The sequence below is a fragment of the Ceratotherium simum genome, chromosome 27 (genome assembly GCF_057802395.1).
Source record: "Ceratotherium simum simum isolate JZ-2026a chromosome 27, ASM5780239v1, whole genome shotgun sequence".
NCBI lineage: Eukaryota > Metazoa > Chordata > Mammalia > Perissodactyla > Rhinocerotidae > Ceratotherium > Ceratotherium simum.
The window spans coordinates 18,351,328-18,423,416 of record NC_141926.1 but is presented as its reverse complement, the minus strand read 5'-3'; the positions used below and the strand labels follow the sequence as shown (position 1 = coordinate 18,423,416).

General features: G+C 39.7%; 1 protein-coding gene and 1 pseudogene across 1 annotated transcript; one reads left to right on the top strand and one right to left on the bottom strand.

The window, feature by feature from the left end:
• Positions 1–16,490: 16,490 nt before the first annotated feature.
• On the bottom strand, positions 16,491–66,170 carry ADAMTS5 (ADAM metallopeptidase with thrombospondin type 1 motif 5). Its single transcript, XM_004429527.2, has 9 exons — positions 65,994–66,170; positions 63,848–65,675; positions 52,562–52,694; positions 41,188–41,355; positions 32,418–32,701; positions 30,520–30,703; positions 29,969–30,144; positions 28,214–28,389; positions 16,491–23,265 (listed from the first exon to the last, which is right to left on the bottom strand). The coding sequence occupies exons 2-9, from the start codon at positions 64,949–64,951 to the stop codon at positions 22,698–22,700; spliced, it is 2,793 nt and encodes a 930-aa protein (XP_004429584.1). The 5' UTR covers positions 64,952–65,675; positions 65,994–66,170; the 3' UTR covers positions 16,491–22,697.
• On the top strand, positions 64,721–66,313 carry LOC147913435 (uncharacterized; annotated as a pseudogene).
• The last annotated feature ends 5,776 nt before the right edge of the window (positions 66,314–72,089 follow it).

Below are 72,089 nucleotides of genomic sequence, written 5' to 3'. Positions count from 1 at the left end.
CTTAGTCAGTCAGAAAAAATATGATGCAGCATTTGAAAGTGTTTATTAAAAAAATACACAGTAATATTTTATGTGTAAGAAATTATTATTATTTATCTAGTAGCTTGAGGTTTTAGAAGTATCTTGAGATACTTAGAACATGTTAAATGTTAACATTATTTAGGATCAGGATGATCATCTTCTCAAGTCTTCTCAGATCCTTGAGACAAAATTGGGTGAAATTAACAATAAACGGGTACAAGTTGAGCCAAGATGTGAAACTATTCTTACTGCACAAAGGGCATGATCTGTTTGCCACAAAACGAAAACCAATGGTCAAGAGGCAAGATGGTGGCAGAGAAAAGGGCATCTTATTACAGCTTGCTAGCAAGAGGGAAGATGGCTGACTAATGTCCAAAAGAACCATCTTAAGGGGGCACAAAATCTTACAACAGTTATAAAGGTTGGTGGGTTATAGGGGAGGGGGTTAGGAATGTTTACTCTCGGGTGTTACAGACTAGGAGTCGCCACACCAGATCTTTCAGTTTTCATTGACGATGGCTATCAGCATAGATTCTCTGTTCGGGGGTCATCACATTCCTAAGGAACTCAAAAGAACAAAGTCATCATCTTATTGCAGCTGGGAGGTACATGCACAAGCAGGGGTCGTAAAATCTACAGAGAAGTTAGATCTCCTGGAGGGTGCATATCCAGCTGGGCTAGTCAGTAAGAGGTCATTCAAAGTTACAATAGGGTTTCTTTTCTACAACATGGCTTCCCTCATGTCAACCTTGTCTTTAGCTGGTATCACTATGATTAGAGGATGGAGCTGTGACCATTTTCAAGGTGTTTCTACTTTGAAGATGTTATTTCTTTGGTTATTTTTTTTCTTCTCATTTTCCCATTGCGATTAAGTTCATCTTAGTTCAAAGCTAACATTTTGGTACTTTTTGAAAAGGTAATAGGAAAGATATAGAGAAATTAAATGAAAAAAATTTTAAATGAAAGGGCATAGTGTGGGACCAAAACCTAAAAGAGTGAATGTAGTTGAGGCCTGGGGACTTTCAGGAATAAGGAGGTCTAGACCCTATTTTGTTTTATGTTTCAGGTAAGGCTTTGTCATTGTGTGCTTCTCGACCCATCTGGGTATGTCCTGTCAGTGTTCGAATTCAGTTCATTGTGATCTCATGTTCATTTTGTGACATTTAACAGTTACATTAGCAGCAAATTTATCAATGTTTTGATGCCATAGTTGTAGAGTAGATCTACATGGAAATAAAATAAGGGTTTAACTACTTAAATTAATTCTCTCAGATATTCACATATTGAAATTAAATTTAGAGAAAACTATATTTTTAAAATTTTTGTTATAGGAGTCACAAAATGTTTACAGGAGTAAACATTCATTCTCTCTCCCAACTTTTCCTTCTCACATTCTTTCTGTTTTACTCAGCGTCTTTCTGTCTCTCTCTATTTTTACTCATGACTTGATTCTGTTGGTATATTCAGTTCATCATTCATTCATTAAATGTGACTGGAAGTGAAGTTCTATTAGAAGTTTAGCACAAACATGACTAGTTTATTTCAGTGTAAGCCCATCAAACAGAGGTGGAAAAAATTCCCCAAAATTCTATTTTCTGGAAAATTTGCTAATAAGCATCTGGTTACTCAAAAGCTTGCTCACAATGTGGGATTTGAGGGTGGGGACCTGGGTGAAGAGAAGACAAAATATAATAAACATAGAAACTCACTGGCGTCGAACCAATTGGAGTGCTTTAGGCAAACAAATTATGAGAAAACTATGAAAACAGGCTTTGTACTTTGGAGAGTGGAATGTTTTAGAGATGCCGATTATAAAGATTGGAACTAATAGCAGTGCCCCCAAAGCAAGATTTCTGTTTCAGGCCTGTGTATGCACATTTTAGTCTTCATTCATAAGGAAATCTTAGTTTGCAAACAGGATGTATACCAGACCCCTCAAGGATCTAAGAATTTCATCTACATAGAGAATTAATGTAAACACACGTCCTACTTTTAGAGTGAGAAAAGATTAAGCTAAAATGAAACAAATGGCCTTTAGCATCTCTGACTTTTTAAAATTAGAAGGAAAAAAATGTATAAATGAAGAATCAGATTTTTTATTAAAAACATATTTTAGAACATTGTCTTTTTTTCAGGCATATTTATTTTCTTCTTCCATTTGTTGACCCCACTGTGAATTTAAATTAGTCCTCAGTGGGCTCTTGGTTTTTTTGATTTTAAAAGGCAAAGGATGAATTTCAGTTGCTATATTTGGGTGAATGTCTTTGGAGTGAAGTCCTCCTGGCTTCCTGAAGGAAGTAGCAATTAAATTGGCCCTCAGGGAAAGGGCACAATTTCAATAACAAAAGGATGGAGTAGAGTCTTCTCAGACAGAGGGGGTGGGATCCTTGAATAGGATATGGGTGAGGTCCAAGTCATTTTAGATGAGTGAGAGTGACCTTATGGTGCAGGACAAAGACAAAGGGAGAGATGAAGTGTGAAAATTAGGCTTGCACATGTCCTGGAATGCCAGGACTAAGAGCTTTATTTGAATAATTGGCACTGGGTAGATACTGATAGTTTTAAGCAGAGCTCCATGAAGAGAAAGTGGGTAAGCAGAAAGGGGAAATGAAGAAAGACCATGGAGCTATTGCTCTGTGCTATATATTACAGAAGCATGTCAAATTCTCTATTATGTAGATAAGAAAACTAGGGCTCAGAGATGCTGAAAACTTGCTAAGATCTATAGATTGATCGTTCAGATCCAGATTTGTTGAATGAACAAAACCTAAACTTCAAAAGTAATAAGATGCAAGAGATGCTTTAGGACAAGAGATCCAGCATAAGGCATAGACACCGGGACAGGGACACCAGATGGGAACATCTAGCCTGCATGTAGGAGGACCTCATAAACTGTATCCAATGTTGCAGAGTCTAAGGCTGTTTTGTGTCCATCTCAGCCTGTCAATAGTGATGCTATTGGCTAGAAATGCCTGGGGGCACTCACCTGAGACCATACTATTTGTGGTGAGCCCCCATAGATATTTCCCTGACTGGAGTCAATGTTGTGGCTAGACTGGCCTTTGTGGTTCTTATTGTGATCGCAAGATGCATCTCAGCAACAACCATCAGAGAACTTTGAAAAAATGAGGTTTATTATTCACAAGTCCTGGAGGGTACAGGGCATGCCAGGGGCCGCACAGCTAGGTCCTGGGGAGAGAGAAAGAGAGTATGGACCTGGAAGTCTGTTTTATTGGGGTCAAGTGTTGGGGGCCTAAGGTTTTATGGGTTCACTCTTTATTGGTGAATTTAGAACATAAGAGCAGGAATTAAACCAAGGGAAGGGAAAAGCAAGCAATGGAACAGTCAGTTACCAGGTCAACCTGAGCTCTCTAAAAGAAAGAGAACATGGGTGGGGCAGCTTGGCTCTTTATCTAGTTGTATAGCTGGCAATGTGTATATTGGAGAAGATGTTTTTGAAGTGGATGCCATGGCAATCAAAAGCTTAGTGTCAGGCACTTACATTAGAATCAAAAAAGCTGGGACCGGCCTGGTGGCGCAAGCTGTTAAATGCACGCGCTCCGCTTCAGCGGCCCGGGGCTCACCAGTTTGGATCCCGGGCGCGTACCGACGCCCGGCTTGTCAAGCCATGCTGTGGCGGCGTCCCATAAAAGTGGAGGAGGATGGGCATGGATGTTAGCCCAGGGCCAGTCTTCCTCCCCCAAAAAAAGGAGGAGGATTGGCAGATGTTAGCTCAGGGCCGATTTTCCTCACAAAAAAAAAATAAATAAAAAAAGCTAATTGTCACGTCTTATACTACAAGGGCAAATATCAGAATTCTAGTTTTATTATTTTTTTCTGATTATGAAAGTTAATAGGATTTCTGGGTTAACATATGAGGCATACTTAATAATATAGCTATTTTAACTTCCCATTAAGATACCCATAATGATACGCAGACAGAGAGGCAGCAGCACCATAGATTAAATCCAACCAAAATTGCTAATCCAGTCAGTTATCTCTTAAATTTGGTTAAGATTTTGCTCTTTATGGATTAAAGCTCCATACGATCTTCTCGTCTTATTATGCTAGTCCCGCCTCTTAGGGAAGGTCAATTTCGCTTAAAAGTAAGAGACAAGAAGAGAACAAAAGCAGAATTTTCTCTAATTGCATCTCTGGTGTGGCACATTTGAAAAGTATATTCTTGGGCTTCATACTCTAGGCTCCAACCTCTGAACTCACAGAAGAAAGAAAACACCCAAACTAGTAGGTAAACGTGTTTACCTCTCCATCACAGGTACTGAATCTGAAATTGAAGGAGCTACTCTCCTCTGAACATAGGCATCTACTTCTGAGTTGTGAGTGCACTCAGGTCCAAACTAATTAATTCCAGAGCCCAGTTCTTTCCCTCATTTCTTCTATGTGCATCAGTTTCTCTCTTGACATTCATTCAGAGATTCCAAGTCTCAGCATACAAAAGGCTGGGAAGGAGAGGGGACTAGAGGCAGACAGAGATGGGAAGTTGCACACTGATGATTGGAAGAAGAACGGTGAACCACATCTGATTCCAGCATTGTCAGAGCAACTCGCTGTTAGTGTTGAAGAAGACGCAAACTCAGTTCACCAGTTGCCCACCAGATAAGGTGCCGCCATGTTCCTCAAGATGAGCAAGGGACTATACTCCTCCTCTTGGCTTTTAGGTTCAGAGAAAAAAACTCCCAAAATTCAAATGGATTGTGAGGGGGGATAGTAATCCTCTTTATTGCAAAAATAGTGTATAGATAGACTTCAAAGATGAGTAATTAAAAACCAACCAATGGGGCTGGCCCGGTGGCGCAAGCGGTTAATTGCGTGCGCTCCGCTGTGGCAGCCTGGGGTTTGCCGGTTCGGATCCTGGGCGTGCACTGACGCACTGCTTGTCAAGCCATTCTGTGGCGGCGTCCCATATAAAAAAGTGGAGGAAGATGGGCATGGATGTTAGCCCAGGGCCAGTCTTCCTCAGCAAAAAAAAGAGGAGGATTGGCAAATGTTAGTTCAGGGCCAATTTTTCTCAGAAAAAAAATAAATAAATAAAAACCAACCAAATCATGTGTCCTATGGTAAGAAAATATAGAAGCAGGACTGAGAACCTTGTCACAAAGATAGCAGAAATACTTTTGCTTCCCTGGCTGCATGATGAATCTCCTGAGTAGATTTTAAAAAAATACCAACACCTGGACCTCGACCCCAGCGCTTCTGATTTCACTGGCATGGAGCTAGGCCTGGGCATTAGTATTTTTTAAAAGTGCCCCCGGGTGACTCTAATGCAGCCAAGATTGAGAACCACTGACTTAGAGCAAGAATAGCTCTTGACAAATATTTTCCTCTCATGTAGCCTCAGTTTCTTATCTGGTAGAAGAGAAACCTTCAATAAGGCAATGAATCATCGTGTTTCTCCTACCTTCATAGAAATGCTGTTACTTTTCTTCAATGTTTATATTATAAAATCCTCCAAGGAAGTACACATCCATGTTAAAACATGAGAGTCAATAGCAAATGAGATAAGCCAAAAATTGCATATGATCTAAGATTACTTCTTTGCATCTTCATTATTTCAGAATGTATTGTCATTCCGAGATTGGTTGTGTTCAGACTGATAGAGAGCTGAACTAATAAAGACCAGGATCTTAAACTGGGGCCACTGCTAAGGGAAGCGTACTGGGCTCTGTTCATGAGACCCCAAAACATTCACCGGAAGACCTAAGCATTGCCAACAAAAAAAGAAGTGAAAGTGTGTTCCTGGACTACTTTCTCCTAAACTCCTTGGCCCTCAAGCACTTCATTTATACAATGGGTGTATGATATGATTTAAAGCTTCTGTAATTCTCTAATTTATACATTATATTATCATTATTCTTCAGTTATAGGATTTCATTACCATCGAGGACAACAAATAAAACAAAAAGCATGTTCTACTGACTTTTCAGCAATTACTTTAGATGTCAAGAATATTCCAGCACTGGATTTACCATGAGGTGAGTGAAGAACTTGCCTGTAGCACCAAATTTAAGGAAGGAGGGTGTCATAAGACTTAGTAATCAAGAAAAAAATATCTAGTATTACATTTTAAAAAATCAAAATTAATGCAAATAATCTATGATGAACAAAACATCCACAATCTAAATAAAGACAGATTGCATTTTAACATTCATATTTGTTTAGTACTATAAATTAATGTCTATAGTGTTTGCCCAAGTTAGTATTTAAATACATTCATACGAGAAACTTGCAGTGATTGCAAATATAAGGATGTTGAGAACATGGCATTTGCCTTCAAAGGGTTTACAATCTAATGTGGGGTGGTGATGTCAGTGAGGTAGGGAAAGAAACAAAAATGGAAGAGTTTAATAATATAGGTACCCACAATGTGGGTTTCTAGAAGACAAGGTAATTGATTTTGACTGGGAGTGTATGTGTGTGTGTGTATGTGTGTGTGTGTGTGCGTGTGTGTGTGTATAGTGGATGTGGGCAGTCTTCATAAAAAAATGTAACTTTTTAACTGTAGAGGGTTTTGTTAGGAAAGATGATGGAAAGGTGACACAGGGACTTGGACGTACAGTGGAAATTCAGGAAAGAAAGTGGCTTTTGTGGCAGAATCATAAGTGTGTATGATCAGATATGATAGTTGGACATGTGGCTGGAAAAGCTGGTTGGAATTTGAATGTTATGAGTACCCATCATTTGCCGGACTCCAGACTCAGGCCCTCTAGGGTGAAGAATGGACTTGTAAATACTCTTCAAACTGTGGAATCCCCACAGATGAGAACCCACTGTGTTTCCAAATGCAACAGTGTTTTAGAAGTTTGTAACTCTGACCTAGTAAACTTAGCCAAGAAGATTTAGTTAAACATCCAGGAAAACATGCTGCTTCCAGCATTTAGCTTTGAACTGACAAAAGGCATTATTCACTTCCCCATCCAGGTCCCATGCACGGTGAATCAGAACCAAGGTATCATGTTTTGAGAGATGGCTCTCAGTTTTGATGACTTGTGTGTAAACATACCAGCCACTGTGCATCGGGTTTTGAATTGAGCCAAGATTGACTCTTATGATTAAAAAATCATTTCTGTGAGAGAAAAATAAAGCACATCAAAGCACCATCATTTTTCAAATTGTACACTCACTTCTAGAGATGTAGCGTCTTTGGCCTTGACTTGAAAGCTGTGGTGTTGAGTCTTTTAGGAGGTGGAAGGTAATGGCTTTAGACAGCAGAAATAAACGAGAACCTCAGGAATCCTTCTGGTTTGACCTGATGGAATCCAGTGGCAAGTACACCGTATATGTCGAAAATGAATAATAACCTCATGAAAATGCAAGCAGATTTCAAAGCGTGTCCTCCCGTGATCTTACCTGCTCTTAACCACAATGCTTGTGATCTTCTCTGTCTCTCTGTCTCACATTCTTCTTAATAATCTCTAAGATATTGTGTTTTGTGGTTCCTTTTTGGTTTTGACCAGATTTCCAGCTATTGTATTATTGGTGGTTTCCTTTCTAAATTAGGAAATTATGGTTGGAAAAAAAGAAAGAAAATCTTTTTTTTCCTCTTTAGTCAATTATAATGGCATTTGGGCTATTCTAAATGGCCAAGTTTGAGAATACATATTTTGGCATAAATCTTAATATAGAAGCTTTTATATAACTCTTATTCTTAAAAACATTCTGAAACTAAAAAATTATCTATAACTAGTGACTGATGTTGAAAACTCAATTGAGATTGTCCGTTGGATTACTCTGTTTTTGTATTTCTTAGAGTTTTTGTACTTCTAAAATTCCCTAGAAACTAAAACATGCTCATTTACAGCACTTACTACTTAAAAATAAGTGCTATTTGCACCTAAAATAAAATATTGTTTAAAAATGCCCTTGAAGGAACAAAACTTTCATTCTTCTCAATTCTTTTCATTTGGCTATATGGAAAACATTCCACTTAGATCATTCAGAAAATGTGCAAACCTGGCTTTGGACGCAATACTCATTTTCTAAAATGGATGGGCCAGGGCTGGTTTCCATACATTTTTTGCAATCAGTTGCATATGGCTGGAAGTAAGACTAATGGTGATTTATAATAATTGGCTGTCGTCAGTCTATGCCACGCTCACCTGTATAATCCATCAATTGTTGCAACAATGCGCAGAGCTCATAACCTACTGGAGATTACTTGGTTCTTGTGTGAGGAAACACACACCCAGTGCCAATGCTCCAAGAACAAAGCACTGGCCCAGCTCCTGCTGCTCCAACTTCCACAGCAGCAAGGAGAAAAGAGTCACAGGAATGTTGACTCACATCAATTAGAAGGTAAGAAGTAGTCTCCTGAGAATGCGTATCATACAAGCAGAGCAGGAGAGGAGTGATCTATTGAGGCAGTGTTTCTCAACCCCCTCGGATGGGATACGTAATTCTTTGTTGTGGGGGGTTGTCCTGTGCCTCGCAGCATCTCTTGATTCTACCCACTAGATGCCAGTAGCATCCTGGCCCCTGAATTGTGACAATCAAAAATATCTCCAAACATTGCCAAATATCTCCTGGGGGGCAAAATTATCCCTGAGTGAGAACTACTGTGCTTGGGGAAAAGTCAAGCTAGGCTTTTGTAAGTGGTCAACATTGCATACTGAATGCATGAAGTACATAGCAGTCTATAGGATGAAAGGGAACAACAAGAAACATTTATTAAACACACTTAAAAGTAATGTATATATACACAGAGTGTGCGCTGACACTTTTGGGAAACTTCAGTGGGGAACAGAAGTGGTAAAAGTAAACCTTCACTGTTATGGTACTTCTGAAGCACCTGTGTTTGAAAGAAAAGTTAAAATGTGAGAATGGTAGAAACTTTTCCCTACATTGGTTCTTACTTTGACCAACTCATTTGTTTTAATTCTACCCTCCTGGTTATGTAAAATAACTGATTTTTCTTCCCTATGATAGCCCATCAATTGTTTGAAAACACTTACTATATCATTCTGAAGTCCCTCTCCAACCTTTCCTTTAATCACACAAAATAGGAAAGTTTTGAGTTCCTCTATCTTTTCCACCTCTTTTCCCTAGTGGAGCTTCATTTTGTTTCTATTGTTCTTAATTTAGGATTTCCAGGATGGAAATGAGAACTTGAATCAATTAGAAATGCTTTTGTCTGCAAAAAAGAGAAAATCCAATTTTTTAAAAAAATATTCTTGTGGGCCAGTCCAGTGGCCTGGTGGTTAAGTTCAGTGTGCTCTGCTTCGGTGGCCTGGGTTTGGTTCCTGGGAGCGGACCTACACCTCTCGTCTGTCAGTGGCCATGCTGTGGTGGCAGCTCACATACAAAAAGAGGAAGATAGGCAGTGGACATTAGCTCAGGCGAATCTTCCTCAGCAAAAAAGAAATAAACAAATAAATAATAAAAAACAAAAAAATGTTCTCACTAAACAAGAATTCCAAAGATGTTTGATTGTTGGCATTGGTTCAGTTGCTCAAGGACCTAGTCTCTAGCTGAGCGTCTGCCCTACCATTGTTAATACGGAGCAAGGAGAGAAGGTGGAAGGGATGTTAGCATTAGCAGCATCTGCGGCATCACTGTCAATGCAGAAAAGGAACAGAATCACTGTGTATAACTGTATCAATGCAATTCAAGAGCCTAGTTGCTCCTTTGGCAACTATATTACGTGATTGACACCACCATAGAAACTATTGCACTGCAATATAATTTCTTGTCACCTATATATGCATCTCCCTGGCCTTAGGTCCTTGAATAGTGGAACTGTCATTATTTACTATTGCACTCTAATATTATTACAGTCCATATTACTTAATTAATCATTAAATGTTTTTAAAAATCATCAATGTATACCAAATATGTCTTAATCTTCAGAGCAAAATGTTCACTTGCAAGAAGCCGTTTATTAGAAAATTTCCATTTACAACATATGTATTTTTCTTTCTGTTACATTGGAATTCCCTGTTTGGCTTCAGAGGTCCACAACTTCTCTAGAAATTGTACACGACATTTTGTGTGCATGTGCATTTATTAAGTGAACCACAGCTTTAATCAAATTCTTAAAGTGCTATTTGGCTTAAGAACTTTTAACTCCTTATACAATATAGAGTTTTCAAAATAAGGGTAAATGGAAGATCAAAGGAAAAGTATTCTGAAAAAAAGATTTATTTTCAAGAAAATAAGACAACCAGAAACACCTATTTTGGAGAGATTTCTGTTTCTTCCTATGACCCCGAAATTAAAAAAAAAGTCATCTGCATGACAGTCTTGGATTTCTTGTCAAATTCTGTCAGCGAGCTCACATACTGGAGACCAGTCAATGCCAAAATTCAAAAGAGGTTTAGGGGTCTATCTCTATTGGATTGTAGGAATAAAAATAATGGGCTGCAGAAACACTCTACCAATATTAAAATGGTTTTGTTCTTTCAATAGGAGAAAGATGCAGTATATAAGCTGTCCTTTCTATAGGCTCCTGACCCATTTTAAGCAGTAGATGCCTTTTAAAGTCTATGTTGATGGATTTATATTGATTCGTCCATAATCTCTGACTGGCCCCCTGTAGGACAAATGGCAGGGGAACTGGTAGGAATTAGGAGAGAGGCCTATCACTTTAAAGGAACTGGAACTTGATTATGGCTTCATTATATAGCATCAATTAAGGTGCTGTATATAATTCCTAAATAGTGCATTTCCAAAGTCTTCATCTTCCTAATTAGAGGGGTTTTAGTTGTTCATGAAATGACCTGCAGATGATCGAGCAATTTAAGATGCTATTGTATACATCTGGCTTAATATATTTTGGAAAATAAGGATATCCAACTCCATATGTACAACTGATACCAAAAACTTTCTTTGCAATCTTAAATTTGAGGCCTCCTTAAGTCAGACCCTCCTGGTCCACAGAATGACAATAGCAACTTTTTAGACATGTTGAAATGTTTTTCCAGGGAAACGCATGCAGACTGGGAAAACAAAACAAAACAAAACAAAAAACAATAAAAATCAACTCATCTTCCCCACCCAACGAGGAAGATTCCCCAGAGTCAGGGCTGGTGCACCAAGTTAATTACAAGACTGTGTGACTTACTGTCTGAAGCTTGCTTGTTTTATACTGAAATGAACATAAAGGGTAATGATTTCCTCTTAATTGTTAACTATTATGCCTTTGTAATTCTAGACATTATTGTTTCTGAAACGGAAACCTCCATTTATTTGTGTGTAGAAATGACATGGTTGCAAAAAAAATTAAATTTAAAAGGTTGATAACTAAACTATAAAGAACGGCATATTGTAAAATCTTTCAACTTCTGGAAGAATCAAGAAAGGATCCTTGAGTGTTGCTGATTCACACATAGTGAAATTTTTAATTAGTTGTGTTAAAAAGGGATGCTCTGGAACTTCCAAGTCTCAGCCATAAGAAACCTTGTAGTTTCCACTTGGTCCTCTGGAAACACCTGCTCTTGGAACCCTAAGCCACCTTGTGAAAAGACTGACTATGACTTGCTAAAGAGACCACAAGAAAAGGCCCATGGGCCGGCCCCGTGGCTTAGCAGTTAAGTGCATGCGCTCCGCTATTGGCGGCCTGGGTTCGGATCCCAGGTGCGCACCGACACACCTCTTCTCCGGCCATGCTGAGGCCGTGTCCCACATACAGCAACTAGAAGGATGTGCAACTATGACATACAACTATCTACTGGGGCTTTGGGGAAAAACAAAGGAGGAGGATTGGCAATAGATGTTAGCTCAGAGCTGGTCTTCGTCAGCAAAAAAGAGGAGGATTGGCTTGGATGTTAGCTCAGGGCTGATCATCTTCCTCAGAAAAAAAAAAAAAAAAAAGAAAAGGCCCAAGACTACATGAAAAATGAGGAGACCAGCTGAGACTCACCTTCTAACTGTCTCTGCCAAGACACAAGGGTTGTGCATGAACCTGTCTTGGACTCTCCACCCCAGTCCAGCCACCAAATGACCCAGGTGATGTGGAGCAGATGTATCACCCAACTGAGCCCTGACTCACGAAATCATGAGGTTCAATAAACTGCTGTCTTAAATCACTAAATTTTGGGATGGTTTGTTAATGGCAATATATAATCAGAATATCCCTGTTAGATTTTTAACTTATTTGATCAAAGCCTTTATTCATTTATTTATTGCCAACAAAGGATTTCTTAGCTGTGTTTTGGAAACCATTGTTCCAGGCAATAGATTTCGCCATCCATCCATCAACTCTTATCCGCTTTGCCCCTGTGTTCAGCCTGTTTTTGCTTGTTCTTATCACTGTGGCTACAGATTTTCACTTCCCACCAAGCTTTTAGCTAATCCTGTCTTGAGTCAAGGTGTATGTGTGGACCTCTTGTCTAGCAGCCCAAGTGACTCCATATCAAAGTAGCTTAGATGAGGGTCTTATCCCAAACCTTGTGCCAGTTCTAGTAAATCTGATTCTGTGTTTTTCTTGTGTTCTCTCCTTGTACTGTAACCCCAATCACTGGGTCTTAACTTTGTTCATTCTGCTTAAGGGTCTAACCTGATAGCCTTTCTGACACTCTGCTCTAGACTGGGATCCTTCCTTGTTTTCATTTTCTATAAGTACCATAGCAAATTGTTTCACATTTAGCAGCTTAAAACAATACGAACTTATTATCTGGCAGTTCTATAGATGTCTAGGCTCAGCATGGCTTAGCTGGGTCTCTGCTCTGGGTATTACCAGGTTGGAATAAGGTGGCAACAGGGCTGTGTCTTTTATGGAGGCTCTGAGAATGAATCTGATTTGAAGCTCCTTCATGTTGTTGCTAGAATCCAGCGTCTTTCAGTTGTAGAATTGAGACCCCTGTTTCCTTGCCAGCTGTCAGCTGGGAGTCATTCTCAGCTTCTAGACACTGCCTTCATTCCTTGGCTTGTGGCTCCCTTTCTCCATTTTCAAAGCTAGCAATGGTGCATGGAATCCTTCTCATGCTTGAAATTTCTCTGACTTCCCCTTCTGCCTTTCTCTTCTGCTTTTAAGAGTTCTTGTGATTACATTGGACCCTCCAGTTAATCCAGGTTAATCTTCCTATTATAAGGTTTATGAGTTAGTAACATTCATTCCATCTGCAAAATACTTTCATAGCAGTATCTGGATTAGTATTTGATTGAATAATCAAGGGTTAGGAATTATGGAGGGACATCTTGAGAATTTTGCCTTCCACAACATGTTATCTCAGGAATGAAAGATCTGTCTTAGAACCAAGGAGCTGAGTTCTTGTTACCACCCATCTACCTTGGCTCTTCTACTTCCCTGGCCTAACCTTGGCTTGCTTTGTTCTAAAATGTGTGTTACCTGTTAAAATATTTCCATTACCATGTTTTTCCCACTTGCTGAGACACCATTGACCATTTTCAGAATCCTCTTATTGAGGATTATCTGCCTGGATTGTCATCTATTCATTCATCCATTCATTTATTCATTCATTCATTCAGTAAGTACTTATTGAGTACTTGTTATATGCCAGGCACCTTCCTAGGAGCTGGTGATATGGTTGTAGGGAAAAAAAACAAAGACTATGCCCTCGAAGTATGTACATTTATATCCATATATATATATCCATATATATATATCCGACATATACAAATGAGTATATAATGAAAATCTCAAGTGTTGATAAGTGCCATGAGAAAAAATGAAGGAGGAATGCTTCTGTTTGATTTAGGGTGATCAGGGGTGGCCTCTCTGAGAGCTAACGTTTAAACAGAGACTTGAAGGGAGAGAAGAAGCAAGTGTATATCCGGAGAAGAATGTTCTAGGCAAAGGGTTCTGGACAGGGTTCGTGCTTGGTATAGTGAGGACAGCACGGAGGTAAAGCTGCAGGAATAGTGGGCCAAGGTAAGGGAAACAGGAGAGGGAGACAGAGAGGAGACAAGAACCAGATCTGGGGGACTTTGAAGGTCATGGAAAGGACACTGTTTTTTTGCTTTGAGTGAGCTGGGAAGGCGCTCAAGAATTTTTGGCAAAGGAGTTAAATGATCTGACTTATGGTTCTCCATGATCAGTCTGCCTGGGGAAGGAAGCAGGAGGCACTGTTAGGAGGCATTTGCTGTTGTTCAGGGTGGAAAGGTTGGTGGCTTGGACTAGGGTGCTAGCAGTGGAGAAGCTAAGAAGTGGTTATTCTTAGCATAGTCTTGAAGGAGGAGACATCAATTGCTTGTTCCTGTACACCAACATTCTGTCTGACATTCCCACTGTGGTCACAGCTCCAGGTACTTCCTCAGGCTTCCATCTATGTAGGCTCTTGTGTCTTTTGTATCTTCTTCCTGATCCTATCCAGCTCTAAAGTCTGAGCTCCCATCTTGAAACTGCCTAAAGCAATACGACTAAGATCCAAGGAGCAAGAGAAAACATCTTTGAACAGGCAAAGAGATAATAAAGGGGCTCAAGAGTACAGAAACAATCTGGATAAATTCTTCTCAGGGTCTAGTAGGTACCAGACTTATTTGGAAGATGAGCTTAATGGTTCCCAATACTGTTGTAGATGAAGAATTCTTTTAACCTAAAACTAGTTCAGTCACTGTTTTTGGAATGAGTTTACTTACAAGCAATTAACAAATATACTTCCCTGCTTTCCAAGATTTAGATGCTTTTAATAAGTAACAACAACAATAAAAGGTCTATAACTCCAATTCAAAACAAACCCCAAAGGAGGCTCAAATAGGGAGACAAAACACTGTGGGCAGCCAGAAGTGGAAAGAGAAATGTATATTACAACAAATTTTATGAATTCATGTTGGAGTAAGGTCCTGGTACAGCTTCTTATCTCCCTCCATCCCTGGGAACTGCCCTGGGGTTTATCATTCTGGAAGTTGATTCTCTTCACCTATCGGACGGACGTGGAGGGGAACTGAGAAAAACAGAGCTACACCCCTCTGCTTGTGTCTACACTGAGACATATAATCATTTATTCTGTGGGAAAACATGAGTTGAATTGAACAGATAAAACAATATATACCAAGAAAGATTCTCACAGCATCTAGGAATTAAAGATCGTTTGGATTTAGTGCCGTTTCTAACCATCTTCTTTGTTCATTCTACTCCTAATCTAAAAGCTACCCCCAGGAGCTGTTTTACGCCTTGACCTTGTGTGAACCAGCACATTATTAGCTGTGAAGCAGTTTGTAAGGTTAAATACCACATTTTTTTTTTACCCTTCCCAGCAATTTGCCAGTTTTCTAAATCAAATTCTCTCTCCTCAAACAACAGTCCTTTGTACACTCTAAGCTCTTGCCTCTGCTCTCACTGCTTGCCTGATTCTCCCTAGTTTTCTTGCCAACTTTATTGGAATTTTAAGACTGCTCTTTGCTTTTACTCAGGGGGCCCACACATTAGGGCATCTAAACGCCTCCCCCCATTTCTCCAATCTCACACAGTCCTCCATCCACCCTACAATCCCTCCCTCAGACTCACAGTCCATAAGGATTTAAGACTCTCCGTGCTTAAAGAAGCCAGTAATTGATAATAAATATCTAAAGTGCTTATAATAGTGTCTGGCATTTGGTGACAGCTAGATCACCATTAACAGTTATTATGATGTGATGGTCGTGTGTAATATTGGGATCTTAAGACCAATGTCACAAGGCTCATGGAGAGAAACGTGGGAGAAAGTTTGTGAGGTGTTTACCGCAGGGCCTGACCCAGAGATGTTCAAACTTCAGCCATATTATGATGTCTGTTTATACATCATGTTTTTAAAAGTATAGGCATTTTAAATTATTTCTTTAAAAAAGTATACATCCTGGGCCAGCCCTGGTGGCCTAGTGGTTAAGTTCTCGCACTCTGTTTTGGTGACCTGGTTTCAGTTCCTGGGTGCAGACCAACACCACTCGTCTGTCAGTGACTATGTTGTGGTGGCAGCTCTCATACAAAAAGAGGAAGATTGGCAACAGATGTTAGCTCAGGGTGAATCTTCCTCAGCAAAAACAATCTTTTTAAAAATATACATCCTACTAAAAAAAAATTTAAAGTTCAACAGTTCTGAAATATTATTTGATATGAGAAATTCAATGTTTGCAATGTACAGTAAACTGTAATGATTTTAGGTTAAGAAAGAATTGATGTCCTTAGGAACCTTAATACCATAAATTTGTTAGCAAATAATTAGGCTTTTGCAAGTGAATGTCAATTCTTTTCATATTTCCAGGTCTGCCCTATTACCTTGACTCTTTAATTTTGTGTCTAGAATAAGTTTATCTTTAAAAAAGTAAAGATGAAGAAAGTAGATTATGTTTCTTGCTGTTTCTAATTTAACACCAGAAGTTCAATTCTAGACAGACTTATGGGGTGATAGTCTGATAGCACTTTAAGATGGAGAAAGTATTAATTGTCTGCGCCAAAGTGGATGAAAGATGGTAGAAATTATAGAGAGCCTATGGCTTCCTTAAGACCTGGCTTGGTCCTGCATCTATTATGAGAAAATTAAAAATAAATGGACAATAGTTTCCAACTCATAAAAACATAGTTTACAATGAATATTTATTATGCCCACTGAAACCACAAAGCCGATATTTAGTTTTACAGTTTAAAGTCACACATAGGGAAATGCTTTACAAAATAATATATTGTGCCTCCATGAAAAATATTACAGTATAGGTCCCAAACGACTCAGTTCAATTGGTTTACCTGAATAACAGAGCTGTTGTGGAATACAGGCTACAAGACACAGTAATGCTTTCAATAGCTGATTCAGGTTTGAAATTTGCCAAAGCTGAAGAGACATTTTAAACAAGACCCGTCTTAGTTTTCCAAGATTTTTGGTTTTTCAATTGCATTATATTTACCGAAAAATACCATCCCTTCTGGAAAATTGAGGGTAATAAGCAGTTTACATTTTACTGCTTATCTACAGCATGTAAATCCTCAATATTTTACTCTACTTTGAAAGCATGTTTCAAGATTTAAAAATCTCAGTTATACCTACTTGGGTTTATTACCTGACTTTATTCACAGACTCTAATACAGAAATCAAATATTTGTGCCACTGCTTACATCAAACTGAACGTATTTCTGCAATCTGTTTAGTTATCTGCGGTCTATTTACAAAGCACGTGCATGATTTCTGCTGGCTAATACGTCATACTAAAATGTAAGCAGTATTTGTCAATTCCTATGTGTATGTCATGTCTGAGTGTGCAATGCAAAAATACCATCCAGAGACAATGTATATTAATCTGAAGTCTAGCCTCACAAAGTCACACACAGTCTGATCTTGTCTTCTAAATAAACTCTCAGTATGGGTTGAAGTGTTTCTATGTTGTGAATTGTTAAAGAAAAGATTGAGATGTACTAATAGCCAAGGGTTTACTACTGATATAAAACATTGCAAAGCTTAAAAAAGTTAGGCCAAATACACACGAAAGTTTGTTTGTGTATAGGAAATAAAAGTTTGTTTGAGAGGAATGTTTGAAAGGAACGCTGATGGCTTAGTGATGAAATATGACTCATCTAAAAGTCTGCGATTCCAGCCTGACCCTCTTCAAGTTTTAATGTGATCTTAAATATTTTCGATGTTCCTATACCTTACGCCACTGAACACTGATCAGAATGACCATGAGATGCAATTTCCCAAACTTTGAGTAACAAGTCGTGTCCAGTCTTGACAAAAAACTTAGAGCTCTTTCTTGCGAACTGAAAAATCATGTAGAATAAAATAGCAACTCAGAAAGACATTTGACAATTGATTACTGATGTTAGCACCTTGATAAAAATGACCATTGTTCATTGGATGTGCCAAAGAGAAATGAAAAAAAAAAATGCCCTGTTTTATTTATAAATCACAGTTTTCCTCACAGTGTTAGACTCTGGGTCACTATGATGTGGCAGTGCCTTGTAGGATGATGGGCTAGTCCTTGTTTTTTCATTTGACCTATGGCGGTGCATGTGGACCAGTTGGTGGAGCTCTGGGATAAGGACCACAGATAGCAAACTTACTGCTAAAGTGCTAGTATATTACGAGGGTGCAATTAACTGGGTTAACTAATATGGATGTTTCAGTCTTATTCTCTTTTAAACCAACATCTTCTAACAACATATTCCTTTACTTCTTCCACAAAATCTGCACTGAGAATTAGCATATCACGGCACCAGAAAGACATTTGCCAGATTGAATGCTTTTTTGATCTAAACACCATGTATATTTCCATTTTTTGTATCACTAATACATGGGCTGTTATTTCAGTACGTTCTCATTAATTGACAAGAACACAGTTATGCATTACAGACTGATGTGTTTCGTGGTGATAAAACTTGAGACGACATTTCTGTAGTTCATGCAAGTAGAAGTCACTTCTGTAGTTCATTTCTTAGGAAGATTGTTTTTTTCATTGGACTAGTCAGTTAAGCTGATCTACCTGTTTGACAATCTAAAATACAAGGTGTTGGCAAATGAGAAAAATAATAGAGAAAATATGCAAGATCCTTTTCTGTATGTCTAAATCATGGATCACCTTGACCTTGCACTTGGTTCTATTATAGCTTTGGATGATCGTTTCTGTACTCAGTCTTATTCATTTATTTTATAGCTTTGAAATGTTCAAAAATAAAAGGTATTTTTATAGCCTCAAGTTTGATTATAAATAGGTTAGTGATATTCACCAATCATGCCAATGGGATTTCACACTCAGCCATAAACAATCAGCAAAATTTGGTCATTATTCAATTCAATCTTATTTCACAAACAGTGAACTATAAGTCATAGCACAAGTCTTGGACTTCTTTGAATCTGGCTTCCGTCCTTGCCTTAACCATGACAATGCCCTTGTTAATAAGGAAGGAGGCAATGGGAGAAATGTCAGAGCCAGATTGAATTGGAGAATTGTGTATCCAAGGGTGCTCTGCCTTATTGCTGTGACCAGGCTGTCAAACCACAGAGGGAAGTTGATGTCATCAGAGGTGTCCCTGCCTGTCCCAAGTCCTTTGATCACTCCACGAGATTCATTAGTAGTAGCAAAAACTCACACTCTATCAATGGAGACCCCATATTTGTAGAAACAGTTGACTACTAACATTTGAATCATTTAAACCCAATTTGTTTACTCTCATCTATAGAATCCTACAGACACTAGAGACTATATGATACTAATTTTAAGGAGTGTTTCGAAAGCAGCAAAAGACGATATTTGGTTTTATTATGATTGATATCACTCAGAGGTTGTGTGTATACAACTTTCATATAATACATAAATAGCTTTTTGTCTAGGTTTATCAGTGAAGTGAATTGACCTGATTCTTAACTGTATCTTAGCTTCTGTGGGAAGCTTCCAGGCTATCTATGTGCCCAAGTTTAAAACTTGGACTTTAATTGCTTGAGTAAGTGTTTTTCTTATCTGTGACTTGGAAAAATCAGTATTAATGGAACCCAAAAGACCTGTTAATGTAACTACAAGTAATGAACACTACTAGTCATGAAAGATTAAATTTAAATCTGGCTTAGAAAGGAAAACGATACTATCAGAATAAGGATACATGAGGAATATACACAAATATACCTGTTTCACACAGAAAGCTTTCGGTAAAAAAATACAAAAGCAACCAGTGCTGTATATTATGTAAACTCACAAAGTGTACTTTATACACAAACATGAAGCATAAATTAAAAAGTAGGACAACAGCAAAACATTTTAAATATAGAATTTGCACATATTTTTGTTAAATAAGAATAAATAATTTTATCACACAAATTCACATACAAGTTGCAAAAACAATAAATTACTTTTTTTCAGTGCTGCAACTTTTTTTTTTTTTGCCTGTGATTAATCCCTTAATTCTTAGTTTAATGGGATAAAACTGTTTCCACAGGAAGGCAAAGGAAGTTGAATTTGTTGAACAAATTAAAACAATGCCCTTAAACCTCTAAACAACAAGGTGGGGCTTAATTTGACCTTTTCTGTTCTAGAAGAAATCAATGCTATTTTCTTCTGGGCTCCCTTTGTATTTAATGAAACAATCTGGAGTGTTTAGTTTTGTGAGTGAGATTAAATTCTTACTAACCTGAACATTTTCAGACAAACTCTTTTTTTGAGGAAGTAGCCCCTAGGTAGCCCCTAAGTAGCCCCTAGACTCTTTATTCAAGGTGCAACTATGGAAAGGTGAATGGCCTAGCCCATAGTCAAATTGGACTGAATTAGATTTTGTTAAAGACAATTTTCCCTTTGCTTATCATTCTCTATATCTACTGATCACTCCATGTCTCTGAATTTCAGCCTCCAGTCTACATCATTTTTCTCAGGAGTTTAGACATAAATTCCTTAGTCAATCTATTGATCCTCATACAAAAAAACTAAAGAAAACTCCTTGAAAGCATGGAATAGTGGTTTATTTGTTCTACGCTCTCTAGGGTTGTTTCAATGAGAAGTATAAAACTTCATTATATGTGGAAAAAAACGAATCATGATAAACCATATTAAAAAAAATCTATGAATACAGTATAGAGAAGCAGAGTAGGAAACAATCATGTTTACTCTTCAATTATTTTTTAATATTGCTGCGAATATAACCACAAAAGATAAAAATAAATTTTGGCATAGTTGCGTTACTTGATTAAAACTATTTTGAAAAGTGGAAAAAATAATGTTGGCCTTGCTATTAATTCTCTCTGCATAGTCAAATGATTGGTGTGATTTAAATTTTTTTTTCTGACTGATGTGAATAGCTTTGTTCCCTGCCCTGATATCTGGTGACCTCCATCAACTGTAGGTTACTAGTCTTACATAGGCCTCATTTCTCTAACTGATAATTTATTGAGAAAAATAATTACATCTAAAGCAAAGTCAGTCTATGAAAATCCAAAGGATGACTATCAGTTCTGTAAAACAATTATTTGTCTTACCAAATAATTTCTTAAGAAAATACTTAAAACAGTGAGACATCCATTCTCCTGTCCCACTGAAATGAAAGTGATGTAGCAAGATCAATTACATAATTTTTTTATATTAAAAATATCTTATAATAAAAATAAACTCTCATGAGTGTAAGGGAACTCAAACAATGGTCCCCTAACATCCTTATATGCAAATCTTTAGCAATAGGCACATTTGGTATGATTATTAAAAATTTTTATAAAAACAATGGGCTTTGTGATATTTCACAAAGAAAAAGACATCTCAATGAAATGAAACACCTTAGGTTTTCTGAGTTATGGGGTGAAGGAATGCAGTTTACTGTCTAAAAAGAGATTTTTGTGCATATGACTGTCAAAATTTTCCATGTCTAACTATTCTAACGTACAACCTACCTAGACAGGCTTTGGAAATAAACGCAATGAACTTCTCAAAAATCATCACATTTCATCACTCAAACACTTACTGGTACAACCAAATGCTTTCCAATTGGGAAAAATCTTAAGTACAGTGTCAGTATACTTGAATTTCAAAAAACAAAGCAATGCAGGAATTATTGCCTCTGTAGTGTGGAAACAGTCTTATTAATATTAACCACTTTTTTTGCACTAGCCACATAAATGATAACCACGTCTAGATGTGGCTAACTACCAAGTGATCTTTAATATTCCTATTAAACTAAGTCAGCAAGAAGTACAAAACATTGTAGGTCTTACAGAACCCTTGAACAAAATGAACAACAAGCAAAAACAAAGTACATTTTAAAGGCTTGCTGGTAAGAGGTATACCAGTGTTGAAGGTGATAGAAAACTCTTTGCTGTGTGTTTTTGTCTGTATGTGACACATTGTGAGATATCAGATGGGAGCCACAGAAAGGAAAAGCAGTTGTGAAAATATAACCTGAAAATATGGTGAAGTATTTTTTTTTTGCCTTTTAATTTCTAACAGGAGGAAACTGATTTTTAGGCTCTTGAAAACTGATAACATACACACACACACACAAACATACTTCTAAATCCTAATTATGCATTAATTTGGCTGGCTCCTTGAAAAAATACAGGCAGTCAAAGGTTTAAATAAATGGACCCGTGTATGTATTGCAATGATTAGATACACTGAGATCCTTTTGTTTTTCAGAATTCTCAGAAGATGCTTGCTGTCAAAATGGTTTTTGACTCAAATTTTATCTCCTGTAGTCTCAAAGTATACTAAATCTTATTAAAACAGCAGCAAGTTCTTAATTTCCAGTAAAACATCCACAGCTCTTTCTGGAAACTGGAAGGTTTTGAAATAGCTGCAGACCTACTTTGGTCAAGCACTTCTTTATAGAAATATATATATATATACATATATATATATATTTTAATAGAACCAAGTGATATAAAGTGACATATCAAGGGAGAATGTATTTACAAACAGTAAAAATAAGCTACTGCGTATTACGGGTGAAAATGATTATGATGCCTTTGAAGACATTCTATAAGAGGTAGGTGACATGGGGGAGACTGTTGTTCTGCCATCTTCAAATGTGCCCTGATTCTACATTCATCAGTGTTTTTTCATTCTTGTAGGCCCAGGTGATGTTCAATAACTCCCAAGTTTTCTATATTCAAAGGTCACCACTGTCACATGAAACAGTGCACATCTTCATTTGGTCACGGAGAGCAGATTCTGCCCATAATTGGACTCCTGTTGACAATGACACTGTTGAAGAGTGACTTTCTGTGCTTTAGGTGACCTCTAGTTCACCATGACCGATCACCACTGTTCATCATGACTGACCAGTGATGAATCATCCAGCTATCTCTGCATAAGATCATGACCACAGGCTAACATTTCTTGAGCAAACATTGCTTAAAGGCAGAAGGCCTCTGAGAAAGAAGACATCCCTTGGCTAACTTGCGGTTTCCATCCTGGCACTGCACCGTCCTGGTGTGCCAGCCCGTGTCACAGGTCCTAGAACAGGCGAGCCACGGGCCTGTCACCCACTGCAGCTGCGGCGTTTGCGATCCCACTTTATTGCTGCCATGGCTAGTGACGGAGTTTGCTTTTTGAGTGGACTTCTTGGGAACGAAAAAACTGTAGCGGACATCTAAGGCTTTCGTTGGGTCTGTTGCAAGAATCTGCACTATTAGAATCTCCTTTGTGGCCGAGTAGCCCATCCCGTGCAAGAAGTCATCCCTGTGGCTCCAACCACTGTAGTTCATGACTGTCCCGTTGATGTCAATGATGGTTTCCGAAGTGGAGATCATGTACTTCCCATTGATAAGGTACTCACCATTTTTCTTCTTCAAGGCTAAGTAGGCAGTGAACCGAGTCTGGTCTTTGGCTTTGAACTGTCGGACTTTTATGTGGGTTGCCCCTTCTGGAATCCTCACAACATCAGTATAACCCTTACTGGAAGCAAGAATATCCACAGGGGAGAGAGGGAGAGAGAGAGAGAAGGAAAAATAAGTCAACACTTAACAAACGGACAAAGAAATAGAAATCCTCTAAAAGTCCTATCTTCACACAAAGTTTTAATGTATTTAGGAGATTAGTTTACAATTGGCTTCACAAATTAATTTTCTTATAACAAAATAAAATTGTGGTTAGACTATCATATGGTATCATTTTTATGATGATGTTCAAAATTAGGATGATGTTAGCAACATGCCTGTGTTTTAAAAATTTATACTAACTTTATTTAAAGATTTACAAAAATGTTACACATCCTTATCAAATCCTATCATCTTTACAGAGCTACTTATTTTTTCCTGGCACAAAATGCGATAGACATAAACACCAACTAACAAAAATCTGCCCTCAATCTCATACAAATCTTTAATGTTTCTCAAACTAGTTTGCATATTAGAATCACGTGGAGATCTTTTAAAAATTTAAATCCCCAGACTCCAGACCAATTAAATCGCCATCTTTCAAGATGGGCATAGGCAGCAGTACGTCTGGGGCTCCTCATGTTGTTCCAAATGTGCAGACCAGTTGGGGAACCAGGGATTTAACTGTCGGTTGAACTAGAAATAGTAGAGGCTCTGCTTCCCTTTCTGCTAGAACTCTGGATTCCCTGGGCAGGACACAAATGGAACATAAAATTCTGTAACTGGGTGACCATAGCTTACTAGTATCATCAAAAGAAAAAAAATGAATCTTTAATGCCTTAGCAAGTTTCCCCGAATGCTTAGTATTTATGAAGCATGATGAAGAGTGGGGCTTTATGGTGGGTGACAAATAAGATAGGTCTCTAATGATCCATCAACTGCTCAGGAAAATGGGCAAAGCTGTAGATATCTCTAATATCCATAGCTTGTAGAAAATTCTAGGACAGAAATGCTAATTAAGCACCAAGGGACTATAACAGTGAGAAGGAGTCACCTTTTGCGAAAATCTTTGCCTCAATAAGTAATTTCATAATAGAGTCCCCATATGTTTTACTTTCCCAGTAATTTGAATTGACATAAATTGCCTGTGTAATTTGATGGATGTGTGTAAAACTGAATTATCTACTCTCAAATTCCTACTCAAGTTTAGAGGTTATGGGGCAATTGATTCATATACTGAAAACCCATGTGTGTTTCCCCCACTCAAGCATTTCCTCTGGATTGGAGAGGAAGCTCAACCCCAGGGAAGGCCCCTGTTTGTTGGGCATATGACCTTCAGTGACTACCAGAAAGGTGTCAGAGCCTCCTACTGTGCTGAGGAGAGAAGATACAATGCTGACGATGTTGCTGATCCCTTCAACTTGATTCATTATTTTTATTTTTTTAATACATTTTGGATTACATTCTGGTACAAGACTTTTTCTTGAAGGATCTAATATCAAGAGATGATATGCAAACCTGCAGTGGCTTCGAACAAAGCCAGGAGGGATGCTGTAGAAAATATCCCATCTTACATAAAAAGCATATAAAGTGGGGAGAGTATTTGAACAAGTTCACTCCAGAGCTAATTAGTGGCTGTGTTAGGCTTGAAAGCCAGGCCTCTTGACTTCCAATTTGTGCTTCTTTCACTATATTCCCATGCACGAAACCCTTACCTCTGCCTGTTATACTTTATAACAGTTAAATGAAAATAAGTTCTGGTTATATTGAGAGTTTAAATGATGCCAAACGTGTGTAAAGATAATAAAGAATGAATGATGAGCCAGTGCTGATGGCCTAGCGGTTAAAGTTTGGGGTGCTCCGCTTTGGCTGCCCAGGTTTGGTTCCCAGGTGCAGAACCACACCACTTGTCTGTCAGTAGTCATGCTGTGGCGGCAGCTCACATAGAAGAACTAGAAGAGCTTAGAACTATACACAACTATGTACTGGGGTTTTGGGGGCGGTGGAGGGGAAGGAGGAAGATTGGCAACAGATGTTAGTGTAGGGCAAATCTTCCCCTGTGAAAAAAAAAAGAATGAAGGGTAAGGAAATCGGGCAGGAGAGTGTTTTGTTTTGTTTTTAGTCTTACTTCTTACAGCCTGTCTCGTATTTACTAGAATCAGTGGGGATTTTCAGCATTGCAGCAGATCTTCAAACTGAGCTTCACAAAGGCACTGGGGAATATGAGGATTAGCCTTGATTTCTTAGTACCTTAGTAAGATATGATTCTCTTTGTACTCATTCACTTTCTTTGCACCCTGCTTGGTATCATTTAAGCTCCGGACATTAACCAGCTTCCCTGGCTACCATGAATGAATGCAGTTATTTCTATATAACTATTGTGACGTAGAGCTGGCAGGGCAAGGGAATCTTCTTTTGTTCAGGGCTGTCTCCACAGTACTAAGAGCAGTGCCTCCCTTGGAGGAATACATTCATTCACACATGCTAAGCATGCTGCCCTGGAAGTGACATTCCAGTGGGGGTCTGTGAGACCTCCCCACCACGCCCCCCAAACAAAATCTGTGATGATATCCATTGATAGGAGCTGTGAAGAAACACAGAGCAGGGTAAGAAGATAGAGAGTAATGATGGGGATACAGGAAAGATCCTCCTATTCATTTAGTAGCCATCACCTGGGGAGGTGGCGTGACAGAGATCTAAAGGAATTATAGAGGAAGCATTGCTTATTAATCGGAGAAAAGTATTCCAGGCAGAGGAAATAGTGTACATGCACCTGTTGGTCATGTTTGAGGAGAGATGGGAAGTCCAGTGTGGTTAGAGCAGAGCAAGAGAAAGGAACGGTGCAGAAGGGACAGAGCAGGGCAAATCTTTCAGCACCTCATAGGTAACAAAACAGTCTCGGACATTGACTCTAAGGGAGATGAAAGCCATCGGAGGCTGTTGAGCCAAGGAATGCCACGATTTCACTTAAGTAATAAAGCGATGGGTCTCCCTGTTTCATGAAGAAGAGACCATGAGGGGTAAGGGGCCAGGAGACCAGCGGGAAGACTACTGGATTGGTCTAGACAAGCGATGATGATCACTGGATTAGGGTGGTAGTGCTCGTGGTGGTGAGGGGCACCCAGATGCTGGACATATGTTGGAAGCATGATGACAGGATTTGCAGATGGAGGGATGTGGGGTGTGAGAGAAAATAAAGAGTGAAAGATGACTCCGAAGTTTTGAGTCTAAGCAGTAGGATTGAGTTACTGTTTACCGACATGAAGAAAATTGAGGGAGGAGTGAGTTAAGATTAGGGTCATATTTATGAAGAGGTTTGAACTTAATGAAATATTTTAACATGCATCATCTCATTTAATCTTCACAGCAACATTAATTTGCAAGATAATTACTATTATTTCCATTCTACTCTCAAGAATTCTGATAAGAAATTAAGTGACTCTTCAAAGATCACATGGCTAATAAATTACTGAGCCAGGGGTTGACTGCAAATATTCCAGCTCCAAGATCAATGTTCTTTTTTATAAATCACATTAGTCCAAGGTAATTTATTTGGGATACTTAAATAGGTCATTTGTTCCACAGAATATAATCTTGGTCAAATTCATTTGCAAGTGGTTATGTTGCACACCACTTGTTACTATCATGAATTTCATTTTTTTATGTGACATCAAATATGCAGATATTAGTTGTCAATACAAAAAACTTAAAATGCTAAATTTAGCATTATAAAATGTGGTTTATATGTTTATGTAGGAAGAATACATAGCATACAGTACATATTATTTTTTTAAAATAATTTTATTTTGCATTTGGTCCTTGAATTTCTTTCCCTTTCTTTCTTCCTTTTTTTTCTTTTTTACAAATGGCCTATGCATCCTCTGACCTCAGTTACAGCCTCTACTCTAGCATTCACCAGCCATGTAAAATTGGGTAAGTCCTAAACTTTCAGAGTCCCGGTTCCCTCATTTGTAAAACAAAAGGTTAGACTTGATCATTTTTAAGGTTTCTAGCACCTTTGGAATATATAAAAATGCAGGATATAATTGGACTTGCAGGATTTTCGACCTCATGGCCCAACACAATTAAATGAATAATTATTATATCCCTAGCAAGTAAGATTAGTAATGCGTATTTGAATTCAAAATAAATTCTTCAGCCATGCAATTTTTTATCATATCAAAAACAATTTCCAGTTTTTTACATTAACATGGCAAGTAATTGTTTTAATAAATCCTTATTTAACTTGGATTTTAAATTGTAAGCTTGGTTTGTATATTACTCCCCATTTAAAGACAACACAGCACATACATCAAGAATACAGGTGCGCTTGGCCAATGCCACTCAGCACAAGAGTGGTCTGGGGAAAAGAAAAACAATCCTGTGTTCCAGCAGACTCTGGCTGATTCAGCCATCCTAGCTGATAGCATATTTTGTGCCAGAAACGAGTACTTCATAAACTTACATACTTAAAGCAAGAGTGTAATCAAGGACCATGAGAGGAAGCAAGAAACAGATATTACTCTTTATAGAGTAGATATAAACCAGGATAGTTTACTATAAAATGAGTCTGTTGTCTACACCACTGCAATTAACTTACATTTTGCAATGACAAATGTTTTCTCAAGAAAAATACAGCCTCATGAGAAGCCGTTTGTAAAAAAAAGTAGTTAAGATGGAAACCAGCCATCCTTTCCTAAATTATGTTTCAGGAATAATAGATCTGCAAGATATCACTAAAGTGGAATGTCACTGACTTTTTCTTTTCAGTTTTCCTAGTCTGCAACACCTTGACTCCTTGGCCATCGCAGTTTATCTGCTTCCAGAGGTGCCACAAATTTCCAGTTGACAACCAGAGCCTTTCCATCTCCTCTCCTTCCCGTCTCATCTTCATGTGTTACTAGGGCCATGCTAGACCCCCTCCCATAGAGAGTTTATGATGTAATACGAATCCCCTTTATCAATTTTGCAAGAGTCTAACGCTTTGTTCAATTCATATAAGGGCAGTTGTTCTATCATCACGTTACCTTTTTTTATTGAAGGTTCCAACAACCTTTGTACAACTGGAGTTGTCTCCTCCACAGACTCCACACTTGTCATACTGCAGCTTTGAGCCAATGATGCCGTCACAGCCGGTTCGCACACACTTCCCCCGGACGCAAACGGAATTACTGTATGGCCTGCATTCGGTCCCATCCGTCACCTGAATGGTGAGCAGCACATTAGCAGTGGGAAATACTTGTGCCTAGGCACTTGGTTTCTTTGGTAAAATAGCAAGTTCTAATTTGTGAGTTTTGAGTTTGATTGGAATAGATAGCACCTTGAAAAATAAACAACCAACCAAAAAAATCTCCAGTTTCCAGGAGTATCTAACTGAAAAATCCTTGATGTATTGGCAGAAAGAAGATCTGGGATAAATCTAGGTTACACACCTTCTCTCTTGAGCTTAATTCCGAATGAATTAGGAGACCCAAGATACTCATCTCTATTTCTGTATGCATAACACGTTCCCGTGGTACAGTCTTATCTTTTTACATTAATAGAAACAATATTTTCACTTAGTGTGTGGGACTGTCTCTCACTTGCGTGGAGAGCAGAATATGAGCAGGCTCAAGAACGCAGAGATCCTTCTTTGTTGAGAATTGTTATTACAGTAATAAATTTGAAAATCTAAACCTGACATTCAAAACCTTGTGATGGTTGGAAAGTGTTCCCTATTGTGTTGGACTGTCAGATGCTGAAATAGTGACAAACAAATGAGGGTAGGAAAAGGAGTCTGGGGATGTTGGGGAAAAGTACTTACTGAAAAAGACTGAACATTTTTGAATAAAAGAATTAGTATAGATTTAAGAAGCTAGCTATAAAATAGTACGTATATGGACTGTTAGTGGTTTGTACGTGTGAGTGTATATAAATAACATATCACGTATATAAATATACATATTTCCTATTTGTATATATACAAAACTCTTTTTATATGTGTGTGTGCATATGTGGGTGTGTATGTGCATAAACTGAAGTAAGGTATACTTCAACAGGTTGACAGCTCTCCAGATGGTTATATTTCCAGGTGATATTTTTGTTTTTACTTATCTATAATATTTTTTAAATGAAAACATTATTTTTCAATAAAAAGATAAAATATGTTTATATTACATAAGTTTGACATTAACTTTTTTGTCAATAATATGTCATAAATATCTGAAGGCCAGGTTCAGAGGTGGTTTAAAATGTAGCCTTTGTGTACAAATTAGATAAACAGTATTTTAAATTGCTGCATAACACTGATTATAAGAAATAAAAATGCAGTAATTTAGAAAATGCTCTTCTGTGAAAAATAAGGGAATATTTCACACGCATACGTTATAATGTATACAACTAGAAGGACATTAATTCATACTAAGGTGCAAGATACTTAAAAGTCTAGGTCAGAGATGATGATCTTGAAATAGAAAGTTTTCTTGCTTATAGTCCTTTTTACAAATGTGTCTAGAAATACAAATTGTTTTCATGGCTGTTTTGAGTTAAGGCCATACCTCATCTTCCTTGACAGAGAGTTACATTTTTCAAAAATAGCTTTTAAAACACTTACTTGCTCTGTTTACAAAATAATTTTTATTCATTGTATAAAGTCTGAAAATGTGGAACTAGAGAGATGAAAATAAAACCCTCCAAAATCTAGTCACCCCAAAAAATAATGACCATTTACATTTGGTATCTGCAACCTTCGTTCTAGCAGATAATTTCCACCAAGGACAGTCTGGCAGTTGGTGTGCAGTTACCTTTGGAGAGAATACCACATAGTAGCCGGTGCCCTTAGCTCTGCAGGTCAGTTTGCACACGTCCCCGGGCAGGACGCCTGCATATTTGGGAATCCATTCCACAAATGTTTTGACTCCTTTTGCATCAGATTGATATCCGTTTTTGGCCTCACACTGCTCCTGGCGAAAAGATTTACCTAAAAAACAAACGTGTCACATTATTACTTTATCTGTTCTGAAACTTAGATATATTCTTGTGCATTTAAATAATTAATTTTAAGGAGAAGATGCTAACTTTTTTTTTTTGCAGAGCCTCTTTACACACCAGTGCTGAAGGATTTTATCGATACACAGAGTTGAAAACAGCAATTATTTTCTTCCTACTTCCTGGATACTCAATTGTTTATAGTAATAATTTAAAAATCACTCACATATCTGTCTTTGATTTGCACGCTGGTGAAACCATGCAGTATAAGATTAATAGGCTGTTTCTCCAGCTTCCCCTACTTATTACTGCTAGAATACAAATGACACATGGCACATGGTGGTTGCCGAATGTGGGAGCAGCGTACCATTAGCTGGGCAGGGCGTGACACTGCAGGAGCGGTAGATAGCCCTCTTTCCTGTGCAGTAGCGGCCATTGTTTCTGGGTGCAGGGTTATTGCAGTGGCGATAGGCAAACTGAACTCCTCCCCCACACGAGCGAGAACACTGGCCCCAGGACCCCCAGGACCCCCAGTTGCCATGGCTTGATGTCTGAAATAGAAAAGGGAAGATATTTTAACTCAGAAGGGAGGAAAAGCTTCAAAACGTACATTTGGAAATCAGTTGCATTCAATGACTGGAAACTTCATCACAGATAGAGTTAAATTTTCACTGAATTTAACATGGTCATAGGTATTGAATGTTCTGGAATTACAATGCATTTCCAATTTCATCTTTTCAGGCCCTCCTGGCACTAGAGGATCTGACTGCTTCACCCTAAGTACTGAGCACACAGCAAGCATTACCTCCTGGTTTCTCTGGGCCTTCCGATATTGTACATTTCTGTTAATAACTGCTGAACCGTGGTTAACTGTTTGTCCACTCTGATCTTGAATCTTTAATGAAATGTACGATGCTAAAGGTTTTGCGTGACGCCAGGCATTACTTAATTGCGCTGACATCTTTTCTCCCTCTTTAGCACTAAAACTCTCTAGTCCCTTTGTTGACATCACACGTCCCGTCTGTGACAGACTCTCTGCCACATGCATTAACGCATTTGACTTGGGCTTGGCTTAATTCCTAATTAGAGCCTTACCCTGTAGAGAGGAAATGTGACAGATATCGAGTGCACCCACACCATGTGCACATAACCACAGGGAATGAAGAGCCCTGTTCTGACACCGCAGTCTATCACCCTGGAAACACTGCAGCAGGAAGCGAGAGACTCCAAAAGGAAGAATATTATAAACTCCTGTGCCCAGGGAACACGTGAAGAACTTCCTCTGGCTGCCTGTCAGGGTATCTGAGAATGCACGGTTGTGGGACAGCCTTGAAAGACAAAGGCAGTGTGCATAGGGCAACACTCTTCCAGGGACTTTGCAAATCTTGTGAGAGTCAACAAATACTTTGCTTGGGCCTAGAAAATGAAGGTGGCAGTTGCTGATCTGAAGGTAGATCATGTATAAGGGGAGGGAGAAGGGGTTACCCTAGAATAGACATAGGTTACTTGAGCTCCTCAAGTTAGATTAACTTGCTATGAGGGGAAAAACACAACCATTTTGGAGCTCAGCACATACGTATGTGGACCACGTATCAGCTCTACTGCTATTTCCTTATCAAATTTAAAGAAATGTATTCTTACAACTTTACTCAGAGAAGTCTGAAAGTAAACGTCCAAAAAGTGATTTTGGAGCCAGCCCTGATGGCCTAGTGGTTAAAGTTCGGCGTGCTCCGCTTCCTCGGCCCGGGATCGTTCCCGGGCACAGAACCGCACCACGCGTCTGTCAGTAGCCATGCTGTGGTGGTGGCTCAGACAGAAGAACTAGAAGGACTTACAACTATGAAATACAACCACGTACTGGGGCTTTGAGGAGGAAAAAGCAAAAAAAGAAAACAAAAAAGAGAGGAAGATTGGCAACAGATGTTAGCTCGGGGCAAATCATTCCCAGCCAAAAGAAAAAGAGTCAGACAAAAAAGATGAAGTGATTTTGGGGTTCTACTTGGGGTCTCAAGTAGACAGAGTCTGCACTATACATTTATTTGTTACAGGACATGACCTGGGAGCAGCAGCTATGGTCTGCATTTTCTCCAGCTTTTGATCACCAAGAATGGCTACTGGAGGTAAAGAAGGAAGCTGTAAGTAAATGCCCAAAGGAAAAATATTTAACTAGGAAATAAAGCTTGCTGGTGACAGTACCCACACATGTCACTGGAATGTGTTTCAGTCTTGGGTCTCCAGGCATTGCGTGACAAGAAAATCACTTACTGAATAATATTTTTTCTTGGTTTTGTCCACACACTTGCCCTGCAGGCAGATCCTCCCTTTCCCACATGGGGTCCCCTCCACGGCTGGCAGCTTCTTGGTCAGACACACCATCTGGCCCTGGCGCACCACAGCACACCACAGGCGCGCGCAGACGTCCATGCCGGGACACACTGAGTACTCGGGCCCAAATGTCAGGTTGCACTGCTGGGTGGCATCGTAGGTCTGACCTGGGAGTTCTTCAGGGCCCAGGATCTGCTTTCGCGGCAGGTCTAGCAAACAGTTACCTAAAAAATAACCAAGATCGACCACTGTTCTGCGTGTAGGTTTCAAACCACTAAAGTCACAGATCTAAAAATGAAACGCTCCAGCTGGTGCTGAAGCACGACGCAGCCACGAGTCTGCAGTGTGATGCCCTGGAGAAGGGACTCCGCGGGGGACCAGGCTGGGCGGTGCCTCCTTGCACTCAACAACACCCTCCAGGATTATCAGTGGGTAATGTGCTCTGGGGTATCGATAATGATGGCAGCGGTATGATTAAATAAAATTATTTTGTAATAATTAGTTGTGAAAATAGCCATTGTGCTGAGGGACAAAAAGAAATTGGGATGGACTTAGAGGAAATAAGATAATGGACATAACAACAACAATAGCAACAGCAATAATAATAAACAAGCATTTACAACCTTGAGAAACAGAGTTTGTCCTTGGCACTCTATACCCCCTTCTCCACTTCCAACTTACCTCTTCCTCATGTGCCTATTCATGTCCCTTTCCACTAATTCCATAAATAATAAAGTAGGTGATACCTCACTCATTCTTGCACTCACTCAACAAGCATTTGCTTAGCACACACAAAGTTATAGCAAACATACTAGATACTGGGAAAACACACAAATGAGCCAGATCCACCCCTCAAGGTCTCCCAATAAAGAGAAGGAAATAGACTAAATAAAGTATTTCTCCCAGACTGATAAGAATTTTAATAAAGGGCTTTCAAGAGTCACAGAATAAAGGGGCAGTGGGAGAAGAAATAATCTTTGATAATTTGGGTCTAGGCTCATCTTTTTACTCCCATTTGTGTCTACTATGTAACACAACCAATGTTTGTTGAGTGCTTCGACTGTGTCTGTCACAAACAAGTTGGTGCTTTCATTCCATAGTAATATGAGGAGTATGGGAGATCAGTAGAAGCTGGCACACACACACAAGATGCAAATTCAGAAGCTGAAACATGCCTCATCTCCCCCCAAAAAGCTACCCTAAGAATCCCTGCCCAGTGAGTTAACACCATTAATTTCCTTCCTTTATATGGGAGCATGCACATTCCCCATCAATTTCTGCATTTTTCTGTTTTCTTGATTTAAGGATTTATTCACTGGTTATTAATAGTATAAAAATAACAAATATTTGTTACACACTTGAACTATTTTCAGTTTGCTAAGTGTATTAGCTTATTTAGTCCTCACAAGAACTCTAGGAAGCAGATTCTATTATTTCACAGATGGGGAAACTGAAGAACATAAAGAAAGATCACTTACCCCAAGGTCACACAGCTATTAGGGTTTTATACTCAGAGCCTGCCCTCCTCATCATATACCATCTTGCCTCTGCTTAGCGTGTGGATGGATTTCTCGTTTTATTGCTGAAGGGCAGGCGTGTGTAGGGATCCTTTAAATGGTAGATATCGTGCCTAATGGTAGAAACACCCGGTCTAAAGTCTAATCCTGGCAAAACACTAAATGGCTGAGTGTTCTTGGCCAAGTTAGTTAACCTCTCTCTAATTTATTTTCAAGACCTGTGAAATGTTTCTTTACTCACTGTGACACTGTTAGGGTAAAATGAGCTAACAGAGATAGAAGGGGTGACCAGAAAAATATGAAATAATGATAGTTGGTACTATGGCCAACATATTTAACAACTTTTTAGATGTATTCGAGTTATTCTTTTTACTCAACAAAAGAAAATCATCCTTAAATCCTACTTTCCACTGAGAAATGGAACATTCAGCACATTTATAGTACACTGCAAATGTTTTTACAATGACATTCAAGTTTCTTCAAAGTGAATACCTTAGAGTTTGTCAATCTGTGATGGAGGCATTATATGAAAATGAATAATGAGGGAAGTTCCTATTTAACTTCTGAGCCAGAACGTTTGAAGAGGGGTAAAGCTTCTTAAGGCAAGCCAGAAAAAGCATTAAAAGTAAACATCCAGCCAAAGAGAACTTTGGGAAAAACATTAAGTTAAAAGAAAAACATCAACATCAAGTCAATAGGAAAGAAAGATAGTAAAACTTCATCAAGATTTGTTTAGAAGACAGAGGGAGAATAGGTATTTCAGAACTTCATGAAAAGGGTTATCTTCATTGCTACATAAAAAAAGAGCATTGTGTAAACCAGGGAAGGCTTAGCAGATTGCTGATGCTAGAAGACCATCAATATATCTCCGAGACAGCAGGAATGCTTCCCAATTCTTCAAAAGTGCAGTTTTAGGAAACTTTTTTATTTTACTAAAAAGCACAGACCATAAGACTGGGTAACTAAATATTAGTTGCGAAGTCTTTAACGTGGGTGGGTGCGTGTGGCATGGATCTGCCTAGTTTTACTTGAGCCAAAGTAACTGACCACCTCTCCATGGGCACGTAGTCACTGACATGCTTTCTCTCTCACTAGTAGATGAGGCGTGAACAGAAATGTATAAGACAAACAATTTGAAATTAGCTCACAACAAAGAGACTTCAAGATGTAGCATCTCTTCTCTTTACAAAGCTTAATAAGAAAGTGTAAGTTTTAAATATGCATAACACATTTGCTTTGCTATTAAAAATATGGTATCTCAGCTCTCTGATTTTCCCTTACCGGTCATCTGGAGATGACCTTTTCTTGCTTAAAATGATTTATTTCAGAATTGCCATTAATTTCTTACTTAAATGTTCTCAATATTAGGATTTGTTGCTGCATTAGTTTCTGCTTACCCTGAAATATATAGTCGATCGATTTCATCTATATGTTGGATTATGTCCTTTTGCAATAAAATAGGTACAGACATCTCTACCAAATGGCAGATTTGTGCAAGGGAACGTCAATAAAAGAATCAATCTAGAGCCTGATTCTGAATCTCATGGCATAAAATATTTAAAATCTAATAGTGGATTAGATATACATTTTCCATTTAAAAAAATGCGTACAGTTTGGGGGAGGGATGAAAGAGGAAATGGATCAATCTTTTAGTACCATTTATATTGACCTCTAAAAGCATCCAATCTACTGATGACTTTTCTTAATCTGTTTTACTTTTATTCTCAACCACTGCTTCACATCCACTTCACATATTCTTGAATTTACCCTAGTCTGAAATCCTATCTGGGCTTTGCTGTCAACATTTTGTCTGTTTGTTCTGTTCCACAAATTGCTAGGTTGCTTTTTCCTTTCTTCCTCCTTTCTCTCCCTCCCTCCTTTTTTTCCCTCCTTCCTTTTGTTTTAACATTTTGTGCACATAAATGGATCATTTCTAAAAGAAAGAGAATAGAAATGTGTGCACATTGCTTTTTTTGTTTTTACCATCCATGTCAAGTTAAATGCATAAAGATGAAAAATTAAAAAGAAAAATATAGTAAAGTTTGTGATGGACAAATAAAGGAAAGAAAGTGGTAGTCTTTCCAGGGCCACAAACTACACTAAGGGACAAGGGGAGGTATGTCATGCGTCCAGGCAATGGAATAGAAAAATCTTTGGTTTTTTAATATCTGACTTCCAGCACTGTTTGTCTTTCGTATCAAAGACTAATGGAAATTATCGAATTAAGATTGATTGTTCTTTTCATTTTTTGTTCCCTATGTCTAGCACTGTAGTTATTTCTGTCTTCTCTTCCTTTGGCATGATATTAAGCCATCGGCCCAAATATCGATGGCCTAGGAGAAATAAGTTAATATTCATAAAGAAACTCATTCAAAGAAGCCTCACAGCACTGCAAACTCTCCCCTTTTATTGCCTAACATCATCTTCCTGGCCCTGCAACTCTTCATTCAGGTCTTTATTTGAATGTCTAACATTCAAAGAAAGACTGATGTATTATGGGCCCAATGACAGATAAACTAACAAGGGCACTGACAAAGGCAATTGTTGCTGACCAAAAGTAATTCAAGGGGTCTGTTTGTGAAACTGTTAGAAGCATTAAGTACACTGTTTAGCAAATGTAATGCCAAGGGAATTAGATTAAAAATTCTCTGTGTTACAGGATGAAGCATAGCTTTTTAAACATATAGGTCACCGTGGACTTAAAATATGTCTTATTTGCAGACTTTTAAAGAACATATTTATTGTGAAAATCAAGATACTACCATAATGGGCTTTGAATTTTATGAATACTACCTTAAAAACTGAATGTTAAGATCATATGACTAGCTTTAGAGTCCACACTTACAAAAGATTCCAAGAATTGGCTTTCTAACACGATTTTATCTCCAAAGTCCCGTGTTCAGTGAGTGGCTATAAAGTTAGATCGTTAAATACGCTACATGTTAATTTTTCAAAGCTGTCTATAGATTTTCCCCAGCAGCTTGTGTCGTGGGTGTTCTTGAGCTGTATAACTAAGGTGATGGCCTTTCTCATCACCTGGCACTGGTGACTTAGGGATATAGTGGACACACCTATCATTTCTGGCTTCAAGATTATTGAGCATCTGAGAAAGGAAATTCAATAACCTGCTTTCACTGCAGAATTTCTCTGCCAGTGCTTACCTTTATTTTTGAGGATCTTAATCCTAGCCAGCTAGCTTAGAGCTAATTTGTATAAACACTGCAGAATGTCTGCAAGTATCTTGGCCATGCTGGCAAGGGGCGTCCCCAGGAGACATAGCTTCTCCGTTTCTGAATCACAGATCTGCAGGCACAGTTATTTCAGAGCGTGCATATTGACTTTTGAACCATAACGTAATTGCCACATATTTCTTGCTGGAACTAAATCAGGAAACATTCAGGATTAATGAATTTAAATTTGCCAGTGGTTGAGTGCTACAAATGTCCGCTACTTTGGCTAATAATTTTAAAAACAAATCAAAGAATTTGTATTTAATTGTACTGCAAGATCTCATTTCTCCAGCAATCCTGAAGGTGGGAGGGAGACAGATGAGCTATTACACATAAATGGATTTTCCAGATGATGTACCCTTTAGGTACCATCTAAAAAGTGTACAAATTTTGTAGGACTATCTACTTAAAAATAGCAATTGTTTTGCTGCCTTTATATTAGGGTCACAATTGAATCTTCCCACATAACTGAAAATGACTTTTTCCTGAGTATTGACTGTTGTATCATGCCGAAATACAAAGATACTTTCAGCGATCCTGATGGCCTGATGGGGTTTTTGACCTTTTGGAAAATGGTGTCCGACCACTGTGCTTTTAAAGTTTTAGGGCTGCATTTGACAGCTTTTCTGGTTTCTCCTTTATTGTCAAATGATATCACTTCTTGCCCTCAGTTTACCTGTCTGAAGTGCCCCCCACCCCCGCCATGACTATCTTATTCCTTAAAATTGTTAGTGGCCTAGAAACTTAGAACAGAAAAATAGTAGAACTATTTCTACTAAATATGAATAAATGGGCTTAGAATGGAAGCCTGAGTAGCTCCCTACAAGTGAAGCAAAAGGGGTTTATGATATGGTTTCATGACATCAGTTTAGTCTTCCAACAAAGATGTATTTGTTTGTTTTTCCACCGTTTTGGACTTTGACTTTCTTCTTGGTTCTCTCCCAAGCTCTGAAGTTGAAATGTCAGAATCCCAATCATCTCAAAATCTCATTTACTAGTTCCTATGGCCACACTTTCACTCAAACTGACTTATGTCATTTTTTTGGTCACCATTTGGAAGTTATTAAATTATTATTATTATTGTTGCTGAGGAAGATTCGCCCTGAGCTAACACCTGTGCCAATCTTCCTCTATTTTGTTCGTGGATTGCCGCCACAGCATGGCTGATGAGTGGTGTAGGTCCTCACCTGGGATCTGAATCTGTGAACCCAGGCCACTGAAGCAGAGTGCACCGAAATTTAACCACTATGCCATGGGGCTGGCCCTTAAAAGTTATTAAATTATTTGAGTTCCCATTTAAATGACAGTGCTACAGAGAGTATTGCTGTTTCAATTCTGTATCTGTGCATGCTGTGTTGAAACAAACATAACCGAGCTTTGCCACTGCGTCACAGTGACTTCCTCTGATTCTCCTTATTCTGAAATTACTTTATTCATTAAAAGCTACTGATAAAATTGAAGTGTTTTTTTGGCTAAAACATAAGACCACCTAACCAACGTATTAAAAAGTGAGAGAGTCTAGGTTTGATGAAATGAATTAATTAACACATAAATTATGAGAATTTTTTGTCTAAAGAATTTTGGTATTTGAATTTATTTATTTAACACATATGTGGGAAATTCAGATAAGATTTTATCAGTGCAAATGAATAAAGTATATTTCAACAAAAAGTATGTTCTTGGTTGTTATCCACCACGAGGTCCTTTGGGATAGATGTAGAGAGTTGTATGAAATACGTAAATTTGTTGTAAAATTTTTAAAAATCTGAGTGTGGACTCTTTTAAATATAGAAATAATGTTAAAAAATGAAGACAATACTAAAAGCCTATTTACTGCACAGAAAGTAAGACCATGAATTCCACAAACATGAAATAAATGAATCATTCCAAAATTACGGCAGTAAGAAACAAAATTCTGCACAGCGTTGTAATTAGCTGACCTAATACTTGCACAGGAAAAGAAAATTTGGTCCCATTTTAGCCATAAGTATTTGCTGCCTTAGCAACTAAATCCGTTCATTTAGTGATTCAAAGTTTAGCTCAACCATTTGGAATGTGTAATGTGTGATTTTGAAATAAAATATTAATGTCATTTCATTTTCAGAAAACCTAGGAAAAAAAAAAAACAAAAAAGCAATATTAAAAAAGTGGAGACTAAGGGGCTGACTCAGTGGTGTAGTGGCTAGGTTCGAGCACTCCGCTTCAGAGGCCCCGGGTTCGCAGGTTCGGATCCCTGCGTAGGCACGGACCTAAGCACAGCTTATCAAGTCATTCTGTGGCAGGCGTCCCACTTATAAAGTAGAGGAAGATGGGCACAGATGTTAGCCCAGGGCTAATCTTCCTCAGCAAAAAGAGGAGGATTGGCAACAGATGTTAGCTCAGGGCTAATCTTCTTCACGACAAAAAAAAAGAAAAAGAGTGGAGACTAAGATTCCACCCAAGAAGGACTTTATTAGATATGGACTTGATCAATGTAGACAGGCAGATGATTAGATAAGCGTTCATTTCAGGACATTATCAGCATTTAATCAGCCTTGTAAACTGAGCTACACAGAAAATTACCACTCTATGAGGTAGTTGTCTAAAGGAAAAGCCAATTACATTGATTTTTAGTATTGTTTCTAAATCTTTAAGATATTGGGATGTCCTTTCAACCAACAAAGAAACATTTATTTTGTATTGAGGGGAATTTTAAAACCAAGCTGAGCACGGATTGTTTTCAGGAATAGGAAATTGAAGTAGTAGCAAGTAGCTAAAGTATTACCATTCACCACTAACATACGAAAGAACCGTAGTGGAATTTCTTTTTCTCTGAAAAGAACTAAATTGACCAATTGTTTTGATATTATGTAGCCAAGTTCAAGATGGCCAAGTCAATAAGAAACTGTGACAATATCAAGCTATAAACTTTGTGAGACTAGAAAAAAACAGTTATCACAGATTTTCCTTTATCCAACTTTGAACCATGCATCGTGAGATAACTTTATGGACAGTTATTATAATAAGGAATGTCTATAATATTCAATTCAACCACCAGTTTTAGAAAGAGACAAATTTTAAGAGAAAAAAAAGGGAATGAGAGTATGTTTGTTTCTGTAATATGAGAAACTTGAACCAAGTGGTCTCTGATGATCTCTTTCAATTCTAATTAGTCTATCCTCCTGTGTTTCTAGTGTTTTAAAGTAATAAGGAATCCTTGGAAATTTCTAACCACTTGTTTCAAAGATTACTTAAGGGTCAGAATTTATTATTTTTAAAAATTGTGACTTCCTTAGTATTTTTACATAATTTATAGCACTAATCCTAGATTTACAGAATTTAATAAAGTATGCTGTGCGCTCTTGAACTGTACCTGAAAGATAAAGCCAAACATTTCCTTTTGAAGTTCTTAAAATGTTTTCTCACCATTCAGATTGCTTTTTTATTTCTGTTCGGCAGTTTTTACTCCACTTTCAGAAGAACCTGCTGTCAGGATGAAATCAAATTCTTCCACGTGCAAATCTAAAGAGCCTCCTTTCCTGGCTTTACATTGCCATAAACAGAATCCGACAGAATCGTCACCTACATCTTAACCACACCCCTGTAATAGGCATGTAACAAATAATTCTGAGAGTCTTATAATAGCAGGGAAACAAGATGTCTGCCAGCATTCTCACAGGAAGCTAGTGGTGAAAGTGGGAATAAAAGCCAGGCTTTCAGGGCACTAGTGAGGCATTCTGTGTGGTCTCCCACACTGCTTCTCTTTTGAACTTTTCAATTCAAAAGCAAAAATACCATGGCTACAATCCCACCAAGGATGTTGGCATTACACACCCACAGACAGTCCCTTGCTCCTTTTTTGGACACTATCTAAAAAACCATTGTCTTAGAGGGCAAGGTGAAGGTCATAAGGATATAATGAAATAAAACTCATAATTTCCCAAGCTTTGTTTCTGAGCCTATGTTGTCCTTACTGATACATACCATGGCCATCGTCCAGGAACTCTGTGATGGTGGCCGAGGTGCATTTGGACCACGGCTTGGATGCATCGATGCTGGTTAGAATGGAAGACATTAAGCGCTTATCTTCTGTCGAACCAAAGTTCTCTTCACAGAATTTGGAATCGTCATGGGAGAGGCCAAGTAGATGTCCTAAGGGACAGAATATAGGAAGCACAAATGAAGAGTGATTTTGCATTTCTACTTTTCCATGACAATTATATTAGTACTTGATTTTTTTTCCCCCAATTGTACATGAGTTCATTTTAACCACCTTCTCATGCAGAGACTAGACCCCCAGGGAAATTAAAGCTGCCTGTAGTTAGAGCAGTCACTTTTGGTGAACATTTAGAGGAAAACTGAAAAATTACACTAAGGAGTAGATGTTCCCATAATCCATCTGGATCACACATGCTCAATGATACGTAAAAACAAGGCCTTATTTAGAATCTAGAATTTGCAAGGCAACTGTGGGATTATGTCATAGCCCTCACTACATACTATTTTGATTACTTGTCTAATTTTCCGCCGTCTCTGATCATCCCTAAGCCCCATGAAATCGGAGAGCATCTCCCCCTACCCACTGTTGAAACCTCTGTATTTAACTCAATGTTCTGCAAGTTGCAAACACTTAATAGATGGTTGTTGAATGTCAATGACTTTTATTTTCTTGGCCAAGTAAACAGGTAGCGATACAAAAAGTGACTGGAGAGAAAAAGAAAACAGAAGAGAAATTAGTAACTTTCCAGTTCCATGCCAATGTAAGCTTGCTTTGCCTTTTTATTTCCTTTAGCTATTTGGTGAGTTGTGAATGTTTACTGGTCCCACAAATAAATGGCATATTTTGAAAAGATACCCATTTACATTTAAGAAATTTCTAAAATATCAAGACGTCCATCATGGAGTGTTAGAGCTTGAAGAGAAAACAAATACTGAGAAGGTAAGTGATTGCCCAAAACCACTCAGCTAGGTGGTGTTCAGGTTAAGCCTACCATACATGTCTGCAATCCCATCCTTCCATTTCCCATCTACCAAGCTAGGCATTATTTCACAGAGTACATAACCACATTCTTATAATCTGACAAAATTGTTTTTTATTCCATAATATTAATTTTCACATAATCTAAGGCTAAAAGCACATTCTCCAACAAAACTAAAGTGCTGCTAAAAAAAAATCCAGGACAACAGTTTGTAGAGACTCTAAAAAGTAGACAAGGCAGCCTAGTAGTGTTTTCTGCAAGGTTTTACAGAATCATACACAAACCACTAAAAAAGAATTTAGGAAATACTACAGAATGTGACTACTACATTCTCTGTAGGTTTCTGAATGCCAAAGGCAGCAACTTTAGTCATTCTACCAAAAAGTCCAGTGTGCAGCAGTAAAACCCAACAGAGATGAAACCTTTCACACTGCATTCCAGCTACTTTTGGCCAACTTGTTAAATCGCCAACACCTCATAACAAAATTGTCCACTGAGCAGCTGTTGTTGTTGTGGCTGGAATTAAGTGGCTAGGGCTCAGTGACCTTCCAAGGCACCACAGTTTTATGCTATTTATGTAGTTATTTACTTCAATAGCTTTTACTAGGTTAGCAAGTTTTCTTTGAGAAACCATCCCACCACCATTCACGTTTTATTTGGTCAAAGGCATGAATGTGCATCATAGCCTATAAAATATGTCCCAAATGACATGCAAAAGAAGATTGGCAGGATCTCGCCCAACTTTGGAGTGGTATGTTGAATTTTTCAGGGAATCCAAAGCTCACAGAAAAACAGAACCTTTCATTCATGTCGTAGTCAAAACAGCTTCAAGTTACTTAGTACATCAAACGCTTGTTGAGAATGCACTCTGTGCTTCTTGAACTTTTCCAGGGTAGAATCTTTATCAGCTGACACAGTGGGATTTGTGTGGAAATTTCACACTTGAGTTTTTTCCCTGGCATAGAGCAGAGAGAGGGAAAGTGGCCTACAGTGACCTCTGCAACATGATGTTTAGTTGATCCACGTTTCATATTTACAAAAACGTGATTTTTGCATTCTATTTCATAAGATATTCATATTTATTTAATGGAGTAATGGCCTTTTTCCTTAAAACCTACATAAATAAATAGCACTTTCCACATGCATTTTTATTATTGCATCAAGGGATTTACACTTCATTTGGAGGGTAGATTTTAGATTTCTGATTTAAAATATAGGCCATGTGGCAAACACCAAATTCATTTGGAGGGGCCCAGGAGAGTACCTCGATTTTTTCGTCCATACAGAGTGGCAAGGCAAGTAATTTTAAAGATTTCAATTATGTAAGCAAAGCAGTTTATTTAAAAAATATTTTGGCATAATTTTATGAATCTTTTGGCATGCTATTTGGCATAATACTGTGAATGTTATGCCCTCTAAATTTACTAATTTATCAATGTAACTTAATTGCTGCTGAAGATACATATAAGAAACTCTTTACAGCTATCAGAAAAGATTGCCATTCTGTGCATGAACAGATGTTAGTTCTACTCCAGCAAAAGCTAAAAGGAGATGTGAATTTCATAAGATCTCCAAAAGTCAGCCAGGAATGGACTGCGTGAGGGTCAGTTGAGAGTGATGGACTCCTTGGAGGGCAGAGGAATGTTCTGGTTTCCGTGAGAAAAGTCTGTGGCTGGCTGAGAGAGGCATGCTCTCTCAAGGGCAATGAGAGTCATGGGCAGTGTGAACAGTTAAGCACCCAAAGAGACGGGCAGCCAGTTCCACAGTAGCTGGAGCCAGGATACAGCAAGAGAGACTCACGTGACTTCCCTTCAAGAGCTGGACAGGGATCGAAATAGATCAGTGTCAGGATGTTTGGATGCTCTTCAGGAAAGATGTGACAGACATAGTAAAGGCTGTGAAGAGCAAAAGAAGTGTTTTTTTTTTTCAAATGTGAGCCCCCATCAGTTATGCTAAGACAGCTAATGTCAGTCTGAAATTTGTCGATATCTTTGGGCCCTGAAATGGCAAGATATGTCTAAAAGCATAAACTATTTTTTTGTGTGTGTGTGAGGAAGATTAGCCCTGAGCTAACATCTGTGGCCAATCCTCCTCTTTTTTTGCTGAGGAAGATCGGCCCTGGGCTGACATCCATGCCCATCTTCCTCTACTTTATATGGGACGCCGCCACAGCATGGCTTGACAAGCGGTGCATCAGTCCACGCCCGGGATCCGAACCTGAGAACCCCGGGCCACCGCAGTGTAGCACGTGCACTTAACCGCTACGCCACTGGGCGGCCCCAAGCATAAGCTATTTTAAAGGGACATTCACAGGAGAGACAACACACTATGATACTAAAAGTTTACTGACAGAGAAAAATCCACAATCTAGGAAATTTAAAATGCAATGTCACAAGTGACAATGATATATTTAGGGGTACATGTTGTGCAAGGGAATTAGAATTTACCATGATGTCACTGATCGCCTAGGATATCTGCCTTTTCCAGTGAGAAGTTGTTCATAAATCACCCACACAGATATTTAAACCTACAGATGTGGATTGGAGATAAAGCATTTCTCTGACAAACAGCCTCCAGCAGGATTAGTACAGCTGGGATTTACACATATGTGCCCCAAAGAGTAAGACAGCAAATGAAAAATATAAAGAAGTGTTGGAGAAAATGTTTGCAACTCCTAAAGTAACTTGCTATTATTTTCATCAAAATGTACAACTGAGCTCCCTCAGTAAAAGAGGACGTGAAAACTCTTAGTGAGTGGCTGGCCCCATGGCGCAGTGGTTAAGTTCTGCACTCCACTTCCACGGCCTGGGTTTGTATCCTAGGCACAGACCTACACCACTCGTCAGCCATGATGTGGCAGTGACCCACATACAAAATAGAGGGAGACTGGCACAGATGTTAGCTCAGGGTTAATCTTCCTCAAGCCAAAAAAAAAGAGTAAGATTGGCAACAGATGTTAGCTCAGGGCGTGAATCTTCCTCAATAAAAAAAAAAACAAAAAAAACAAAACTCATAGCGAGAGAGACAAGGCAGATATGGATTTAGGGCAACAATGCACCGTTAGGGTTTAAAGTTGAGGTCCCGAAGTCTCTCCTTGAGGAAGAATTAGTATTTGTATTGGGAACCATTTGTAATCAGTAGACATGCAAAAGATTGAAGATCAGTTTGTTGGCTTTCACTAAGTTAAGCCATCTTGTTTCCAATACTATTTTTCTTAGTGAATCTTTAATTCTAGAGTGATGTAATTGGTACCTTCTCACCTAAAATCCAGAGGCAATTAAGGACCAAACACACTTATGTAGTGGGTGCACTTGTGAATGGCATTTGTATTTATACACTAAATAAGAAAAAAAAAAAAAACGGTATTACAGAAGTCAGAGCGAAATTTAGAGAATAATGCAATGGTCTATTCCAGCATTTTCCCAAGTGATGCAGACCACAGAATTGTATCCTGCTGTTTGAAATCATTAGTAAAAACCAAGGTGTAAACCATAAGTGCTTTTGTAGAAAATACTGATCTATTTTTAATCAATATTAAATCACGTCATAAATACTACAGTCCTGCTAACGAGTGCCCATCACACAAAGTAACATCAGGAAGTGGTCTGTTTATTTAAATTATGCTAAGGAAATGGATTTCACAGTAAATTACATCAAAGCAGTCTATAAGGCAGAAGTCTGAGTTGTAGTGTTAACTCAGAAATAGCAGTCACCTGATAATTTTTCTAGTACGGTAATCGTCTTTTTAAATTGGCAAATGGGTGACATTTTATTAAATTTCATCTTTTATATTCACAATATAGGCTTAAAAAGCATTTTGCCTCCTTAAATTCACAAATGAATCTGGTGTTAGAAAATCTGAGATAATGTACGCCCAGGGGAAGACACGTTACTTTAAAGGAAAATGTTGGTTCAGCTTCTTATTCAACTCAGGTATTACTGTACAACTAGGGCTGACTTATAACATTAACCTCAGGAAGGAAATTGGTTGTTTTTTTAAACTTTGGTCTGCAAATTAAACAGAATTTCAACCTCTTGTCTCCTGACCCCAGACTGACCAATGGACAAGGGGACACAGCACATTCTAAAAAAATGTCACAAGAAGCTCTGTAATGTGTTTACTTAAGAAAGCTCTGCTTAGATGAAGCATCTGTTTCTTAATGAGGTCATATTTTTATTTCACCTAATTTTCCAGCTGGGATTATTAAAGTGCAAGAAGGTCTTGCCAGGGGTTGAAAAGTGAGTCAATAGCTCACAGGAGATCAGAATCTAGAATCCTTGAAGAAGGGAAACAGGAGCTCCAAAAATTGGATCAGACCTGTCTATTCAAAAGCAAATCCTTGTGGAGAAGTGGTAAAACTCTTCAACTCCCATTTCAGAACACTGAACATAAATGGTAAATGTTGTATCAACTATGTAATTTGGAAAGGAGAAAATTTTTTTGTCAATATCCTTTTGAGTCAAATTTAGGACTATCTCCCTCAAAATGAACACTAATAAACCATTATAGGACAGTATCAAAATCTTGGGCTCTGGAGCCAGAAGAATTGGGTTCCAAGTTTACCCTAGCAGTATACTGTTGTTACCTTAGATACATTTAGAAACTTCTCTGTGTGTCAGTTTCCTCCTTTCTTGGGTGACCCATTAATGGTACTGACCTCATGGCATTTTGTGAGCCTTAAATGAAAAAAGAGATGCAAAGTGCCTAGAATATGTGCTTGACAACTATCAAAGGCCGAGTGATTGTGAGGGTGTGAAGTCAGGGAGGACCTAAGTCGCTGCCATCTTGGTGACGTCACTCTCCACCCAGCGGATGGCAGCTAACTTTATTGTTTTCACTGATATCCTGGGTTTGTTATGCTTTTACTGCTGAGTATTCTAGTCTTCAGTGGTTTTGTTAAATTTTAACATTAATAGACACTCTTGATTTGGCAGAGAAGGGGAAGTTTTCTAATCATAAGAGGAAAAAAAATCACACATTAAGTGTGAGATATATTTACTTCTTATGCCACCTTCAACTTGTTGTGTTTCCACACATGTGGCAGACAATCTATTGGTCTCCCCTAGAGAAATGCAAATTGAGATTTGATTAAAAAACAAAAAAAACTGACATTAAACACTAAATCTCTCAACGCTCCTGGACATATAGCAAAGACCTATTTCCATCTTTTATCTGGGGGCCAAGAAAGACACAGCGTGGCATTGCTCCAAACTGGAGAGAAAAAGTGCTCAGTTCATGTTGATTAAAGCTATGGCTTTGGGAGTGAATACCAAGTTTAATCCTAGCTTCCTTTCACTTCACATCTCACAGCCAGTCCTGACATCTGATTCTGTGCACTTGGCTTTGGTCTATGGTGTTTTGTGGGCCTCTGCAGCTTTTCAAAACACAGCCTTGTTTAATCTAATCATCTGTGGGGGCACAGTCACACACAGATCAGCACAACCAGAGAACTCCCTCTAACCACAGCAAAACACAGGCAGCCATGCTGTTGTGTCTCAACCACTTCCCAAGCCTCCATCGGAATATTTGGATTTGACTTTTTAAGTTGCCTGACTTTAGCTTAGGAAGCATTTTGGAGTCTTTTACGGCGGAGAGATTCACTTAGCACATTTTATAATTAACTACTATAAAGCAAAGCTTTGGTGAGTTTGCAAATCATGGATTTCATTAGTCTAAATAAAATCAGATTGTTCCCCCTAGCATATTAGAAGCTGGTTCAACATCAATAAAATTATTATTTTGAAGAACCACGTGGGCAGCAGGTGAAATCTTTATTATTACAAGCCGATAATAAAAGTTAGACAAGTTAAAAATATAAACTCAAAATGTAAACTTACATTCACTTGAAAACTTTCTACAGTTCACATTTGGATTATAAAATAGCTGTAACCACATTCTTGCCTCCACTCAAGGCACAGGAATGGGGACTGTGTTCTCGATAGTTTAAAGAAACTTTCTTAAATGTCCTAACAATGTAGTCAATGTTTACATGCACATAACGTAGCAAGGAGGCTGGCAAATTATTACTGCCTGTGTAGAGTCTATACACATCAAAACCTCTTTTTCAGAAGGCTGTATTGGCGTCAGTTGACTACGTACCTCCAAAATCTAGCTCTTTTTGGGAAAGAATTAGCAGGAAAAGAAAAGTGTTCCAGTTAACATGTGGTACACAAAAAGAGTCATTTTTCAGAATTGTTCATTAAGTCACTGCATTGTGACTTTCACACTTTAACAATGGATAAAGAAGGTGTAAGATAGGGACTTCAGGCTTGCCTCTATTTACCTTAAATGTTAATTCTCAATGTAGGGAATTACGTAGATGGAGGGGTAAAAGAGCAAAGGAAAGTTTGGTTCCAATACAATGACTTTGTATTTTAAACCACTGTGTATAGAAAGAGGAAGCGGTGGGGCATTCCAGGAGAAACTTTAAGTAGGTTAATGCAAGTGTTGTTAATGTTAGTGCCCTTGAGTGGATTCCGACTCCTAGCGACTCTGACTCTGCGTAGAGCAGGGCGGAACCCTGGCCGGTCTTTTTGCGCCATCCTCTCACCTTCCGGTGCTACATCACACAATGCCCTGCTGCTGTTTACAGGGTTTTCATGGCCAACGTTTTTGGAAGTGGGTGGCCAGGTCCTCCTTCCTAGTCTGTCTTAGTCTGAAAGCTCTGTTCAAACCTGTCCACCATGGGTGACCCTGCTGGTATTTGATACACCAGTGGCACAGCTGTCAGCATCCCAGCAACACGCAGTCACCACAGTGTGACAACCACTGGTGGGTGGTGTAGTTCTCTGACCAGAAACAAACCCAGCCATGGCGATGAGAGAAATGCATCTTAACCACTTGACCTCAAAGGCTCGCTAATGAAAGTGTTATTCTTAATCAAATATCTCCTTTTACTGCTTATAGAAGAAATAAAGTAGAAAAATTATGGGAACAGCCTGGAAACTTTCTTCACAGTTTATGTTTTGAGCATAGTAACATATTTATGCTGTGTGCATGAAGCAAATTGCACATTTTGGAATGGACTCAAGCAAATTCAAAACACTCTAGCAAAACCGAGGTTTCACAACATCATTTTCATCCCCATATGAAGCCTGTATATATAACTTCCAAATCTGGAAGGTAGTAAATGTCTAATAAAAGGTAAGGGAGGAAATTACATGAGAAGAATGGAGTAGAATTAGAACCCAGAGCATGTTAGCTTGGACTAATGGCTTCACGCAACAATCTAAAAATAAAGCATTGGAAACAGATCAGCCAGAGGCATTACCCAAGATCTCATTGGCTGCAGAGGCAAGACTCTGTAATCATATACAGATGATTAGGAAATATTTTGTAAGGTTATCTTCTCTAAATTTTTTAAGGCTTATACTTTATAACACATGTTCACAATATTTAGGCAAAAAGTGAAATTAAAGAATAATAAAGCAATTAGAAAACAAAGGGAATGAAAGCCAGATTTCTTTATGAAAGGGAAATTAAATCCATATCCCCCTTTCCCCAGACCTTAAATTTCTCAGTTAGACCATATGTAATGCAAAAAGCGAAATTAAGTAGGCAGTGTTTGGTTGCAGAATGAATTATAGAGAATTCTAAAGAAGTAAAGAGAGATGATCTAACCAAGAAATTAAAGTGAACACAGGTGTAATCATATATCAAAGATGCAGGTTTCATTCTTCGCATAGAAGCCCATGTTTATCCTACACTGTTCTCTTGTAAAACTGTGTCCAACATTCTTGTACTATTAAGAAAAGTTCTTATTGTACATATATAATTTAAATAAAACATTCGTTCTCATCAGCATCTGGTTCCTATCTTTCAGACTGCTGCATCTGCCTGTGTAAACCCTTGCTTTAGGGATTCAGGAGGCTGGGAAAGGTGGTGCTGGAAGGTTCTTCATTCAATCCTAGCTTCCTTGAGAGTCATTGCAGCCCCAAAGAAGCTGCATTTACTGCCACAGGGGTTCCCTTATGGGGAAACCTCCCAGACGCTGTCAATGTGTTAAAAGAGATCACTACAGTAGTGGAGGAAGAAATAGCCCTTCTTTTAAGAAATTTGTAATCTCTCCTTTAGAAGATCAGAAAGAAGATCGGTATTTAGGACTCACAATCTTATGGACGGATGATGCCACAATTCAACTCTGTTGCTTATTCCTCATCATTTCTCCACCCAATCTGAGACGAACCAGCCTCTGCCTACCCACGGATTTAGAACCTTTCTATGGGACTTCTCTTACTCTGAATAATGATGATTAATTACTGGTGTACTTTTTAAATAATCTCTGCTTAATTATAATCCTCTTGAGTATTTGGATTAATTTCTGTTAGTTTCTGCTGCAAAATTAGAATGTTGCCTTGGGCAGCTCTTGTGTTTCTCCTGCTTACGTGCACATATAGACATGTAATAAATATTGATTAAGGATCTATATTAGGCTGTATTTTTATCAGGTAGTTTCACAGGCATGAGTGAGAAACGGGTGAAGACATAATCTCAACCCTGAAGCTCAAATGGCATGTGTATTTTAAAAACATTTTCCAGCATACCTGTTTTTCTAGTGTAGCACACAGAGAGCCATGCCTCATTACGAGTCCACCTTACAGGGAAGAAACAGAGACTCTGAGGATCTAAATCACTTGCCTGAGATAAAACAGGGAACATAGAAACAGAACTGGGACTCCATCTCAGAACTTTGGCTCCCAAAGTGAAAGATGCTCAATTAGTAAACCGTTAAATGGAATTATTATCTCAATTAATAAAGTGTTGAACTGAATTACTATAACAGTGATGCTGTTGGACAATTATTTATGTTAAGGCTTTATGTTTGTGTTTTTTTGCTTACATGGTAAGAAGAGTGTCAGTTAAGAAAATTAAGGTCATAATTAATATTTAAGAACTGAAATTTAACTACTGATTTGTATTTTGCTGCTGCAATATATTGACTTATGTACTTATACCTTTGATTTGAAGTTATTTTAACTCCCCCCCCAAAAACATAGCAGCTAGAAAGCCACATCTTGCGAAATGTTCTCTGCCTACTATAAATGTGAAAAAGATGTTTTAATTTCTATTTAAAAATTATGGCTTTAGCTTAAAAAAACTAAATCTGTTTAATAAAATATAGCAAAATTACAGTAATTATTAAACCATACTTTGCCCCCCAAAAGATGATGCTAAAAGGTGATACACACATTAAAAAGTCAATGAACTATTTAAAAAGCCAAACAGAAGTGTACGTGGATATAAATAACAGCTAGTATCTATAACCTACCCAATTTGATCCTTAAAATAATCCATGAAATAGGCACTATTATTCCTATATTTCAGATATGAAAACTGAAGCTTAGAGAGTTTAAATAATGAGATCAATGTGACACAGGTAGAAAGTAATTTAGCAAGAATTGAGCCCAGATGTGTCTAATTCTAACATCTAGTCCTAAGTACTAAACTAACTTCTCATACACCTCGTAGCCTAGGTCAATGATTAGGAAACACATATTCCTATTTGCTAGCATATTTCTCAACAATTAATTCAGTCCTAAATTTCTAGATTTAGGATTTAGATGTGTTTCTTATGACAAACAAATAGGGTAAGTGACATTTGAAAACAAACCCTATTGACTTTGGAGCTTGGTTTCATTGGCTTTGCTATTAAAAATGAGACAGAAGGAGCCGGCCTGGTGGCACAAGCGGTTAAGTGCGCGAGCTCTGCTCCAGCGCCCAGGGTTCACCGGTTCAGATCCTGGCACGCACTGACTCACCGCTTGGGAAGCTGTGCTGTGGCGGCGTCCCATATAAAGTGGAGGAAGGTGGGCACTGATGTTAGCCCAGGGCCAGTCTTCCTCAGCAAAAAAAGGGGAGGATTGGCAGATATTAGCTCAGGGCTGATCTTCCTCATAAAAAAAAAAAAAAAATTAAAAAAAAAAATGAGACAGAAATGTTTACCACAAGCTATTGATTACCTTTGACAGGAGTCACCTATTATCACTCACAATGGAATAAAATATGATCAATTTCTGTGCAAACAGATTAGCTCTGGATGAGTCAATATTGTCTTGACTAACTTCTAAGAGGAACATCTCTGCGTTCCACAGTCGACTGTGACAAATTCCATCTAAGAGTCATTTATGGATGCTTACAAAGACAGTAGCAGTAGCAAATTTCTCTTAAACTTTTAAAACGACACTGTCTACTATGTGCCTGACTTTGCCTTCCTCCTCCCTTATTAGTTAACCCTAAAAGTGCAAATATAAACAAATTTAATCCCCAACGGGACATCTGAACCAGGAAGAATCTGGAATTAATTGCCAAGAATTTTGGTTCCTGTTGCAGCTGTTACAAGTGTTTGATTTGGCAAGGGAAGAGAAAAGGCGTCGCATACCAATTTCGTGAGCCACAGTGAAAGCTGCGTGGAGGCCATCATCTTCAATCACAGCACAGCTGCGCTCCGGAGAACATATGGTCCCAACGTCTGCCATTCCCAGGGTGTCACATGAATGATGCCCACATAAATCCTGCCCAGGAGAAAGAAAGAAATCATTAAAATCAATTTACATCCAGAAGGAGCCACCTTGTAGAGCCACTTGCTCACTCCACACAGTGAGACAGGGATATGTTTATGGTGTCACCTGTTCAACTCTGGAAATGTTCCAAAGACGAACTAATGGCATTGACTTTTCTAAGCTTCTCTGGGCCCCAGAAGCGCGGAAGGATGATGGGACTCAATTACATTTAAAAAGATCTCATAGGATAGTAGCTTGTCCCTTACAATAGCAGCCACAGCCTTAACAAAGCTGTCCCGCATATATGCAGCGACATATGTCCTGGATCACTTTCACATACGGTCATGCTTAAGACAGCCCTAATATTCTGACCTAAATTCATGCTAAATTTATCAGAAGCCTGGCCTAATACCTTATTTTCCATCACAGGGATGAAGTGCAACCACAGATTTGTGGCAGAATGTAAATATATCAGTAATTCGGATGGCAAACTAAATTTTAACCCAAAAGCCTAATTCCTCCAAAGATCATGTCTTAATTTCCAAATTGAGTTGTAAATTCACAGGTTGTGTCTTCAGAAATTTATGCACTCTTACTCATAGCATTTAATGTAGTGTTTCTCAACCTGATCAATTCTCAGGAAAAATATGTAACCTGTTGGGTTTATATAAGTGAGTATATGCATTTTTCAGGTGAGAAGTTGCATCACTTTTAAGAAATTCTGAAATGGAAACATGGTCACACCCCACTCATGCTTAAAAATTATTGATTTAGATGAAAGAGATATTACAAGACAATTTTAAGTTGTGAAGCATAAAGAGAAAATATAAGCCAAAATTTTTTACAAGGCAGATTTGTAATAATAAACTTTCTCTCAACTGCTATTTGAGTATTGATGGACATTAGACTTTCTTGTGCTTGACGAATGTTTTCAATGAAAGTTAATTAACAGTATGTACATTTAATTAATTAACAGTGTGTACATTTATATCCAAAAAAGCAAGAGAGTATCTGAGTAAGCCATAAGCGAATAATTGTAGAAGGAAAGGACTTTTTAAAAATACTAATTACTATGAAAGATGACTGTTTACTAGTGGAAATAGTGTTGTTTCTATTACAGCTGTCATCTTTGTATTCCCAACTACCACAAAGTCTGGCTTATGATAGGAACTCAACAAACATTTGCTTAACTGGGGTGAATTGCAACATACAGTCAGATGCAATGTACACCTCACACACATTTAATATGCTGTATACTAGCAAGACCCTCAATAAGACTCCAGGAAGACAGGGAAAATGTTATTACTACATAACCAATGCCACCTATTCAGTGTCAACATATTCTTCTAACTCTTCTCTATTGTGCTGCACAAAAACCCAACGAAGGTGAAGAATATTTAAAAGATACACCCTATGATCTTCTCTCTAGTACATTTTCAGGTCCTTATTGTGTTCCATATATGATGAGATCGCAGCTGTGATGAATTACACTGTGGCCACCATGTTATTATAGCTTCAGACAGTGGAAACCTTGGCCCAGCAGCCTTGGTGAATCAAGTCACCAAATCAACAATAGCCTCCCAAAGTTTCCTGTGTATCCTCATATGTCATCCAGTGGGATCTCAAATTACAGCTGCTGAGAACAAATTAGTAGTCTTTAAAATTGAAACTGGAACACACTTTTGCATAATACTCAGTCTTTGAGATAATAATATAGTACAATACATTTTTAATCCATTTTTTTCTCCAATCATTTTAGTAGCTTTAAGACCAAAGTGACAGTTTAAGTGAATTGCTACACACCGTAGGTTATTTCTGCACGCACATATTTTTTAAACCAAGATTTATGTCTATCTGCACAATTTGGGGTCCGTTATCTTAAATAATAAAATCCAAGAACTGTTTCCCCTTCTTACACCTCGCTTCATTAATAAGTTTGGGTGAAGAGCCACAGCAAGTGGAAATGGCCCTCTTTTCTGAACGGAGTTTAAATTGGATTCTTAATATTTCTCTGTTTACTGATAATCAATTGCTCATTAGAGGCCATCAATTCTCCTTGTCATCCTTGAATTGCATTAAATGCATCTGGCCCTTTGCCATGGAAGTGTGTGCATGTGACAAAATTATGAACAGAAGTACTTGTTATTTTTTTAACCACACTGATTAAACCCCTTGACTACATAGCCACACTCTATACATTTCTGTAACTATAATTATGTAAACTAGCAACCTTTCCATTTCATTCACACTATTTCAATCTTGGCAGCCCAGTTATGGTTTCGTCCTCAAGACTGACAATGAATGCCTGAATTTCTTTGTGATCTGATGTTCATTCCAATGTATTAAAACTCAACTTGTGCATCAAATTATTAAGAATAAAGTACATCACACTCATGACTATTTTCTGGTGATAATTTATAACAACACTTGCAGATGCAAATCTTTTTCTTCTTTCTTTTCTTTTTTTTGGGGGGGAGGGGGTGAGGAAGATTAGCCCTGGGCTAACATCCATTCTGTGCCCATCTTCCTCTACTTTATATGTGGGACGTCTGCCACAGCATGCCTTGACTAGCAGTGTGTATGTCCGCACTTGGGATCCGAACCTGTGAACCCCGGGCCACGGAAGCAGAGCACGTGAACTTAACCACTATGCCACGGGGCCAGCTCCTGCAGATGCAAATCTTATTTGAAGTTTATAGGAATTTTTTTTTTTTTAATGCAAAGCAGGAGTAAGGATGCTACTGGGGCAATAGCATCTTTCTATCTGTCTGTCTGTCTATCTATCTATCTATCTATCTATCTATCTATCTATCTATCCATCCATCCATGTACCTACCTACCTACCTATCTATCTATCTATACCTATCTTCTGGATCTGGAGGCAGAATATACTGAAGAAATGTGAATCATATACAGTATCCACATAAGAGGTAAATGAATTAAAAGTACTGACAAGAGTTTTTCTGCCTGGTCAATGCAGATCTGAAAGTAAGTTATATCTTAGTTATATTATAGATATAATGATATCTTAGTTATATTATATATTATATCTTAGTTATCTGAAAGTAAGTTATATCTTAGTTATAGATATATTATATCTTAGTTATATTAAAGATGGTTCTTTTCATTCAAGATCAACATCTTATCTTATGGTGTAGATGGCAATGCAATGGAAGATTTAGTAAAATATGAGTTGCCAGAGTATGCAGAGATTTAATCTGTGGGCTTGTGGTGTGGTGTTGGCCAGAAGACATGACGGGAACATTGCATCTAACTGAAAAATAGAGCTGAGATGATCAGCAAGACCAATGAAGACTTGACAGGGAGGTCATTGACATGGTGACATTCACTGGGTATAGGCATTTAGAGGATTATGAATATGACAAGATCTGTGATTTATCATGGAATTTAGAAGGACTAATAGTACCCCAGACTTGTGGCTGGAGTAGGGGGCAGTAAGCTAGCAAAGCACGCTACCTTGAAAAGCAGATGCCCGGGGGATAGTATGACTTGGAAAATCTGAGTGGTCAGTCCTGAGTGAACCAAACAGACATGAATGTGCAAAGTAGAATGAACAACAGGAGTTTTAGGATTTCTAGCCTTGACGGGGAGTTTGGTCTCTCAAGCAGCGTAGTGTGCTGAGGGAAGGAGCTAAAGGAAATACAAATGCTGACAAAAGCAGACACCATTACAACTGCAGCAAGAGCACCAAAATTCTCCTTGTAGAGGAAATCTGGAAATAACAGCAACTTCTGTTTCTATGGATAGTACAACCTGGTAAGGGCAAGTGTGGAGCTCAAGGGAAGGGCATAGAAGAGGGTTTAACTAAGTAGAGGGATGTCTACCTATCTATCTACCCAATTCCTATGAAGAGGGATTAGTGATAGAAGAATTAATCTGGTGTGGTACATATTTTAGTCATAACTATTACACAAACATACACTTACACACTGTAATTCATATTTGTCCTGTGGATCTGATTCTTGAGGTGTCATGTGCCTTTCTGGCTACCTATATAGCAATCCCCAATAATAGAGGTCTTGATTTAGACCTCAGCAGAGAATACATTAATTGGGTCGGTTAGGTCGACCATTACAATGACCCATGTTATATATAATCTCTATCCATGCTTCTGGGTACAACTAGGTAATACCAAACATATGAGCCTAGCTGGATTTTAGCGGCCAAAAGATCCAGGTGATACATTCCTAAAACAATTATCATGTGCCCACAAACTGCCAGACACTGCTAAGTGCAGACACTGTGGTAAATAAATAAAATAAGATCTGATCCTAACACGTCAGAAACATAACCTAGTGAGCAAAATAGATATGTCAAGAGGGAAGCAGACTGCAACAAGTTATTATGAACAGATTGCTGAGGGAGTACAGAAGAGGAATTGATGTGCTCTCCTTGGGGGAATCAATAAAGGTGTCTCAGAGGAGATGACTGCATCTTGAGGGATGAACGGAAGTCTGACGGTCTTAGAGGAAGGGTATTCTAACAAGGAAAGACTATTGAAAACATTAGGGAATGGTCAAAGGCAGGATCTGTTTTGAGACTAAGAAGTTTGTGGTGGCTGCAGTATGGGATTCGCTGGGTAGAGGGCGAGGAGAGGAAGTTGGAAAGACAGTCTGGGCCCAGAGTTCCAAGATAGGAAATTTTCTCTGATAAATGTGAGAGAAGAAGAAGGGGAAGAAGAGATGGAGTAAATTGGATATTGAGGGGAGTAGGTGCTCAGAGGAGTCGTTTTGGAGAATGAGAGCAGAAGCTGATTAATGAACAGAAGGCAGATTGCTCTTAAAACTCTCTGTTAGGAAGAATCATTATATAAATCATTTATAAGCTTGGAGACAAAGTTCCTTCATCATTAACATAAGGAGTTTGGACCAGGTGATCTCTAGGGCTTGTTAGTATTAAAAGAAAACTCTCTAATTTATAGATGGAAAATTAAAACTCAGTGGCATTGTATCCAAAGTTGCAAGCTTGAGACTGGCGAAGCTGAAATTCAAACCTACCTCTAAACACGCCGATTCCTGAACTTACTTCACCATGGTACTGTTACATCATCACCTATGTTATTCTCGACATTACTCTTACCTTTTACATTTGTAATGTGTGCTTCGTCAAGCAAATTCTTTTTTTGCGAGAATTGCAACAGCGCATGGTTTTTATCTCTACGGTGTGTTCGGTAAAACTCAATAATTTAGACATACTAAATATACAAAATGCACTGAGGAAGATATTCCAGAAAACAAGAAGATGGAAACACTGGATAAGAAACCTGGTGACACCGTTAACTTGCCTCTCTCTCTTATTTGCCACATCTGACCAGTCACTGTAAGTCACGGATTCCATCTACCAAATGTCTATTTGGCTGTCCTCTCTTTCTCATTCCTTCCATTATTCCTTCCTGCCTGGACTGTCACCTGAGGCTTCTAACTGGTGCCTTTGTCTCCTATAACTTCCCAATCTATATGCTGCAGCCAGTTACCTTCTTAGAGCCCAGATCTTGTAAGATTCCTCCAGTCCTCCAAAACTTAAAATACACACCAACCTTAGCTGGCATTCCCACCCTTGCACAATGCAAACAGGGCTTCCCGTCAGCCTCCACTGCACTGTCCTGATCTATCCTGTCCACTGTTTCCCGTATATCTCTTCAACATTTTGGCCCCAAGCCTTAGCCCAAATATTTCTTCTTTTGAAAGGATTAATTTACTCACGTCCACGTCTTTTAAACATTTATTGACTCAATCCCTGCCTCTTCATTTCTACTGCCACTGCTTTAGTTTAGACCATCTCGAGTCTCCTCTAGAAGATTACTGAAATAGCCTGCACAGGCTCCACCTGGATCCAGTCCAACTACTGAGGCCAGAAGGCTCATTCCAGAACACACTGCTGTTTTCCTGCTGGATGTCCTTTCCACAGATCCTCATTGAATTTAATTTACAATTTAAACTCTTGAGCATAGCGCTATGGGCTGACTTGTGTCCCCCACCAAATTCATACGTTGATGCCTTCATTCTGAATGTGACTGTATTTGGAGAAGAGGCCTATAGGGATGTAATTAAGGTTAAATGAGGTCATAAAGGTGGGGCTCTATCCCATAGGGTTAGTGTCCTTATAAGAAGAGACCAGAGCTCTCTCTCTCTTTCTCTCTCTCTCCCACCCCCAGGCCCATCCACCTAGGAAAGGCCATGTGAGCACACAGCGAGAAGGTGGCAGTCTACAAGCCAGGAAGAGAGTTCTCACCAGAAACCAAATAGGGTGGAAACTTGATCTTAGACTTTTCAGCCTCCAGAACTATGAGAAAATATTTTTCTGTTCTTTAAGCCACTCAGTCTATAGTATTTTGTTATGACAGCTCAAGCAGACTAATACACATGGCATACAATTTTTTCTATAATCTGGTTATTTTCCTCCCTAGACTAATCTATCACCCTCCCACCCTCATATTGTCCGTCCTATCATATCTAACTCCCTGCATTTCACCGGATCACCATGATGCCTCTGGGCCACTGCACATGATAATCTGAGGTGTCTGCAATGCCTATTTCTCCTTTTGGGTCTAACTCCTCCTCTTTCTTCCAAACTGACGGATTAGGCAACTTTCTTATGTACTTCCATGATATCTAATGACAATATCTATCATAAAAATCATCTTGCTGTACAGCAATTATCCATTTCCTTGTCTGTTTCCTGGAATAGATTCTTAGGAAAGGGGCCACTCTTTAAACCTCTGAATTCCTCTTTACCTATTAGGAACATATTGAATGTCTGAATAAATTAGTTATAATATTTTTAGTTTAGAGAGCACTAGACAGGACTACCTTCTCTCTCTGCCATTTGTCAGATATATTACTCTGAGAAGATTATCTCTCTTTCTTTTTGTATGAATGTCCTTATCTGTCTAATTATGATAATGATACTACGGTTGCAGATTGTTGAAAGGATTAATCGTAAAGTGGTTTATGATTATGGATAGTGCATAAGAAATGCTCAGTAACAGTTGGCTGAAACCAAATCAAATTGGTCCATCCTTCGAGGGCCAATTCAATTCTACGTTTGCAATAAAACCTGTAAAAAGATCAATAGGCAGAATGGATTGTATCTTCCCTTCTCCTTTCGCAGACTTTGTTTATAGCTCAGTTATGGCATTTATCAGAGTTTTCCTAACGTTAGAGTGATTTGTGTATGTATCTGCTTCCTCTCCCTTGGTGACAAGCCCCGGTGGGCAGAGACCAGGTATTTTCCATCTTGCTGCCTTCAGCTGCCTAAATGAGTGGCTCATACATAGAAGGCACCCAGAGGCATGAGCTGAATGTGAGAAAGACAATAATGAAATAGGTCCTGTGTGGTGTGGTATATTGTCTCTAATAGACTTTAGATTTTTCAGAATATTCTTCACAATTTACTTTTTAACTGAGATATAATTGACTTATAACATTGTATTAGTTTCACGTGGACAACAAAATGATGCGATATATGTATATATTGTGACATCATCACCACAATAAGTCTGGTTAACACCGATCACCACACAGTTACAAATTTTTTTCTTGTGATGAGAACTTTTAAGATCTACTCCTTTAGCAACTTTCAACTCACAATCTATTTTTAAAATGTCAACTAGAGCTGCTTAATCTGCTCCTGGCTTCCCATTTCTGAGTTACTTAGCCTTTTATTCATTGGGATTGACCTATAGGCTTTGACTTCTTGCTAAGGGTTCACATGACTTTGAATGGGATTTGAACTCAAATGTGTGATTGAATGAGTCAATCCTGTCAGCAAGCAAGAAACAGCACACCCTCCTCCCTCCTCCAAGCTTCTGGTCTCCCTCTAGAGCCCTGTATTGTTAGACCTTAAGAAGGAGCCAGCTGGTAAAGAAGAAATGCTGTCTGTGGACTTCCCGCCTGGCATTACAAGGCAGAACAGAGAGAAGTGTTAGCTGACTGACAGTTGCCCGTTAATGGGCACATTGGTAATTAATGAAAGCGAATGAACCTTTTACATTGTATATTCTTGTAGCTGGTTCAGTTTCAATCTGATGCTTTCAATCCATGAAATAGTGAAGCTTTCATCGGTGTTGTGCCAGGGTAAAGAGATGTCAAACAATTTCCAATTTTGTTATCAAGCAGGTAGGGCTTTTGTTTCTAAGGAAGGGTGCATTGTCTCCAAGATGGGTTTAAGAGTTTGTCTTTGAAGAAACTATTTTAAAATAAAAGAGTAAGCCAGGAAGAAGGAAAGGATTCTGGAAAGCAAAAGTAAATCCTAGGGAGATCGGATTTCTACTGTTTAATGGCAGAAGTGGTGTGAATTCCAGCCTAAGTGCCATTCCAGAATGAAAATGGCTTCCTATGCCAGAAAACGTCCTGGTGCTCGGTTTCTCTAACTAGAACAGTCCCAAGTGCTGGAGTACAGTCCTGATGGTAAAGCGTGTTAGTGTGATAAATGAATTACCAGCACTATTTTGCTGACTCTCAGACACAACGTTCAAGGTGGCCTCGGCTAGTAAACAGAGGTGGAAAACATATCCTCATACATTTGCTTCTTGCCTGAAAAACAAGCAATTTAGGAGAAGACATCTGGACATAAAATTTGAACAGTGCTCAGAGCCCATCAAAACACGGGTTTGATGGCTTGGCGTCTGGCTGCTAAGCAACGTGCTCCTTATATTCAAAACACAGTTGTAAAAGTAGGGCCCTTGTGCCAACTCCCGGGATTTCTCACTGAAAAAAAAACCCAGATATTTGAGTTCCACGAGATAGAAGAGCTCAGATCATTTCTCCTCTAGCCCTCTGGTTTTCTACATTCTGCATATTAGGTGGAGATAACTTTATGTTTTGAAGTACTGTACTCTCAAAAGAATGCTGCATAAGGGTCTTCTGATATTTTTCTCAGTCCTCTAATTAATAGCACTCTTTTAAATTGGGTGTGTATATTCATAATACACATGCTTTTCAAATATTTGGTTCTCATCAAGTTAGATGTACACACCAGAGCACCAACCACAAACTACATGAGATTTGCTTTACTAAAAGTCTGCTTCTCCTTGGCAAGGAGGCCAGGCAGGAGCCTTGCAAAATATTTTCCATGTGTAGACTAGTTTGAAAAATGTGTGTTATTATAACACTTACTAAAATTAAGATAGATTGTTAATTTATTTCTCCCTTTTATCTATTTAAAATGTACTCATCCATTCCAGAGCTTGGAAAATAGGAATTATTAACTACCCAAACAAAAACCAAGTTCAGGAAAAGCAATAGACAGATCATTTAAAATCACTGACTAGTTTTCCTTTCCTCTGAAAAGCAATTAGGAAAATTACGGGGCAAGGGGGGAATAGGGTCTTCTATTAATTTTTGTTTATTTAAAAAATGATGGAATGGGCATTTGTATTTAAAAATGAAAATGAACTATGAAAATGACCTCCTCTTTGGAGCAGTATGTCTACAAAAGCATTTTTTTCCTGCGTCTTTAGAGAACTTCCTTCCATAAACTCTCTAAAGCCTCCTTCTTGGCAGCCTCTTGTGATGTAGCAAAGCAAGGAATTCAGACATGGAAAGTTGCTTCCAAAAAAAAAAAAAAGGACTTGGAAACCAAAGAAGAAAGGGATAGTTTTACAGGAGAACTTCACTTCATACGGAAGGCTACGAAATGAATGTTCTTCCGTTTCAAAGATTAATGTAGTGCAGAGAAATTAGAGGATGGTTTCCAGAAGGTCACTCAACGAGGAGAAAGATTTTCCATCGTGCATAGCGCCATGTGTTGCCTGGTTCTCCCTAAACCGCTGCCCTCCCGGCGTCTTTGTTTACACGTGGTTTACATTTATGTCCACCCCATGAACCACAAGCCTTTCTCCACTCCAAATGTATCACCACGCTTCCTTCATACCAGGGGTGGCTTAGTAAAAACAGGAGAATTAGGTAGTGGAGACTGGTGATTCTGAAACGTCCGGCAAGTCATCATTGAATTTCCTATCCTAGCTCTGGTTGTTCCATTTCATACCATGATTTTCCATAATATGTCAAAGTTTCTAATCCTTCGTCTATCCTGGATGGATCTCAAACACCTAAAGAACGAGCTTTAAAAGTCAATTCTTACCAAGCATCTGAGAGGTATGACTTAAAACTGCCAGTCATAGTAGAGTTGTGCAAACTGAGGCTGAGAGCTGTGAGCAAGTCAGACTCACAACCAACCCAGACTTTGTGTCTGAATGTCACCCTTACACGATGACATAATAATTGTGCAAATAAGTACTGTGTTCTTCCCAGAACTTCTGGGCCTATAAAGATCAGTTTCTTTCCCTTCCTAGAACCATCTTCTTTAAATGAGGGAACTCCTAGGAAAACATTCCTTCCTCATGTCTTGACTCTTTGCCCAGATCTTTCCCCATTGGGGCTTCAGAACATACTCATCCAAAACCCAAACACGCAAGCTGGATGTGACCCTTCAGTGGCAGCTGAGGAGAGGGCAGTGCTTGAGGGCACTGGGTAACTAGGCAAAGGAGTTGCTAAGGAACTTCACAGGATTCTGTTTCTGTGTCCTCCTTGCCCTCCTGCATTCCTTCCTTCCCAGGACCCGAGATTCCACCAGGTGGATATGTAGGAACTCCATTAGGAAGCCAGATTGAAAAAAGAGTCCTTCCTTTGGAAAGTCTTCCTTAGACATGTCCCAGAAGGGGTTCAAGTAAGAAGGTACGGACATTTACAAAGGAAGGTCGTGGATAAAAGCAACTACAATGGATGAATCATCAAGCCCTTTCCATTAGGTTGGACGAAGTTATATTTTTGAGTTCATTGGAAAGTAGAAGATCCCCGATTCTAAAGACAAACTTGCTGTCCCCCTTTGCCCATTTAGCTATGTACATTTTCCCAAGCATTCTAGCGCATCTATGACACCACATCTCAGACTGGAGACATCCTGCCTGATTGATTGGTTGATTGACTGGCTAAGCAGGTCTGGTCATTTAAGGCAGGAGCTGTTGCTGGGGCTACCCTGAATACCAGAGCAGAGTTGGAGGCTGGCTGGGTTTCCTGCAAGGAGCAGTTAGGCAAATCCATAGTGGCCGGGGGGTTTTTGGGAGAAGCAGGGCCCTCGGCAAGACTCCCTTTGACCTACCTCCTTATACCGGTGCTCAGACCGCCCACCCAGGCTGGACCTACCTCTCGAGTGAACAGGATGGCCGCATCGTAGTGCTCCTCGTGGTCGTCCCCCAGCTGGTTGTGCTGGTGCTGCCACTTGCAGAAGTTCTTGAGCGTGGTGGCTGCGTTCTTGCTCACCTCCAAGCTCTTGTCCTTGTCACCCAGCACCACCACCTTCACCACGGCCAGGCGGATGTGGTTCTCGATGCTGGCGTGGCTGTACAGCCGGTTGGCGATGGAGGCCAGGGTCAGCAGGTAGTGCTGCAGGCCGCGGCCGTACATCCGCGCCATGGACGCGTCAGCCACCAGGAGCAGCTCCACCTGGCGGGCCCGGGAGATGGAGCGGCGCCGCCGCCGCCACGACGTCTGTGGTCCCCGGCCCCCATCGGACGAGGTAGCCGACTGATCTGGGAAATGCGGGACTAGCGCCCAGTGTGGGTCCGGGCTGCTGTGCGCTGGGGGGCGCTCACGCGGCCCCGGCGGCAACGCGGGGGTCTCGCAGCTGGTGCGCGGCGGCAGGGCCTCAAAGCTGAAGCCTTCGCGGGTGTAGACGTGCAGGATCCGCGCGGATCCGTCCCCGTACACGCGCCCGGATTCTGCCTCGGCCCAGGGCCCGCGCAGCAGCGGCTGCAGGGTGTAACGCGCGTGCTTGACCGCGAAGAAGCCGTCGAGACCACCGCAGAGGTCAAAGACAGCCAGGGAGCGGGGGCTGCCGTCCACCGTGCCCCGGTAGAAGCAGTGGCCCCGGTGGCGCCGAGTCGAGTTCGGCCCGCCTCCTGCGGGCACAAAGCCAGCGGCGCCCACCGAACCATCCCGCTCCAGGTCCAGGAGGAACCTCCGGCCGCCCGCGTAGACGAGGTAGCCCACCTTGCCGCCGCCCGAGTAGATCTGGTCGATGTTCTGCACGAGCCCGCTGCTCCTGCGCTGCGGCGCCAGGGGGTGCGGGTGGCCCGGAGGCTCAGCCCGCTCCTGCGCCTCCTCCCCCTGCCGCCGGCGGGGCTGGGCGGCCGCTGCAGCAGCCCAAGGCTGCCCGGCTTTATCCTGGGCAGGTGCCGCGGCGGGGCCGGCGGCGACCAGGGGCAGGCGGAGCGCGCACAGCAGCAGGGACGCCCACCCGAGCAGCATAGTGCGCTGCCCGCGGGGAGGGGCTGCGCGACGGGGACTTTATGGGTATTTGTTATTCGCTATGGAAGTTACCGGGGCGGGAGGTGGGGGCACACACACACACACACGCTTGCAAGGTTGAGTCAAGTGTCGGAGGGAGGGAGGGGGACCCCGCAGCAGCGCCAGCCTGTCCTGGCCGCGGTGCCAGCGTGCAAACTTTTCTTTGTTGGTTTGGAAAATGTTTGGATTCGTTCTCCGGAAAGAAGAAAAAAATAAAAAGAGAAAAGCCGGGTTGTGGAGATTCAGCAAATACGAGAAAAAGAGAAAAACCCAAATCCAACCCCAAAGGCAGCCACTCTCGCTGCACCAAGAAAAGTAAGGAAGGTGCCGCGCACCAGGCGGGCTCCTGGTGCGCGCTGCCTCCCGCCCCCTTGCTGCTCTGGACCCGGCGGCAGCGGGGGTTCCAAGCTCCGAAGCCCACTTCCTTTCTTATTTTGTGGGTTTCCTTGACTCTACTGGAACCAGGAGGTAGGGAAGAAAGAGAGGGAAAAAGCCATAAAAATTAAAACAAAAATGCCAGCGGCGGCCTGCGGCGAGCCAGTGAAGCGGCGCGTCCGTGTCCCTTCGGATGCAGTGTCCTCCTGCCCGCGGTCATCCCCAGTCGGCCGCTGCGAGCGCGGAGAGCAGCGCGAGCGCTGTGAAGATGCGAGGAGGTGGAACAATGAATTTATAGCGGCATGCCATCCTGCAATGGCAATTTCAACAATTCGTCACTGCAAGCTGCCTCTTAAAGGGAGAGCTTCCCCCACCACTCCCACCCTTCCCGGTCCGCGCCTAATCAGATGGGGGAGGGCGGGCGAGCGGGATGATCGAGGAAAGGGAGACCGGGAAGGAGGAAGGGACCGGGCGAGGTGGAAGGAGGGACAAGGGAGGGAGCAAGGACGAGGGGGGAAAAAGTATTTGGGTAAGAAAAACATATTTCCTTGGCCTCATTTAAAGCCACAGCGGCTCTGGGTTTGTATGATGTTTCACAACCAATCGGGGTTGGCTAACCTCGGCTTACCTCATCTCCTGATGGGGTGTTTTGGTGTGTTTTTAAAGTTACTGAGACATTTCAAGTCTCTCCCTGCCTCCTTCTCTCCTGCTTTTCTTTCCCTCTGTAGCAAGTTCTTGCCGCAAGTTTTTCCCCTTTGCACGCCCGTGCGCTTCGGCCCCACAGAGCTTGCAACTCCGTCCAGCAGCAAAGGGATTTCAGCTTCCCGTGCGCCCCCTCGCCCCGCGCTCCTCTCTCCTCCTCCCGGCCGTCCGGGTACCGGGTTTCCTCCCTCCCCATTTCCCGGCCTCTTCGCGCTCAGACGCTCGCTGGGTTCGAGCTTCGGGTGACTAACTTCTCCCAGCCACCAGCAGAGGGGCCGGGCAGCCAGAGAGCGGCAGGCGCTTCCTGGCGCGACGCTGCGCCCTGTGGGCTGCGGTGCCCCCCGGCAGAGCCGCCCGCGGCCTGGGAACTCCGCGCCTTTGTGTGCGAGCCACGGGCTCCCCCCTCTCAAGCGCGCTTTTCATCGGTGCCCACGATCTGTCCCTTAATCCCAGATGACTGGAACTTCCTTTGCTTTGTTTTAAGAAGGCAGGGCGGGAAAGAGTTAACTCTTAAAGGGAATTGCGCTCATTTTTTTTCCATAAGATTTCAAAAATTTGTGCCCACACTTTCTCTTCTTCCTTCTGCTTAAATGATGATTAAATGAGAAATATCCGTCTTTGTATTTATCTCTCCTAAAACAACCACTCCTCGCCTTAGGCCCTGACCTACGATCGGTCTCAAAAATTCCTTTTAGGAGAAAAAGAAGACTGAAGGGGGAGGGGCGCAGATTGGTGCTTATTAGTACGTGAGTGACATTGTCACTGTGACTTGGTTTCTCTTTCTTTGTTTCCTCTAATTCTCAGCTCTAATAGAAAAGAAGGACAATCCAACGACTTTCTAACTTCTGCTTCCTGGTAGTGGTTAGAGGATCTACCGTGGGGGCAGGAGCGTCTCCCTCCTTCTTCAGCCTTCAGGCAAATTAATGCATACATCAGTGAGAGATGAATCTGGTATAATTAGCGCATTTCTGTCTTTCTACTTTTGTTTAGCTTACAGGGATACGGAGGATAGCAGGGGCGCCTCAATGTACCCCAAGCTGCTGGTGGTTTTCCCGGATCCTTGCTAAAAGATCTGATCATTTCTTCAGGGAAGGAATCAGGAGGGTCCCGGACTGATTTGAGGTCCTCAGAGTGGTGATGATCCCCAGGAGGAAATTCCGGAGTCTGCCAGCAATGACGCCCATTGCCCTGTGCCTGGAGCACCCTCTGGGTTCTGCTGGAAGGCAGACTGAAGGATATCCTGAGATTTAGTTGCACTTATGAATGGCGTGATCAGTGGGGCCCCCAGACCACCCACTAACCCCTAGTGGATTCTGAAATATCTCCAGACCTTGCTGAAGCCCATTGCCTTTAATTCTACAGCCCCTCAGTCTCTTAGTGGTCAGTTGCCCAAGGTCAATATTACCAGTTGAATATTTTGAGGAACCAGAGACGTTCAGGATCAGGATATAAAGGAGGAGGACCTAGATTCCAACAGTCTTCTCTGTCCCTCCAATAGCCTTCCAGCATGGCGGTCCTTGTGCCTATAGAGAGCAAACTTTCTTTTTTTTACCAATTTCAATGAAAAGTAGTCCAATATTTGGCACTAAACACCATCTCAAAAAACAACTTTGATTCTGTCATTTTCACCATTTCATCATTGTTAATCTCAAAGGATCATTTTGATAGACAGGAGTTTTAGACGACAGTGGTTTAAATTTTTTTAATTACAATTATTTGCATTCACAGAAAGGAGATTTCTTATTTAGCATTTAAGGAAATTCCAACTGAATTTTCTTCTGGGTGAAAATTTTTTCTCCTTTTTCAAAAATACTACATTTTTCATGTGAATCGTGCCTCTGAATTTTATGCCTTTAAGTTTAATTACATAAAGACATTTGTACGCAGGTTATTTAAATATTTAGGAATATGTTGAAGAACAAGATAGAAACAGATAAGGCTCCAAGCATGAATATCAACTATTAAATATTTATTAGAACCACATATCAAAAGGAAAGGAACTAATACAGCTTATAAATTTAATGAGTAAGTTCTTATATATTCAGAAAATTTCTACTCGTATATTTTTTTTTCTCTGACAGTAACTTGGATACTTTAGGAAGTTCATTTGGTAATACTTTATAAATATTACCCTTGTGGCTTAGGATGAACTGCTATGTTCCAGAAAAATTGATGTCTGTCAGTCTGAGGAAGTAATTTGTACTGGATAAAAGTAGCCCGAGTTTTTATTTTATTTTTTTTACAGTAGAAAGATAAAATACATTAGCAGTCATTTTAGGTGGATTAATTGCTACTTCATTATTTCATTATTCCAGGTAACAGTTTTATTTTTACATATTTAATGAGAGATTTCCACTGAAGTACATGATCACACTTGATATATAATTTTACGTTTCCCAAAAGGAAGAGAGACTTTCTACTCGAGACTATTACTGTTGGAAGTTATCTTGGAGATCCTCTAAGGCAGCTTCCTCCGTCTACCAATGAGAAACTGAGAGTGGAGACCAACATGACTCGTCTGTGGTTAAAAAGTCCTCAGTGGCCAGCTCCCCTGAAACCTAACTCCCTTACTCCCTTGACTGGTGCTCAATCTACAACACCTCTTAAAATCTATCCACGTTAACAAATATCTGTCAAAGGTCTTCAGCAAAGTGCTCCGTGTGGGTCTCGGGAGGCATATAAAGATGAATAAGCCATGATTAATGACCAAAGAAGCTCCCAGTTCAGAGATGGAGCCAATCATACCAAAAGGTGCTTGGAATACAAGCTGGAAACTACAAATACAGAGGGAAAGAAGCAAGAGAACAGCTCCTGCAGGTGCTGGGAGCTGTGTGTTTCCGGTACAGCTACACCCCATAGGATTGTGTGTGTATCCGCATTAGTAGTATTTTCTCAAATTTCCATTTGCTAAAGTGTCATTTCCTCCCCCTCCGCCTCCCCCATCTGTGATTTTAATGGTAAGAATGAGGAAGTAACTGACAATAAATATTCCCCCTCCAGCCACACACTTGCTCCTTCCCTCCCATGTAAGAGGATCGCAATCTCTCCACTCTTTCCCACACCAAAATCCTTACCCCAGGTCTTACTGTATTGTGAGCTCCGTTAGGATCATCTCCCTCCATGGCAGGCCAGTGGGTACTGGGAGCAGAACACTCCACTGCTGCTTGAGGCCAGTTATGAATGCCTTAACGACTCTAGGTCAGCCTTTTCCTCCAATGCCACTCAGCTTTGCAAATTCTAGTTCTCAGAGGACTTGCTTCAAAACAAAAGGTTATTTTAGATACCTCATCTAAGTGCTTTCGTGCAGGATTTGTCCTTCTGTGACTGGATGACTTCACTTAACATAATGTCCTCCAGGCTCACCCATGTTGTTGCACATCAAATAGTCAAACTCATAGAAGCAGAGAGTATAATGACGATTGCAAGAGGCTAGGGGGAGGGGGAAATGGAGAACTGCTATTCAATGGGCATGAAGTTTCTGTTATGCGAGATGAATAAGTTCTGGAGATCTGCTATGCAACATCGTTCCTATTGTTAACAATACTATGTTGTACGCATAAAAAATTAATTGACAGTAGATTTTATGTTAAATATTCTTAGTACAAAACCAAACCAAACCAAAGATTACACTTTGGGTATAGGCAGAGGATTGTATTTACTATGCCAGCTTTAATATGAATCCTAAATTTTTACAGGCTGAAACTATACCTGAACAGTCCCTCTCTCTTTTTCAAGTGCTTTCCTTCCCTCTCTGTCTCCTCTTATATCCCATGATGGTCTAACATGTATCTGCACATGCCAATGCACATGCGCAGTCTTGCACACATTAGGCACACAATGCACATCAGCATGCACAAGCATGCATATACACACACACTCACCCCTAACACATTTTCCCTTCTAGGCTGTGCTAATGGGCAGATAGAAAGTTCTGATCAGAGCTGGGATAAGAAGAGAGGGGCTTATACCAACTCGCCCTTGCCCCTTGCAAAGAAAACTTTCTTGAGACCTGCATTGTAGAAACTTTTTTGGGGGGGGGATGTTTACTGTATTCCTGATAAAACTCAAAACCATTTTCTCTGCTATCTATCTAGGCTATATTACAGAACGGTCTACCTGTTGTAATGAATAACATATGCTTCAGAATCAGTTTTACTTAATATTATAAAAAACAAATTCTTGGAAAAGTTGGATTTTCCTTTTTCTTATACACAGAAATCTTATACTGTATAAAAGTCTTCAAATGAATAATGTACATGTGTATTATTCAAGACATACAGGTGTTATCTGTAAAGTAAAACCGACAAGTCAGCTTTTATGCTGACCAGCTGTGAAATGTTGTTTTAGCTTTTCTCACACAATTATGCACATATTACTTGCTTTTATGAGTTACTTGAGTTCTTTTCTTTCCCCTTTATTTTCCGGAAATCATCTCAAAATCAAACCTTACTGGAAACACATGGAAAATCAGGAATTTCCAACCTAGAGTAATTTGAAACATTTGAGGTTTTTTTTTTCCATTATGATGGTAAATTTAAGCAAAGATTTCAAATTTCTTAATAGTGGTAATTGGAGTCGTAATTGTAGTAGGTAGGAGTTGTTGTTCCATAGTCCTAAAATTAAGGTTTTTTTAAAGTTAATGTTATGTTGTAACAACACCTTGCTCACACTCCAGAATATTGCAATCTTCCTTGCAACGATTCAGTCTCTCCGTATGAAATACATTTGCCTTATTCCGATCAGTAAAGTAAGAAGCTGACGTTAGTCCAAACAAGGCTGATAAACATCAATTGGTTACTGCTCACTCACCCATGGCCAGTAAGGAAATGGAGACAGTAGTTGCCTAATCAATAAACTTACCTCCCACTCAGGGTGCTGGGGTCACTGCAGGTTGCTTAGATGGTTTAAGAAAGAGATACACAGTATCATATTTTCATGTACGTCCATAGACTGATACATCCCTCTCTAACACGTACTGTTCCTAATCAGGTACTAACACGTAGGAGAGCGATTATCCAGGTTATGGTCCTACACTAGGATGGGTTCAGGTAAAGGGATGGCAGCTTTTACTTTCTTTCTTTTACTTAGGAGGTGTCACTCTTCCTATAACCCTCTTCCTAACCCCTGAATCATGTTGGAAACAGGAAGCAGCAATGCCACCATTACTTCCTGCCTGCATGAAGATGTGATTCTAAGTCCCAGGAAGGAACCACCTTACATGACAATCACCTTCAACTCTCCCCCTTTTCTCCCTCCAACTGGCTAGACGTGGACCTGTTGGAAACCCCCTTTTCACCCATAGCTGAAGCCCTCCAGAGTTCCAACAAGACTGCCCCCTCTGATCTATGAAAATATGAGCAGATGAGCTTCAGGCAGCAGGAAGAGACGAGGAAATGGAATTTGATTGATTCATAGTTCGGGAACTAATCTTTGCCCACATTTTCCTGTATTCTTCCCAAGAGCCAGGCTCCTGCTTTTGCTTCTCTCTTTTCTTCATTTTAGGATCCTCTTCCAATCCATCTACATCCTTTCTAGTTTATGTAAGTGATGAAACAAGATTCCCCTTGTCCTTCAGCCATGTGAGGCATCAAATATTTTGAGAACAGATGGGTAGGAAAGGATGAGGTTGTGGTGCTGTCATTCATGAGACGAAAACCTACATTCAAAATCATCCTCTAGAAGAAGTCCTAACCAGATCTGGGCTCAAAGGTTATCAGACCATTGGTGGCCCATGTCACTTTGGATCAACGTTTTAGGTGACTCTGTTGAATGATACCATGAGTCTTTTGACTCAGGACTTTAGAATTAATTACCAATAGTTGGTTGTGAATTACTAAACACATATTTACAATTAACTATGTAATGTCTAGCCTGTTTTTCTGCTTCACTTCTTTCTGCCAAAGCATTAATGGAATAGATAATTCTTTCATTCATCTGTTAGCTTATAAGACGCTTTTCTTTTAGAAAAGTCGAGTGAAGAAAAAGGTGCAGATTGAAACTAAATAAGGAAGAGAAATGACAC

Bases quoted from the DNA above. Each gene is read 5' to 3' on its own strand.
- ADAMTS5 (XM_004429527.2), bottom strand. From the start codon at position 64,951: ATGCTGCTCGGGTGGGCGTCCCTGCTGCTGTGCGCGCTCCGCCTGCCC. The intron at 32,702-41,187 runs GTATGTATCAGT...GTTATTTTTTAG, and splicing joins GTTCCTGGACGATGGCCATG to GTAACTGTTTGCTAGACCTG. The intron at 28,390-29,968 runs GTAACTGCACAC...CTCACCATTCAG, and splicing joins ATGTGGTATTCTCTCCAAAG to GTGACGGATGGGACCGAATG.